Raw genomic sequence first — 72,089 nt, 5'->3', positions numbered from 1 at the left:
AAAAATAAAAATATTATACGCATATCATCTCAATAACTTTTAAACGGCTGTATCGATCAATTTCAGAAACTAATCAGCTCTCAACATCAAAAAACCACGTCGATCACCACCAGTCCGGTCAATATCGGTTGATTCGTTCGTGAGTTATCGTTGACGAAAGAAAACCCAAAAAAGCGTTTTTTCGGAATAACCTCAAAATTTTTTGTTCTATCAATTGAAACTTAAAGATTCTTCATGAAGCTTCAAAAACTGCGTCGAATGTCACCAACCGCATGAAAATCTGTTTATTCATTCTAAAGTTATTGCGATTTGAAAATTTAAAAAATAGTGTTTTATCAAACGTCGCGCGAATTTTTTACACGTTATGAGTCAATACTTAGCGGGAAGTTACAAGGATGATCTGCAGGGTCAACCGTTTTCCAAATTTTTTTTCATAGAATTAACACAAAATTATCTAACAATATTAATCGTTTGAATGTTAAAACAAAATAAATTTTTATGTGCAGTTGTGAATGAGGAGTATAAACAGATAATTGATGCAGCTGATTCCGGTCATACGATCATGCGCATTGAATGCCATCCTTAGGTATTACGTGTTTCTCCGTCAGCTGTTTGAATATTGTATTTTTGTCTTTGTTAATCTACTCTGTAAGCCAAAATATACATACTTAGTATACGCTGGGCTCATCTATTTAAAATATATGGTCTAAGGGTGAGTTCGTATAATTTGTATAGAACTGTTGTTCTTCATGTATCTGTATTCTTTGCCAGAGTCGAGCGTCATCATGAAGTTACATCTCTTAAATATGACGCTGCACACAGTTCCATTTTTTCAGCTAGGTGGATTCCTAATTTGACGCTCAAAGCCAGCGTCAAGCGTCATCAGGAAGTTATATATTTTAAATTTGACTCTGCACATAGTTCTATTTTTTAGCTAGGTAGAATCCTAATTTGTCGCTCAAAGCCAGCGTCAAGGGTCATCATTAAATTACATCTTTAGTCAAGTTTCTGCGAACAGTGTGAACGCAACCATCAGATGACTGGAAAGAAAATGACAAATAATGAAATAATGCCTTTTTTTTTTATTAAAATGATGCAAGATACTAATTTATTTATCAAGGAAGAAAACATGCAAATGAAATAATTGAAGAAATTGGAAAAATGGACTTTTTAAAAATTGAAACGGAAATATCTGAAAGAAATGTTTATAAAATAGAACATATACCAATTAAAGAAGAAATGTTGAAAGAACCTGCTGAAATTAAACAGGAAGAAATTTATTTCCTTAGCACATTCAAAAATTATGAAAATATTAAAATTGAGCAACAATTAAATACAGAACTTATAATTAAGAACGAAATTTTGAATGAAAATCTTCAACAGATTGATATCGAAGACAAACATTTTTCATGTAAAATTTGTGGTGAAACTTTTACTCTAAAACAAAGTTTAATTAAGCATGAGCTCATGCATATCGGAAAAAAACCATTTTCATGTGAAATTTGTGATAAAAAATTTACTGCGAAACATAATTTAATTAAACATAGCCGAATTCATACTGGGGAAAAACCTTTTTCATGTGAAACTTGTGGCAAAAAAGTTAGTGATAAAAGTAGTTTAGTTACACATAAACGAACGCATACTGGAGAAAAACCATTTACATGTGAAATTTGTGATAAAAAATTTGGTACTCCTAGTAATTTAGTGGTTCACAAACGTATTCATACTGGAGAAAAACTGCTCTCATGTGAATTTTGTAATAAGACATTTATTCAACAACAGAGTTTAATCAGACATACAAGAATCCATACTGGAGAAAAACCTTATTCTTGTGAAGTTTGTGATAAAAAATTTCATTCATCATGTAATTTAACTCGCCATAAACAAATTCATACCGGAGAAAAACCTTATTCATGTGAAATATGTAATAAAAAATTTAGTTTAAAACATCATTTAATTGGACATAAACGAAATCATTTTCAAGAAAAACATTTGAATTTGAAGTCTGAAACAGTTACATTGGAACATGCAAGAATTAAAGAAGACATACCAGAGAAAATTATTAAAATTGAAAATGTATTTATTAAAGAAGAAATATCTGATGAAAATTTTTGAACGTGACCTGTACCAATTAGAAAAGAAGTAAAACGTTTTTCATATAAAGTATTTTTCATTTTATTTTGATAAAATTCATAATTTTCTAAAAAAAATAAAATTTTTATCAATTTCTATGCCTTAATAATTCTTTCCAGCCCCGGATTTCATTTTCATTATTTAAGGGGATCAAATAAGGAATGATAGTTTGTATGAAACCACAGATTGTAAGTTTATTACATAAATATATAGGCAACTATATTGAACATGAATGGTGGGTCAAAAATCCTCCTGGAGTAAAGCACTTACAGTGAACTATTTTTTTTAAATGGTGGGAACCATTAAACAAAATAGCATTCATTGTATAACATATTTAAATTATTATTTACTAGTTTGGTGTATAAACACACCTAAAACGGCCTAAATAAAATTACAATAATTAGTTAATGAACACAATGAAGACGGCCTAAATACATAAAGTCACTACACAAATGATCCACAAAAATTTAATAACCGCAATCAATTGAGAATACGCACAAAAAAACTTAACCAATGTTAACTACATGCACAGTTTGAAAGACGTATTGTTTATATGTTTTAAAATATATAAAATATTGTTTCTCCTCAACCATTGAAATAGGCAAATTATTTTCCAAACAAATAGATGGCCCAACCACTTAAGCGTGTAAAGGCATCTGGAGTATGGCACCGTCTTAGAGCTTAAATTAGTAAAAAATTTCATAAAAGTAATAACAATTACATATAATCTATTTGAAAATTTCCCATGGAGTTTCAGATCTATTTTAAATTAAAGATTATAATCTGTGTATGAAACTCTGTCGTTTTAGTGGTGAAAAAGGAATGAGAGTTTGTATGAAAATTCTTAATTTTTAAATACATTATCAGCGAGCGCTAAATTTTATTTTAAAAAAAAATAGGGTTCCGTACCAAAAAATTAAATTTATAAAATAGTGAACAAACGGGAGGATAAGTGAGAGTTGTAACGCGATAGTGTTTGTTTTTAAAGTTGAAATTGCTCAGCAAAGCGGGTGCGTGTCTGCTAGTCTTCATATTATAATAATGAAGCCTATAATATTCAAAGAGTTTATACATCTAGAGAACGCTGGGTCATGTAACTCCCATGGGGTTAGGTATCTTAATGTCACAAAAAATGCTCGTTTTACATATAATATTATATGTAAAACGAGCATTTTTTGTGACATTAAGTATACGCCTCTAAGAGGTCGACTTTTTTTACGAAGTTCTTTCAACAGCTAATAAATAACTGTAAAAAATTTAAAAGATGCATCGATTTTTTTCGTTTTAGATATTTATTTTAATTGTACTAATAAAGAGAAATATACATTAATAAATGTTTGTTTATATAAAAAAAAAAAAAACTGTTATTTCTAACGTCATAACTGTTGCTAGCTAGCAGATTCTTCCAGCTGGAAGTGAAGAAAACAAGGGAGAGCTTTTCTTTGCTGAATTGTCAAATAAACTGTAAGCACGGCAGTAGGAACATGCCATATCTTATTGTAGTTTCTCTGAACGCAACCCAATGTTGTTGACATTAAACTATTTTATTAGGTTTTATTTGTGAACTTTAATAGAATATACGAATAGAAGGAAAATGGATAAAAATTCATTTTATAACTTTGATAATAAATTTGGTAACATAGAAAATATTAAACTTGGACAACAATTAAATACAGAGATTATTGAAGAATGTGAAACAATGGAGTTTGTAAAAATTAAAGAAGAAATACCTGAAGAAACTTTTGAACATATACTGTTTAAAGAAGAAATCCAAGAAGAAACCACCGAAACTATTACAATGAAACATGAAGAGATAAGTGAAGAGTTTATTGATAAAATGGAAGATGTAAAAACTATCTTGAAACGTTTTACATGTGACGTTTGTAATAAAACATTTAATCATAAACATATTTTAGTTAAACATAAACGTATTCATACAGGAGAAAAACCATTTTCATGTGACGTTTGTAATAAAACATTCAATCAAAATGATAATTTAATTAAACATAAAAGAATACATACCGGTGAAAAACCTTTTTCTTGTGAATTTTGTGATAAAAAATTTAATAATCATAGCAATTTAGTTGTTCATAAACGAACTCATACTGGAGAAAAACCTTTTTCTTGTGAAGTTTGTGATAAAAAATTTAATTTACAAAGTGATTTAACTCGACATATACAAATTCATACCGGAGAAAAACCTTATTCATGTGAAATTTGTAATAAAATATTTAGTTTAAAACATCATTTAATTAAACATAAACAAAATCATTTACGAGAAAGACATTTGAATTTGAAGTCTGAAACAGTTACATTGGACCATGCAAGAATTAAAGAAGAAATACCGGTGAAATTGTTAAATTAGAAAATTTAAAGTTTTCATTTTATTTTGGAATTTATTATTGAATACATAATTTTCTAAAAAAAATAAAAACTTAATTTACTTCTTCCCAGTGCCGGTTTTTAACTTTTTGTAAAGGAAAACAGGCCCGGTTGTCATTCAAACATAAAGGCTACAAGGCTAATAGAATTCTAGAATTAATGCATGGAAATTCGTATGCAACGAGCGGATGTTTTTAGTTTGGGTACATTTAAATTTATCATAAGTACTAAAACGACCTAAACTATATTACACTAATTAATTAATGAACAGGGGCACAATGAAAACGGCCTAAACACTTTAATAAAGTCACTACACAAATGGTCCACAAAATGTTAATAAACGCAATAGATTGAGAATACAAACGAAACGAATTTTAAAAGACATATTGTTTATTGATTTAAAAATATATAAAATATTGTTTCCCCAACAACCATTGAAATGGATAAATTATTATCAAAATTAATAGATGGCCCTACACGAATATAATGTGTAGAGCCACCTGGAAAAAAAAGTACCTTCAGAGAAGAAAAAATAGTAAAAAATTTTCAGGGAGTTGTAAATCTGTTTTAAATTAAAAACTATAATCTGTGAATGTAAATGACTGATATAATAATAATAATGGGGTTTTAATTCCGATCCTCAGACATTTAAGTCTCTAACAGAGGTCAACCACATCATTATTTTTAATCTTTATTTATTTCAATTACATTCGAATATATACACAATTACATTTTTCACGATGTGGATGGAGTCTGTTACTTCGTTCTTATCCAAGCGACGACAGTGTGATCAATTTACCGTCCTATTAACTATTTTTATTCACACTGCCGCTGCCTAGGTTCGAACTCGCAACCTCCCAGCCAGTGGTAAGTTGTTCAAAATATATTTTTGAAATTTGGTTAACTATGGCGGTTTTACATCAAAGTATCAAAGTCACAGTCATGTAGTATATTTAATTAATTAATTATGGAGTAATTAATAATAAAATAATAATTTTATGGCTGTACTTCACAATCGCCATGTTATTTTTTGTCCGCCTCTGACAGTTTTAAATTAAAAACTATAATTTGTGAACGGACATAAATTATCTGTGGTAACAATCACAGACATTGAGAATGGTCCCTTTGAAAATATAAGAACTTTATATAAGCTCCGTATACTTAGCAGATAAAATTGTTATTTTTCACTCAAACTATTTCCATTCATTTGGGAATCGTTTGAGAGGATTTGGGAATATAATTTTAGAATTTGGGAATTATTAGTTTTCCTGTAATTAATGATTCTTTTTTCAGCGTATAGTTAGCAGGTAGGAAATTAAATCCACTTAATTTTTATGTTATTCGAAAGGAAATCATTTGGGAATTACGATAAACACGGTTTCAGAGTTTGGGAATGTATAGTTAATTAAAAGTGAGGCGCTGCGACCGCTTAGAAGTATCAATAAAGGCGGGCTGTTGTGCGTTAATTTGAAATGATATATCAATTTGTACATTATGCAACTAACTTCATCCACTTCGCAGATACTACTTCTTGATAATTTTTAAGCCACACTATAAATTCTACAAATTTTCAGGAACAGGTGCGCTAATGCTTTAGTACATAGCGATCTTTCTCCTTCTTTATAACCTTCATGACCTGAACCATTAATAGGGCTTTTCATTTTTAAATCACGGTTCACATTTGTTTCGTACTAAATGATTTATAACCAATGTGATAAAATGAATAACAAATATCTTCTATCTTAGTCCTACTTATTGCTGTCAGTACGAAAAAATAAATTCTGCACTTGCGCATATGACATGATGAAAAGGCCTATTGTTATATAGCAGTATGGCGCCAATATTCAAATATTACTGAATAATTTATGTAAATGTTAAGTTTTATTTTGCCTTAAAACTGTTCTTATTCAATTGGAAATCGTTTGGGAAGATTTAGGAATATATTTTTATTATTTAGGACTGATTAGTTTTCATTTAATTAATTAGTTCTTCAAAGCGTATACTTAGAAGGTAAAAAATTAAATTTTCACCATTTTTACGTTATTTGATAATAATTTACATGGAGACTAATGTAATTAATTTGGGAATCACATTAAACACGGTTTTATCATTTGGGATACTAAAATTATTTAAGTAATTACATTTATTTTTTAGTTGATTTTTTGTGGTTATATTAATGGCGGCAATATTCAAATGTTACTTCATTTGAAAATACGATATATTATCATTTATCACTATATTGGCATAGATAATATATGGTGTTTAATGCATTCCCGTTTTTAATTGATATAATTTCGCAAACTCAAGTACGCCTGATAGTGTAGGAGGAATCGGCGCTTGAGTACCGAAAACTATTCCACCTCAATTTTTTTATGCGATCCTCTTCAAATTGCCCTCTTTATGATATAAATGCATGTTGCCAGGGCGCAACCCGGTGCCATATTGTTTAAACAATTGCAAGGAATTGTTATTTTTCAACCGGACAAATTTTTTTTATATTCTTTATTGAAATACCAATAAAAAAGGTCCTATGACTTTTCACGATAAAGTTAATAACTTTAAAGATATGAATTTTTAAAGTTTCGAAAAATCTCAAATTTGGGTACTTTCGACCCATGAAAAATATATTAAAAAAAAACATAATGTCTAAGTAATATTTTTTTTTAATTCTTTATACAATTGTTAATAATATTGTTAAAAGAGATTTAAAAAAATTTCATTGTTTATATCTTTTTTTTTTAATTGTTAATTCCGCGCGCTCACAGGTATGCGTTGCGTCGGCCTGTATGTGTCTTGAATCATTATTTATCAATTATCTTAAAAACTATCAACTTTATCAAGATTGTTAAAGAGAGCAATGTTATTAATAATTAAATTGTCTACAATTTGTTTTAAATAAATTTTTTCCTGAAATCAATTTTTCAAAAGTTATTTAAGCATAAATCGAAACATGTAATTAAAATTACTTTTTTATCAGTTTATATTACTTTTTTGTTATTTAAACGGAAAGTAAAGTAAAAGACCCAGTTATTGACACTGGCTTAGTTGTTTGACACTTGCAATTTTATTCTAATTAAACGAATGCAATTTTCTCAAAAAACCGATTATCTTAAAATTTATAATTCAAAAATTATATCTATTAATTTATTAAAATTGATTTGTTTTTTTTTTTTTTTTTTTTAACTAAAATAAAATTGTAAGTGTCAATAACTGGGTCTTTTACCTTAATTACATTGAATGAATAACTTCTTCAAACGAAAGTTATAGATAGAGAAGTATGAAATAATAAAACAAGATTTAAAAATAAGTATTTGTTCATTATCAACATCATTTTTATATATTATATTCTTACAGTCTTCTGAATCACAACCACATAGAAGTATGCAACTAATATTATTTTTTTTACAATAACAAGCTTTGGTTTTACAGGCTTTCTTACAATTACACGGTTTTTTAAGATTAGTTGGGAATGGGTTTTTGTTCATAAATAAAGGTAACAAAGTACCATTCTCTAATTTATAACCGAAATTCGTAAAATATAATATTTCATATTGGGGATTCAAAGCATTTTCCAAAGGTATGTCTGGACAGAAGCTCTAAGTGCATGCAATTGCAAGGCATCTGATGTGCACGGAATTTTAGGTAAATTAATATTAGTGCCAAAGCAACGAGAAAAAATTATCTGTCTAGCTTCATCCGCAGTGCTACCTTTTTTACCCAAAATATTTAAATACAAGGTTTCTAAACCTTTTAACTCCTTACTACTTAATTCTAAGCCATTGCCAAGAGGGACTAAAGCATCAAGATTTTCTTTAATTTTTATTATTTCTAAAGCTTTTTTTTTGTGCTAATTTTACTAATCGTATCACAACCCGTAAATGCGTGTAAAGCAGGTAAAACTTCACAAACCGGGTATGTTATAGTCCGGAACAACCATTTTTTTTCAACCGGGACCAATAATAAATACATGGTACAAAAACATCAGTGTCTACACTGTGAATTATTATTTCAGAATTCAACTGAATATTATAAGCAACGTGACAAAAAATTCGAGTATCAGCATCAATGTGATTGTTTTTATAAATAATTGTGATTTCAAAAAATAGTCAAATACCATTATATCTTATTATTGTTGATATAAATGCAAAAATTACTATGATAATAACAAAAAAGTAATATAAACTGATAAAAAAGTAATTTTAATTACATGTTTCGATTTATGCTTAAATAACTTTTGAAAAATTGATTTCAGGAAAAAATTTATTTAAAACAAATTGTAGACAATTTAATTATTAATAACATTGCTCTCTTTAACAATCTTGATAAAGTTGATAGTTTTTAAGATAATTGATAAATAATGATTCAAAGTACGCAGATTTGAGATTTTTCGAAACTTTAAAAATTCATATCTTTAAAGCTATTAACTTTATCGTGAAAAGTCATAGGACCTTTTTTATTGGTATTTCAATAAAGAATATAAAAAAAATTTGTCCGGTCGAAAAATAACAATTCCTTGCAATTGTTTAAACAATTTCGGTTTAAACAATATGGCACCGGGTTGCGCCCTGGCAACATGCATTTATATCATAAGGAGGGCAATTTGAAGAGGATCGCATAAAAAAATTGAGGTGGAATAGTTTTCGGTACTCAAGCGCCGATTCCTCCTACACTATGATCCCTGCTTCATATAAAGAGTTTATAGCATATACTTGAAACTCGATAAATAACTTTTATCGATAAAAAAAGTTTCAAACAAAACATTTTGGGTGAATATTCGCACATCTTACGATATTTATAAACTTGACCTAAGATTTCAAGTTCAATGAAAAGCTCAATCTACTCCGTAATTGGTAGCAGATAGAGAAACACTTTAAATTAGAAGTTTTTATGGTTAAAAATGTAACATTTTTGTTCGAAACATTTGCCGAAAACAGTATAGTTAACGAAAAACGGACTGAAAAGTTTTACCCAAAATAATTATAACTTATAATTGTTTCTACGTCATCAAGACACTCTTCGAAAAATATTTTCCAATAAATCCAATGAAAGTGGTTTATTTTTCCATAAAAACCATTTTTTGTTCAAATAGGAATGAAGAAACACGCAAAAAAATTAAAACTCTGTCTTAACTATTCGGTTATTTACAAAAAAAAAATAAGTGCTCGGCTATTGTTTGTAAGATATGGATCAGACTGAATTTTTTATTGAACCCGAAAACTTGATAGAATTGAATACCCGTATAAGATGTGTACCTTTGAATATATCATTTTTTCGTTTGAAGCATTTTCCTCGATTCAACTTATTTTTCGAGTTTTACGTATATATCAAGCTAAAAACTCTGTAAAATGCTCAAATCAACTCAACCAAATATGTGAAATTATATAGTACAAAAAGAAAACCAAATTAAATACATTTCAAATACCTCCTACGCTAGCTTGTACCTGTACCTACTATAAGAGAATAAATATTCTATTTACAGTTTTATCAATACAAATGCAGTTTTTATTTCATGATCAATTTATTTATCTTTATTAGAATAAACAGTTAGACTATCAATAATTTCCCTTCCTATCCACATCCTATCCACACTTTACACTTTCTAATTAACACTTCTTTTATTGGACGAATTATTAATCTTTAATAAAAATAAGAAAAATTTGAAAGTAGTTTCGCATAAAGCATTAATCTGCACCTACATAAAAAAATGATACAAATGATCATATAGAAAATATCCATTGAATATTTTGACATTAATCACTCCCAAAACACTTCAAACAAACCTTTACAAACGATTCCTGACCTTTGAAAATTTCCCGATTAAATAAAAATAGTTTTAATGTCAAATAAACATTTACATAAATTAAAAAACAAAATTATAGTAAACGAAGTAACATTTTTAATATTGCCGCCATTAATATAACCACAAAAAATCAACTAAAAAATAAATGTAATTAATTTAATAATTTTAGTGTCCCAAATGATGAAACCGTGTTTAATGTGATTCCCAAATTAATTAGATTAGTCTCCATGTAAACTATTATCAAATAAAGTAAATATGGCGAAAATTTAATTTTTTACCTTCTAGGTATACGCTTTGAAAAACTAATTAATTAAATGAAAACTAATCAGTCCTAAATAATAAAAATATATTCCTAAATCTTCCCAAATGATTCCCAGTTGAAAAAGAATAGTTTTAATGAAAAATAAAACTTAACATTTACATAAATTAAAAAAACAAAATTATTGTCAATGAAGTAACATTTGAATATTGCCGCCATTAATATAACCACAAAAAATCAACTAAAAAATAAATGTAATTACTTAAATAATTTTAGTATCCCAAATGATAAAACCGTGTTTAATGTGATTCCCAAATTAATTACATTAGTCTCCATGTAAATTATTATCAAATAACGTAAAAATGGTGAAAATTTAATTTTTTACCTTCTAAGTATACGCTTTGAAGAACTAATTAATTAAATGAAAACTAATCAGTCCTAAATAATAAAAATATATTCCTAAATCTTCCCAAACGATTTCCAATTGAATAAGAACAGTTTTAAGGCAAAATAAAACTTAACATTTACATAAATTATTCAGTAATATTTGAATATTGGCGCCATACTGCTATATAACAATAGGCCTTTTCATCATGTCATATGCGCAAGTGCAGAATTTATTTTTTCGTACTGACAGCAATAAGTAGGACTAAGATAGAAGATATTTGTTATTCATTTTATCACATTGGTTATAAATCATTTAGTACGAAACAAATGTGAACCGTGATTTAAAAATGAAAAGCCCTATTAATGGTTCAGGTCATGAAGGTTATAAAGAAGGAGAAAGATCGCTATGTACTAAAGCATTAGCGCACCTGTTCCTGAAAATTTGTAGAATTTATAGTGTGGCTTAAAAATTATCAAGAAGTAGTATCTGCGAAGTGGATGAAGTTAGTTGCATAATGTACAAATTGATATATCATTTCAAATTAACGCACAACAGCCCGCCTTTATTGATACTTCTAAGCGGTCGCAGCGCCTCACTTTTAATTAACTATACATTCCCAAACTCTGAAACCGTGTTTATCGTAATTCCCAAATGATTTCCTTTCGAATAACATAAAAATTAAGTGGATTTAATTTCCTACCTGCTAACTATACGCTGAAAAAAGAATCATTAATTACAGGAAAACTAATAATTCCCAAATTCTAAAATTATATTCCCAAATCCTCCCAAACGATTCCCAAATGAATGGAAATAGTTTGAGTGAAAAATAACAATTTTATCTGCTAACTATACGGAGCTTTTAATTTAAGTGAAACGAATAAAAAAACAAAGGAAAATAATTCATTTGATGATGTAAATAATCATTTTTTATTTATTAATATTAAAAATGAAATATTTGATGAAAGTGATTCAATTAAAGAAGAAAATATTAAAACAGAGACGGAGGATCATGAAGCAATTAAAAAAGAAATAGAAGAAGAAAATGTTACAACTAAACACGAAGGGAGCGAATTTGAAGATCAATTAAATACAGAATTTATAATAAAGGATGAAATACTTGATGAAAATGATTTAGAACATCAATCAATTCAAAATGAAAACAAGAAATTTTTATGCGAAATTTGTAATAAAGCATTTACTTGCAAACAGAGTTTAATTATACATAAACGAATTCATTCCGGAGAAAAACCATTTTCTTGTGAAATTTGTAAGAAATCATTTACCCAGCAAAGCACTTTAACAACACATAAACGGACTCATTCTGGAGAGAAACCATTTTCTTGTGAAGTTTGTGATAAAACTTTTATTACGCAAAGCAATTTAAATACGCATAAACGATATCATATCGGTGAAAAACCATTTTCATGTGAAAATTGTGTAAAAGCATTTACACATAAACATGAGTTAATTGTACGTAAACGAACTCATACTGGAGAAAGACCATTTTCTTGTGAAATTTGTAAGAAATCATTTATTCAGCAAAGCAGTTAAAAACACATAAACGGACTCATTCTGGAGAAAAACCATTTTCCTGTCAAATTTGTAATAAAATGTTTCTTCATGAACATAATTTAATTATACATGAACGAATTCATAGCGGAGTAAAACCATTTTCATGTGATGTTTGCGATAAAGCATTTCATCAAAAATGTAATTTAATTCAGCATCAGAGGATTCATAACAGAGAACAAGTGAAAACAAACAATTGACTGAGTTAATTGTTGAAATACCATGCATAAATAGTGTTGATTTACTCTATCACATTGCACATACATATACAATTTATATAATACATACGATACAATTTACGCCTAATTTGCGCCCTCACGGGTAAACAATGATGTTTACAAAAAAATGTTTCAAACAAAAGTTGTTTATATTTTTATAAGGAAAATTTTTTACATTTAAATTTTTAATCTCTAACGGTTTACAAGATGAGTCCTACGGGCCCATAGGTCAAGATCCAATTGACCTATGTTGCTTATTTACGAACTCGACCTTACTTTTTACGTCCTGAGTACGCTGTAAAAATTTTAAATTGATATCTTTTTTCATTTTTGAGTTATCGTGTCCACAGACGGACGGACAGCCGGAAATGGACTAATTAGACGATTCTATGAACACCTAAACCAAAATTTTGTTCGTAGCATCAATATTTTTAAATAATTTTTTTTAAGTTTTAAGTTTTTAATTTTTTTAAGTTTTTCAGAAATTTATTTCCTTACGTACGGCTTCACATTCTTGCTGAAGATAGAACGGTGTAACCAAAGTACCATAATCTTGTTGTTTTAGTTCTCGAAGTGCATTTATGCGTACTTGTATAAAGAAATTGTTTAGATTTTTGTAACAATATTATAATATTATTAAAAATTGTTTTTTTAAATGATATTACTAACTAATTTGTTCTCAGTATTAATAATACTTGAGATATCTATAAAATATAATAAAAATATTTATTATTATTATTATGGGAGTAAGCATGAAAGCACTTTAGTTGACAGTTAATATGTAAAACGTTGGACACATTTCCCATCATGCATTGCAGGATTAGAATACCTCCTTTTTATTGGGATCTGACATATGGGCGGGGCTAAAAAAACATGGCTGACATAAAGTAACAAATTTTAAAAATAACATAGCAATACATATTCTTTGTGCAATTTTTCAAGAAGAGAATGATTAATATTTATGAAATTTGTTGTTGGGGTCAAACAAAGCCGAGTAATCGTAATTTTACTAAAAGTGAAATACTATTGAAAGTAGGTCATGTGATTAAATGTGGCAAAAATCAAGTCGAAAGTGAGGAGGATGTACTCAGTTTAACTTCATACTGTTAACAAGCAACTAATTTAAAAGAAAAGCGTCATCAAATCGATATAGATAAATAAATATCTCTTCAAGTATTCTTGATGTCAAAACACAGTGATTTTTTTATAGTCTAGTTAACATTTACGAATTTTTCTAACTTTTTTGTATATTCTCCGAAAATTACGAAACAGGTGTCATTCGATTCGTAATTTTACGTAGAAAGTTTACTGAAAAATCCGAAATGGCGCTGAAAAAAATTGCAAAAGTTATAAACAATTAAGTGAGAAATAAAATAGGGGGCTCTGCAGTTTTTTTTTATTAACTCAAAAAATATTGAAAATTTTCAAAATCTGAAAAAAGATCCAAAAAGATGAAGAAATTTCCAAAAATAAAGTTCCTACTGCCGAAATTGTATCTCTATATTTATAATTTTTACAGAGCCTTGAAAATAGCGCAAAATACGGCAAGTTTGGCTCTCACGCGCGTTCTGTCTCTGAGACCTACTAACAAAAAAAATTATTTAAACATATAAAATGTGAATATTGATAAATAAAAAAATTAATGTAGTTTTGAGATACATTAATAAACAATAATCCGTGGATTAAAAATTTTTTTACCAATTTTTCCATTACTTATGTAATTGTTAACCTACAATTTTTTCTATACAGAATGTTAACATAAAATCTCCGATAATTATTAAATTAAAACCCCAGAATTTTTTTCCCTCCGTGAAGTTCTTATTGTTCGGCTAACAAATAAATTATCGTTTTTAAAATTTTAAAATTTTGATTTTTCAATTTGTTATTAACATTTGAAAATTAACAAATGAAAAATAAATTTTTTTTTAAATTTTTTAATTGTTTTTTTTTTTTATAGTTAAAAGCTACATAAAAATAATTTTTTCAAATTTTTTACTCATAAACAATGTATTTGTTTATAACAATTTTTTTAAAAACAATTGTAAAAAATTTGAAAAAATAATTTTTATATAGCTTAACGTGCTTTTACTGATCATAAACGAATTCATACGGGAGAAAAACCATTTTCATGTGATATTTGTAATAGAAAATTCACGCAACGAAGTACTTTAGTTGAACACGGACGAATGCATACCGGTGAAAAACCATTTTCATGTGAGGTTTGTGATAAAGCATTCAGCCTTAAAAGTACTTTAATCGCACATATTCGAACTCATATGGGTGAAAAACATTTTCTTGTGTTATTTGTAATAAATCTTTTATTACACAAAGTGTGTTAGCTCAACATCAACGGATTCATTCTAGTGAAAAACCATTTTCTTGTGACGTATGTGATAAAAAATTTAAGATTAAAAAAACTTTAAATTTACATAAACGAATTCATATCGGGGAAAAACCATTTTCGTGTGATTATTGTGACAAAGTATTTTCTCAACGAAGTACTTTAATTAAACATAAACTGATTAACAGCAAAGAAAAATCATTTTTTTGTGATAAAGCATTTCATCGTAAAGATAATTTAGTTACACATAAATGGATTCAAAGAAAAACCATTTTCATGTGATGTTTGTAATAAAAAATTTAACTCAAAGAGTAATTTAGGTGAGCACAAACGAATTCATAGTGAAGAAAGACCATTTTCATGTGATCTTTGTGATGAAAATTTTAAGACATCGAGTACTTTAAATAAACATAAACGGATTCACAGCAAAGAAAATTTTTAAAAAAGAAGAAATTTTTAGTTAGGCGAGCGAAGTGAGCCTCTAATAGGTTAAAATGTAACTTTTTGGTGGTAAACATTACAAAAAAAATTTTGGAAAACGGTTGACCCTGCAGTAGCGCGATTCACAAACATTCGTGATAATTAGCACAAAAATGATACTTATCATTTTTTGGCGTTTGCACTAACGACTTAGTGATTCACAAACACTATGTTAGTGAAAAAAACGTTAAATTTCTTATCGACTTTATTCACAGACTTCTATATGTATTAAGAAATTATTAAATAAAAGTTAGTTACTTTTTGTTACAAACCAACAAAAATTACTATAAAAATAATAAAAACTAAATTCACATGTAAATAAACTATATGTCTAATACCTAATATAAAAATAATTTAATAATGATAATTTTTAAAATATACTATTTTTATTTTTAATAACCATTTAATTTCGTGTTTTTGTGCGTATGTGTGTTTTGTTTTATTAGTTTTAGTTAAGTTTTGAAATTAATTAGAAAAAAGAACATAATTTTCACCTACTCATCGAGGAAGAAATAATTTAGAATAGAATTAGATAAAAAAGAATGTTGAATTAATATATATTGAAATGTACATATTTTTATTAATAAAGTTTTGAAATAAAATGAATTTTTTTAATTTAGTTGTAACCTAAATACCGGTATTATCATCGTCATTCCAAAAACCTAATTTTACGAATCGATTATTTATATCTATCAATTAGATTAAAACATAATCGTCCGTGATATGGGTACTTTCGAAGGTATCAAAATTTATGGCCTTGACCTTCAATAACGAACATTAAAGAATTTTTCGCAATCGGCATTTGAAAATCATAAACTTTGGAAATTTAAATCTATCTTCACACATTTAAACCGTAACGGATGGAAAAAATTTCAAATACAAAATAATGTTTGTTCTTATAACAGCAAACACCTGTTATTTGAAACATTTTTTTCGTAAAATTATTAGATTTTTCAGTTTGATTTTGAAAAACAAGATTGTATTTGAATTTTTCTTCTCTCTTCTCGTTACGGTTAAAAATATACCATTTATAGATTTCAAGACCTTGTGGTTTTTAAATTCCGATTACGAAAAATATGTTATTGTTGGTTTCGGATCTAACGACTTAATTAAACTAAATATTTAAATTTGAGAAAATTTATTATGCACTTTGCAATTTTAATAGAAAAAAAAATAAATAAATAAAATCAATTAGTATGGTTATGACATTTATTTTGTATTCATATTTGACATTTGTTTACTTAAAATCTTGTCTTTGTGCAAGCGTCAGAGACGTTATATACTTACCACTAGGGCGATTCACAAACATTCCAGAGACGTTATATACTTACCACTAGGGCGATTCACAAACATTCATATCTATCGTTTTCGTGATAATTATCACAAAAAGCTGTACTTATCGTCAAATGCGATTCACAAACATTTTTTACCGACGGTAGTGGTGTGATACTTATCGTCTATAGGCGTTAACTTAACAACAAATTTTATTCTCGTGGTAAGTATGTAACGTCTCTGACGCTTGCGCAATGACAAGATTTTAAGTAAACAATTGTCAAATATGAATGAATACAAAATAAATGTCATAACCATACTAATTCATTTTATTTTTTTTCTATTAAAATTGCAAAGTGCATAATACATTTTCTCAAATTTAAATATTTAGTTTGATTAATATTAAAAAGATACTTTAATTCATTAGTTTAGCATAAGGTCTTTATTTATTTCTGTGGTGTGTGGTGTTCTTATTTGATAGTTAGATTTTAGGTAAGTAATTTTCTTTCGTTATATTCTATTCGTATTCTTAAAATGATTTTATTTTGATTATTGCAAAGATATTGTTATTTCAGTAACAATGTATATTGTTATCTCAGAATTAACAAAAAAATTTCTTAAAGTTATTTCAAGCATTGTTTATAAAAAATGTTACTGATATTTGCAAGATGGTTTTTTTTCGATCACAGACTAATTTTTTTATTTAAATTGCTATACATTTTAGTCAACCAAGTTTTTGTTACAATTCAAATTAGAGGCACGAAATAAAACTACAAAATTTTATGAAATGCATTAAAAGTTTTGATATTTAAAGTTTCTTTGTTATAAATTTTTTGATCTTTATAGCAATGGCTTATACAGAAGCTGCAGCGGACCTCCTCGATTTCCATAATAAGAGTCAGGGTACAATTTAATTGATAATGACGAAGATGATGGTATAATATAACAACCCTCATGATGTGGCAGTGTCAGTTCAAAATCGTTTGATTATGGGAGAGATGTAGGATGCATTATATTTAAAATATTTTTTAATATAATAAATATTCATATTTTTCCAACTTTTGTTTTTTTTAATCAACCCACAACCAATTAGATAACCTCTGTTTTGATAATTATAGAATACTTACAGATACATCGAGCTACAAACTCAAATTGCCCTAAATGTTAAAAGTTTTCGGATGTCTAAGTTTAACTCGTGGTTAATAAATTATATTTCATTTTCAAAATATTCTTACTTTAATTAATTGAAATGTTTTAAATGTCGTGGATTATCATTCTTCGAAAATGGTTCCACAGAATATGTAGGATAGCATTATAGAAGTAGTTACAGGTTTTAAGATAATTTAAGGACACAAATCCGACTAACAAAGTTATTGTTCTGTTTATGAGAAAGTGCATCACGTACTTGTCTCTGTACACAATACATAGTATTCTGACCGCATGTCAAATCAGTTCTATTGTGAAAAGTCGTTAGATCCGAAACTTACAATAACATATTTTTCTTAATCGGAATTTAAAAACCACAAGGTCTTGAAATCTATAAATGGTATGTTTTAACCGTAACGGGAAGAGAGAAGAAAAATTCAAATACAATCTTGTTTTTCAAAAGCAAACTGAAAAATCTAATAATTTTACGAAAAAATGTTTCAAATAACAGTTGTTTGTTGTTATAAGAACAAACATTATTTTGTATTTGAAATTTTTTCCATCCGTTACGGTTTAAATGTGTGAAGATAGATTTAAATTTCCAAAGTTTATGATTTTCAAATGCCGATTGCGAAAAATTCTTTAATGTTCGTTATTGAAGGTCAAGGCCATAAATTTTGATACCTTCGAAAGTACCCATATCACGGACGATTATGTTTTAATCTAATTGATAGATATAAATAATCGATTCGTCAAATTAGGTTTTTGAAATGACGATGATAATACCGATATTTAGGTTACAACTAAATTAAAAAAATTCATTTTATTTCAAAACTTTATTAATAAAAATATGTACATTTCAATATATATTAATTCAACATTCTTTTTTATCTAATTCTATTCTAAATTATTTCTTCCTCGATGAGTAGGTGAAAATTATGTTCTTTTTTCTAATTAATTTCAAAACTTAACTAAAACTAATAAAACAAAACACACATACGCACAAAAACACGAAATTAAATGATTATTAAAAATAAAAATAGTATATTTTAAAAATTATCATTATTATATATATTATTATATTATTTTTATTTTTGTATTTGACATATAGTTTATTTACATGTGAATTTAGTTTTTATTACTTTTATAGTAATTTTTGTTGGTTTGTAACCAAAAGTAACTAACTTTTATTTAATAATTTCTTAAAACATATAGAAGTCTGTGAATAAAGTCGATAAGAAATTTAACGTTTTTTTCACTAACATAGAGTGTTTGTAAATCACTAAGTCGTTAGTGCAAACGCCAAAAAATGATAAGTATCATTTTTGTGGTAATTATCACGAATGTTTGTGAATCGCGCTACACGAGAATAAAATTTGTTGTTAAGTTAACGCCTATAGACGATAAGTATCACACCGCCACCGTCGGTAAAAAATGTTTGTGAATCGCATTTGACGATAAGTACCGCTTTTTGTGATAATTATCACGAAAACGATAGATATGAATGTTTGTGAATCGCCCTACAGGTCATCCCTGTAACTTCCCGCTAAGTATTGACTCAAATTTCGTTTAAAGCGTTTTTCGCTAAACAATGAAAAATAAACGGTTGGTGACATTCGACGCAGTTTTTGAAGCTTCATGACGAATCTTTAAGTTTCAATTGATAGAACAAAAAATTTTGAGGTTATTCCGAAAAAACGCTTTTTTGGGTTTTCTTTCGTCAACGATAACTCACGAACGAATCAACCGATTTTGACCGAACCGACCTGGTGGTGATCGACGTGGTTTTTTGATGTTGAGAGCTGAAAATTTTTTTTTGCAGTTTTTTTGAGATTTTTTGAAATCTGTCGGTTCGAATCGGTCCAAATAGGCCTCAAAATCTAAGTTTGGCCAAGCCCTTTCGAATGGCACCAACCGCGATCAAATCGGACAAGCCGTTCAAAAATTATGAGAGGTTTACATACATCCACACACACACACACACTCATACATACATACAGCCATACAGACACCCTCGCGGAAGTAGTCAGGGAAGCTTCCTGACACCTTAAAACGTCGAGATCTGATGAAAACTCGATTTTGACAAAACGGGGTGAAAACAATAACCTCCCTATTTTCTTAGCGGGAAGTTAAAAATACAAAAGATTTAGACATGAAATGAAATGTTGTAGTTCCATATTTATGTCTAGATGTGTTATCAATCATTATTTTTAGAAAAAAATTATATAAATAATAAAAAACAACAGTATTTTTTATTTATTACATGTATGGATACAATCTATATACATGCAGAGACAGTGGCACCATCTGTGAGCTACATCTAATATTAATATATAATTGGCTACATTTAATAATCATTTTAATTGAGTGGCCATCTGTAGATTCTGTCAAGTATTAAAAAACGTCATAATGAAAAATATAAAAAACGTGATAACAAAACATAAACAATTATAAGTTGGTACTACAGCTGTTACTGTTTATATCCATGGACCGAGTTCCATGGTAGAACTAGAGTCAATGCAGTTGCAGTCGAAATTAAAATTCAAAGCTATGTATCTGTATTCTTTGTTAAAACCAATTATATTTTCTAATTTATTAAAATATTCTTTATTATAACGAATAAAATAATTATTATAACTATGTTGTTTTTATACCATGTATAAATGAAATATACATAGTATATTAAGTTTAGTCCAAAGTTTGTAACGCTTAAAAATAATGATGCTAGGAAAAAAATTTTTGTCATAGGTGTTCATAAAATCACCTAATTAGTTCATTTCCGTCCGTCCGTCTGTGGACACGATAACTCAAAAACGAACAAGATATCGAGCTGAAATTTTTACAGCGTAGTCAGGACGTAAAAAGTGAGGTCAAGTTCGTAAATGAGCATCATAGGTCAATTGGGTCTTGGGTCCGTAGGATCCATCTTGTAAACCGTTAGAGATAAAACAAAAGTTTAAATGTAAAAAATGTTCCTTATCAAAAATTAAACAACTTTTGTTTGAAACATTTTTTCGTAAACATCACTGTTTACCCGTGAGGGTGCCAATTAGGCGGAAATTTTATAATATGTACTATACTTGATTATCAGTGTTATGTATGTGTCACATGTTTGTATGTGTTATGTGATAAAGAAATCAACACTGACTATGCATGGTATTTCAACAATTAACTCAGTCAATCGTTTGTTTTCACTTGTTCTTTTTTGTTTTAGATTTAAAAATATAGGTACCTACTTTGCGTAATCATTTAAAGACACATCTTGGATTGAGATTGAAATGTAATAATTGTTATAAACTATTTTCAAGTAAAGCATCATTAAAACGACATTCATCCACACATTCTGGTCTTTTACCATTCGAATGTAGTTTTTGTAATAAACGATTTAGAATTGCAGAATCTTTAAAGGTTTGTTTGTTTAAAAATGTTTTTTTTTTTAAATTCTAAAAATCTTTTTTCTAGTTAGGGTATTATCGTTATAGTCAAAAATAAATCATGAAATTTGAAAAAAGTTAAAATTTATGTAAAAATATAATTAAATATTCTGATTTCAAGTCATAAAGGCACATTTTTCTTTTAAAATATTAAAATTAAAAATCGTAAATTTTAAACTGTATATTACATGATCTAAAACGCGGGTAAGCCCTGCTGTATGAGTCATAGACCATCAATTAGTTCAGTGTAGATAGCTGGGTATAATATATCCATAGATAATAATAAGTATTTATATTTATTATAATCAGATGTCTATGAATATATCTGTCAAACTTATTTGTGTTATTTCGTATAGTGATACCCATATTACGTCATCAAACTGAATGCCCGCGTTTTTGACAGGTTTAAAATTTAATTCAAGTTTTTGGCAATAAAGCGTGTGTATTTTTCCGAAATAAATTTTTTGTGGCTTTTTATTAGCAAAATCAACTTTTTGAAGTACTTTTTCAAAAATAGTGGAATACCCTATTGTGATAAATTTTATTTTTTGAGAAAAAATCCGACAAATTTTTTACTCACACTTGGAATATATCTAAGAACACTTTACATTAAATTCCTTTCGTCCTTAATGTTTTTTCCAAACTGAATCGATTTTGATGATCATTGCTAATTTTTTAGTTTTTCCGTGTACGGAACCCTGAATTCCCACTTCAAACATAGCTAAAAACACTCTCCATTAAATTACCTATCATTCGAAACAAAACACAAATTAAAATCGGTTTATCCGTTTAGAATTTCTTAATAGGAAAAAGTTCTATTGCTTTAGGTTGCTACGAAAAATAAAAAAATAATTGTACAATTAAAAAAATTAAATATGTTGTAAAAATTTATTTTAAATTTAAATACAAATTTGGTATTTTCTAGCAAAATATTCTAGTACAAAACAAATTAGTGGATTTTACATCTGTAATTTTAGGCCATCAAGGTTTGCGTTAATCGAAGTACATTGGAATGTTAATACTAAGTAGCGACTGTATGTCCCCGTAAAACTTTAATTTTCACTCCTAGCAATACTTTCGTAAAGGTCACCCTCTAGAATTTTATGAAAGAGGTTAATTAACACGATAAATGTTAATTTACATGAAAAAAGATTACCATAAATAAAATAATTTTTCGTGTAAAATCATTATTTATCGAGAAAATTGGCTTCACTCGTAAAATTCAAACGTAAGAAACCTAACTGAAATTTTTCAGGAACCTCTACTTATCTTTACTTTTTTCGATGATTATCTTTAAGTCTTCGTCACTCAAATAACTAAATATTTTTTCAGTACATTCTTGTGGTAATTGAAGATGGTTGGCAAAAAGAAAACGTAAAATTTTATTCCCTTGATCAAGTAACTCTTTTCTTTTCATACCATTTCTGAAACAGTTTTTTATCATGCTTCCATATATTGGAAATTTTGTTTTATAATCGTCTAATTTTAGAATCTGCACTATATTTTCGTTCCTCAAACATATTGCTAAAGAATCAGTGTTCTTTGTCAAGATATCATAAAATGAAATATTATAATTATTCATCTTCTCGCTCTTCATGTATGTTATTTCATTCTCACATTTTTCCTGAAAATTAGGATAGGAAATTCCATCAACTGAAAGCAAATTTTGTTGATTAACATATAAATTTGCGGTTTTCATTTGAACTATGTGGCGTTTAAGAATTTCAATCGTTTCAACAGTTTCAGCATAATCAAGAGGTGTAAGATTGTTGTAAGTCATAATATTGATATCAGATCCATACTCCAAGAGAGTTGTAACAACTTCATTATGCCCCAATTGAGATGCAATGTGCAACGCTGTGAATCCATCACAATCCACAGCATCTACGTCAACTCCTTTATTCAAAAGAATTTTACAAATTTCTACATTTTTTCTTCGTGCATATATATGGAGTGGTGTCTCGAGATTTATTTTTTCTCTAAAATTGACGTTTGCATTATATTCTAAAAGAACTTCAACAACGTGTGAATATTCATTCCTCATAGAAAATTGAAGTGGCGTCTCACCATCTGGAGTTTGAGCGTCAACATTAGCACCATGATCAAGAAGCAGTTTAGTAATTTTCCTCATTTTATTAACATAAGAATTTCCACCAAAAAAAGTTAGATAAGAATATGAATCCCTAATTACAGGTAAAAACAATGCTGTTTTACCGTATTTATCGGTAGCGTTAACATCAGTATTATGTTTTAGAAGTAATTCAGTAATTTCTATTCGATTATTTTGAATCGCATCAAAAAGTGGAGTTTGACCACAACGATTTTTACCATTAACATCAGCTTTATGTTGCAAAAGAAGTTCAACGATTTCCGGTGACTCCCCCATAGCAGCTCTATTCAATAGCTCGGGATAATCTTTAACATTTGCTCCATTATCTAAAAGTAGCTTGGTAATTTTTAACTTTTTATTTTGAATAGCATAAAATAGTGGGGTTATTCTGTCTTCGTCTTCAGCATTTATATCAGCTTTATGTTTTAAAAGTAATTCAATAATTTCTAATCGATCATATTCAATCGCTTTATAAAGTGGAGTTTGACCATAACGATTTTTAACATTAACATCAGCATTATGTTGCAAAAGAAGTTCAACGATTTCTGGTGACTCCCCCATAGCAGCACTATGCAATAGCTCGGGATCATCTTTAACATTTGCTCCATTATCTAAAAGTAGCTTCGTAATTTTTAAATTTTGATTTTCAATAGCATAAAATAGTGGGATTTTTTCGATTATGTCTTCAGCATTTATATCAGCTTTATGTTTTAGAAGTAATTCAATAATTTCTAATCGATTATTTTGAATCGCACCAAAAAGTGGAGTTTGACCACAATCATCTTTAACATTAACATCAGCTTCATGTTTTAAAAGTAACTCGAAAATTTCTACTTGATCATCATTTTCAATCATATTATAGAGTGGAGTTTGGCCCAAGATATTTTGAGCATTAATATTAGCACCTCTGACAAGGAGCATCTTTATAATTTCTATGTCAACATTTATAACAGCAAAATGAAGGGGAGTATTAGAAGAGTTTTTATAATTGTATGTTTTACTGTTGACTTCAGAGCCGCTTGTTAAAATTAATTTAGCAATCTCCGAATGTTTATTATCAAGAGCATAACAAAGTAAACCATATCCTTTTGACGATGATTCTGAATATGGTAGCCCGTAAGAATTTATTAACTCCCTTGCTATTTCTAGTTTTCCATGACGAATCGCACGAATTAAACGGCGCCTTATATCCCGATTATTCATAATTAAAGCACTAAAAATTGTAACATTATTAAATTAATAACATGACATATTATAATTTATATTTCCCATTTTACCACAAGATTTTAATCAGATTTTAAACAAATAAGATGATATATTTTATCTACAATATAAATATTATTATTTAAGTCAAACTAGTTTGAGCTCTATATTTTTAATATTTTTTCAAGTTTTAATTTAATAAATACACATATTTGCACATACTTCCTTTTGATTGCTCTGACGTGGCGAAAAATATATCAAAAATATGTACTTTTTTCCATATTATCTATTTTCTCTCAAATTGAATCTATAGATTGTTGAAATGTATAAAGGCCCCATCACATATAAGACATAGTATGACGGAAGACGTACGCACGGTAGTGCTCTATATATACAAGTAAGAATGTTCGCCATTTTTATGCTAATGTGAAATAGACAAAATGTTCGTGGATAGTACTTTTAAGAAAAGGTAAGTTTCTTAATTAATAATTTATTTAGAACATGAACGCTACACAAAAATTTACATTTTTTTTATAGAATAAATTTGAAGAAGAGAGTGCGTTACATATTTTTTCAAATATCAATTACTCAATACATATAAGTATTATAAACAGAAAAAACAAGTCCAGTAGTTTATACCGAAATTTTCAAACAGTCAAAGCCCATTATTGGGAGAAGATTTGAGCCAGTGTAATTTTTAGTTTTGATTTAACGCAGTCGAGATTTTTTAATTTTTTAAAATCGGTATGTTTGTTTTAAATTTATATTGAATAAACTTTTATGTTAACCATAAAATTGATAAAAATTATGTTTTAATGTATTTTATTTAAGTTTTTAAATGACTAAATTATGTCAAGTGTAATGAAGCTCAAAAGCCAGCGTCAAGCGTCATCATGAAATTACATTCTAAGACCATTTGACTCCAGTGCAGGATGGACGATTTACTTTGAGTATATATTTTTTTCTTGGCCAAGACTTAAATTTCTTGACTATTTTTTGACATTTTATAGAACCTCAAAATTCATAATCATAGAATATTATACATAGATAACGCGAGGGATATGCTAGTCGGTAAGTGGATGCGATATGATGAATGAGAGAGAACACTGCCAGTTAGTTTTTATGTGTCCTTGTCATAGTCATATGTTATAATCATATGATGCATAGAGATTTTGTGTAATATAAACAATATCTAGCCAATGACAATAGATTAGACAAGGACACATAGGAAATAATAGGCAGTCTTCTCTCTCATTCATCACATCGTAAATTTTGGACAATGGCGTATTTTATTAAAATTTTTATACTGAATCCTAAACGTAAAATCGTGATATCAGAAACGCGGAAATATTTACTTATTTTATATAAAGCACGATTTAATAATATTCCGTAAAACATTTTCTTTTTTTTAAAATTCTAATTAAATAATAATTTAAATAATTTATTATCATAAAAACGTGGCAATAGACACCGCCAAGTCGACATTAATAAAGGCACATCCTCAACTTCAACTCAATTCTAATGAAGGTATACTTTCATGATGACGCTTGACGTTGAGTTTGAGCGTCAAATTAGGTCACGTGGTCATTTTAGGCCGAACGAGAGATCCAGATGGCAGAACGGCCTAAACTGATTTTTTATCGTAGGAAAGTATATCCTATTTTTATAATCAGTATTAATTATGAGAATATTTAATAAATAAATTTATAATATATATTTTTTAATGTTTAAATTAAACGAGAATAAAGGTTTAATTAAAAAAAAAATTCCGAGTTCATCCTCGCTAAAGTAAAATCTCCTTTAATAACAGCACCATTCTACAATTGATGTAAGTCTATGACGTGGGTTAATCAATAAGCAAATTCTCAGGTTAGTTTGAAAATTATCAACAATAAACTGAAATTTAATAAAATGATCAAAATGGAAAATAATTCTGTTAAAAATATTGAGAATTATAATAATACTATTTGATTTTGTTTTATAAACAGGAATTCTAATAAAATATATTATTAATAAAAGATCTACAGTTTTTTCACAAGATGAACAGAAAATGCTTCGATCATATAATACTGGAGTAAATCTAAGCAAAAAAAGGCTGTTATATGGATTAAAAGTTCGAGCAACGAAACTTTGGGGTTTTTCTTTTCACATCAAAATAAGTATTTTTTGAAATTTTTTACTTTCCCGGAGTGGTGCAACATGTTTAAAAAACAAAATGGCGTCAAAAATGAAATTTTTTTCAGAAATTTTATCATTTTTATTTTATATTCGCAAAAGGAGGCATCGGTGCATATCCAAATTTGGTAGGTTTGTAGTCCATGTTAAGAACTACTCCTCATAATTTTTTGGTGGGGTTTCGTCCCTTCCCCTCCCAGTTATATATATATGTATACACACATATGGTAAAACAGTTCATTTGACTATAACTTGAAAAATATTCGATTGATTTTAATGAAACTAATATCAATAGTAGGTTTTATTACTTACAACTTTCGGTTAAAATTTTAGCGAAATCCGTTAAATAGTTCGGCCAAAATTTCCAATTTAGGAAATTGTTTAAAATGGCTGCCATTTTATGCCATTTTGTCCTACGAGGTTAAATTTTTTTTTAAATTGTAGCATTTTTTATTATCTTTCGATTTTATAATAAGTGGCTTACCCGTAAAATGACTCCTTGATCCATATTTTTGCGAAAAACGGAAAATTTAGCACTTTCTGGAAATCATTGTTTGGGGGGTGTATGGACTGGATTGGGGGGATGTTTTTTGCTTTGGCATGAGAAAACTATTTTTAAAAGAGGTCTATATGGTTTAAAGCAAAATTTTTAAGTTTTAACCCCCGCGCTGTAAGGGGGAAGAGGTGTATGAAATAAATGTGTCTTAAAAGATTTTAAAAAGAGGTCAAAATAGTTTAAAATGCTAAAGTAACCCAAAATTTTAGTTGCTTTTATTAATATAGCACTTTTTACAACATCCTTCCCTTCCCCTCCCGCTTTCATATTTTTTGCAAATTCAAAATTTTTATGACGTATAATGGGGTTTTTGGGGTCGCTGATCTCAAATTTTGCAATAGATTATCAAAAACAATTGTAATAGTTTTAGGGGGTGTACTTATTTGGGCCAAAAGTTCGAGATCAGCGACCCCCAAAACCTCTTTATACGTCATAAAAATTTTGAATTTGCAAAAAATATGGAAGCGGGAGGGGAAGGGGGGGGTTGTTGTAAAAAGTGCCATATTAATAAAAGCATCTAAAATTTTGGGTTACTTTAGCATTTTTAACTATTTTGACCTCTTTTTAAAATCTTTTAAGGCACATTTATTTCATACACCCCTTCCCCCTTACAGCGCGGGGGTTAAAACTTAAAAATTTTGCTTTAAACCATATAGACCTCTTTTAAAAATAGTTTTCTCATGCCAAAGCAAAAAACATCCCCCCAATCCAGTCCATACACCCCCCAAACAATGATTTCCAGAAAGTGCTAAATTTTCCGTTTTTCGCAAAAATATGGATCAAGGAGTCATTTTACGGGTAAGCCACTTATTATAAAATCGAAAGATAATAAAAAATGCTACAATTTAAAAAAAAATTTAACCTCGTAGGACAAAATGGCATAAAATGGCAGCCATTTTAAACAATTTCCTAAATTGGAAATTTTGGCCGAACTATTTAACGGATTTCGCTAAAATTTTAACCGAAAGTTGTAAGTAATAAAACCTACTATTGATATTAGTTTCATTAAAATCAATCGAATATTTTTCAAGTTATAGTCAAATGAACTGTTTTACCATATGTGTGTATACATATATATATAACTGGGAGGGGAAGGGACGAAACCCCACCAAAAAATAATGAGGAGTAGTTCTTAACTTGGACTACAAACCTACCAAATTTGGATATGCACCGATGCCTCCTTTTGCGAATATAAAATAAAAATGATAAAATTTCTGAAAAAAATTTCATTTTTGACGCCATTTTGTTTTTTAAACATGTTGCACCACTCCGGGAAAGTAAAAAATTTCAAAAAATACTTATTTTGATGTGAAAAGAAAAACCCCAAAGTTTCGTTGCTCGAACTTTTAATCCATACACAAGGCGTAATTTCACTCTACTATAAATCTATATAAAATGCATTAGGAACATATTTTCGCTTATTAATGTACTAGTTAGTTCCCAAAAATGCTACATAGTAAATTTTTCGATGTACCAAAAACACGTCGAATCGATTGAAGAGACCAATAAAAATATTCTTATTATAAAATATTTACATTTAAAAGTGTTTTGCAATAAATATACTCGCTTAAAAAAATTGTGACACTAAAATACTTCAGAATCGTGCGCCATGAATCATGACGTCATCTGTTATGGTAATTCATAGTATACCAAAGAGGTTATACAACTAGAGAACGCCAGGTCCCAAACTTTGCGATATGATGCATCAGAGAGAACTACCAGTGAGTTTCCCTATGTCCTTGTCTAATCTATATGTCATTGGCTACATATTATTTACATTATTGCTATTAAATAAATAGTTAAATAACGATTTATGTAATACTAGAGTGATACCCACTCGCTTCGCTGGGTTTAAAATTAAAGATTGATAAAGATTGCTCCCGCTTATCCCTTTTCTATAACACTCGAAATAATGGTAGAGATTGTTTTACACAAGTAAAATATATTATTTTTTTAAATGTATAATAGTCGTAATTATTCATTCTTCTTCATTGAGTATATCAGAGAAGATAGCCTAGAAATATTTTATATTGACTCTTTTTACAGAAATCTGTAATTTATGGTAATGTCAAATTAAATTAAATTATTTTTATTATTTTTATTTTTTTAATATACCTTTATAAATTATAGTTCATGTGTTATTCTAATATATCATCAGCTGTATATAACCAGATCTCTTCGCGTTCTCTATGTATATAAACTCTTTGAATTCAAAACCATTCATTAAAGACGTTAATATTACCTTGCACAAATTTAAACTTTAACATGACATTTTTAATTAAATGAACAATTAACAAGTGAAAACAAACAATTGACTGAGTTAATTGTTGAAATACCATGTATAGACAGTGTTGATAACTCTGTCACATTTCACATACATACATATCTGACATATTTAACTGATATTCTCATATAATGCGCAAGTGTTGATGCGCAATCGTTTATTTTTTTGACGTCACGTAAATAACAAAAGATATTCACTTTGTTGATATTGCTATATTAATACATACTATAAAATTTGCACCTAATTAACGCCCTCGTGAGTAAACAGTGCTGTTTACAAAAAAATGTTTCAAACAAAAGTTTTTTATTTTTTTATAAGCAACATTTTTTACATTTAAACTTTTGTTCTATCTCTAACGGTTTACAAGATGGGTCCTACGGACCCAAGAACCAACAGACCTATGATGCTCATTTACGAACTTGATCTTTTTTCGTTTTTGAGTTATCGTGTCCACAGACGGACGGACGGACGGACAACCGGAAATGGATTAATTAGGTGATTCTATGAACACCTATACCAAAATTTTGTTCGTAGCATCAATATTTTTAAGCGTTACAAACTTGGGACGAAACTTAATATACTATGTATATTTCATATATACATGGTATAAAAAACGATTTCGATAGCTTAGATGACAATTTTTTGGATTTTAATTAACTTTTAAGACAAAAAATCTTGGATTTTAATGCTAAGAAAGACTCTATCTATATTAGCGATAGAAAAAATAGTTGTAATATTGTCAGAACGCCCATAGATACATAAATCTAACGGAAATGTTTGTTTGTCGAATAAACGCAGCAGTAAAAGTATGCTTATACCTTTCTGTAGTATCTCTGAACGTAGCCCAATGTTGTTGTCGAAGTATATAGAATGTGGTTAGTACATGTAGAAAGAAAATGGCAAATAATTCATTTAATAATTTTGATAATAAATTTGTTAACATAGAAAACATTAAACTTGAACAACAATTAAATACAGAAATTATTGAAGAATGTGAAACAATGGAGTTTGTAAGAATTAAAGAAGAATTACCTGAAGAAACTTTTACAAGGGAAGAAGATTTTGAACATGTAATGTTTAAAGAAGAAACCATCGAAAGTGTTGCAATAGAATATGAAAGTGAAGAATTCATTGATGAAAAAGTAGATGAAACTATTTTGGAAAATCAACGAATTAACAATAGAGATAAACGTTTTTCTTGTGAAGTTTGTAGTAAAACATTTACTCGAAAATATAATTTAATTCAACATAAACTTATTCATACTGGAGAAAAACCGTTTTCATGTGAATTTTGTGACAAAATATTTTCTCGGAACAGTAATTTAATTGTACATATGCAATCTCATACTGAAGTAAAGCGTTTTAAATGTGAAGTGTGTGATAAAAAATTTAGTTTTAAACACGGCTTAAATCAACATGAACTGATTCATACAGGAGAAAAATCTTTTTCATGCGAAATTTGTAATAAAACATTTAATAACAAATATAATTTAATTAAACATAAACGAACACATACCGGGGGAAATAAACCATTTACATGTGAAGTTTGTGATAAACGATTTTTTCAGAAAAGAGATTTAATTACACACACACGAACGCATACCGGGGAAACACCATTTTCATGTGATATTTGTAATAAAGCATTTAATCAGCAACAGAGTTTAAATAGACATAAAAAAATCCATATTGGTAAAAAACCATATTCGTGTGAAATTTGTAATAAAAATTTTTTTGAAAAACATCATTTAATTGGGCATAAACGAAATCATTTTCGAGAAAAAAATTTGAAGTCTGAAGAACATGGAGGAATTAAAGAAATCGGCGGTCAAAATTTTGAAACGAGACCTGTAACAATTAATAATGACGAAAAACCATTTTCATGTGATCTTTGTGATAAAACATTCACCCAACAGAACAGTTTAATCAGACATAAAAGAATCCATACTGGAGAAAAACCTTATTCATGTGAAGTTTGTGATAAGGCATTTAATCAGCAACAGAGTTTAATTAGACATAAAAGTATTCATTTTCGTGAAAAGCCATTGAATGTGAAGTCTGAAACAGTTACATTGGAACATGGAAGAATTAAAGAAGACATACCAGAGGAGATTGTTCAAATTGAACATGTTTTAATTAAAGAAGAAGTACCTGACGAAAGTTTTTGAACAAAACCTGTACCAATTCATAATTTTCTAAAAAATAAAAACTTTATCAAATATTTTCTGTTCAATCTTTCGAGAAACGCCATTATGTTGAGGAGTATAAGAATTAGTTTTTTGATATCATTTTTGTTCAGAAAATTTTGGAATTGCTACAAAATTCTCCGTTATTGTCTGATCTAAAGGTTTTAATTTTGGTTCTTTACTGATTTTTACAGTATTTTTGAATTCTGGAAATTTTCTTCATCCTTTGATTCAAGAAATTACACTATTAAAACCCGAATGAGTTACGTAATATTGGTGATTTTGGTGACGTAATATTGGTATTATCAACAGCCATTACTTTAAAACATTTCGCAGCAGTAATTCATTCTCCTCATTGCGTACCAACTCGTACCATACTCCACTTCTATGTATTGGTTTTTCTGATTTACTATTAATACAACACCAATTTTAGTACAGTTTTTTATTACACAAAAAAGGCAAAGAGAATTTTACAAAAAGACAAATTGAATTGAACAGTCATACAATTATTTTATTTATAACAACTATTTGCCATGAAAATCACTGCACTTTTTTTTATATTATTCACCTAAAGGTGAGATTTCACGTTAGGTACATTTTTTTTTTTTTTTATTAAAGACAATATTTTATTCCAACACTCTCTCAAAAGATTGTCCACAAAATTTTTGTGTAGTCATGGCCTCATAGTTGACAATATGACTTGTCCAAATTGCCACAAAAATTGTCAATTATATGAAAGATATGGGAAACAAGATAAAACAAGAATTAACTACGAAAAAATTAGCTTAACTAATAAACAATTATTTTGGCGATGCTAAAAATCGCAAACTGTGGAAAAAAACCGAAGAATGAAATTAATTAAATGTAATTTTATGTCTAGTTTTTGGGCGCATACATTTTTCTCCAATTCACATCTTACAGTGGAGAATATAACAAATTTTGTGGTTTTTTTTATAACGACTAATGCCCCAAAAACAGACTTGTTACAACAGGAATTTAGTTTTGGTAGAGCGACAGTAATAGATTGGGTTAATTTTATTCGGGAAGTATTATTGGATTGGTCATTCCGGCATAATTCTGATATGATTGGGGGGGGGGGGGGAAGTAGTAGAAGTCGTGAATCAAAATTAGAGAAACGTAAATATTATCGGGGGCGTATTATTGAAGGTCAATGGGTTTTTGGGGGTATAGAAAGAGGTTCAAAAAAATTGTTTATTGTACCTATAAAAACGCGAGATCGGGAAACTTTAGTTGAAATTATTAAAAACAAAGTTGCACCTGGAACAAAAATTATATCGGACTTCTGAAAGTCATACGATAGCCTTCCTCAAGAAGGTTATCATCATGACAAAGTTAATCACTCAGAAAATTTCATAGACCCGACAACTGGCGCTCATACGCAAAATATTGAACGCAGTTGGCGGGACTTGAAATCTGTAATTCCAAAATATGGACGGACTGACGAACATTATACCAGCTATGTCGCGGAATTTTTGTTTGTTCGGGCTTACCCTGATAGAAGGGACCGAATACATAAAATATTCCGTGAAATAGCAACGGTGTATGACCCGACAAGACTTGAAATAAACAACGAACAAAATGACGAAAATTAATTTTGGTTTCATGTGCAATAAAATCAAGTTTAATTAAAATTAATTCTTCTCAAATAAAAAATGTAATTTATCTGTCGATAAGGCAGATTTTTTGACATATACGCCATATTGTATTTTTAATAATTGCATATTTAAACAACAAATAACAATATTATATTGAACAAATTTTCATAATTTTTGTATTTTTTTTAATATATTCAATAATAAAATTAAATTACAGTAAATAACGACGTCTTTTTAATTAATATAATATATTTATTCAATTTTAGCCTTGAAAATATTAACCAGGAAAATTGAATATATTTTCCTAAATTAAAGAAAAACTATAAGTTTTTCGGTATTGTCGCATACGGATTCATAATCTACATGAAAAATGCTTGAAAATATTTTTTTTCCTGATGTTCTAGGATGTTTTGTAAGAAAAAGTGCTAAAACTGAACTATTACCTAAGTTACAACCATTTTGATTTGTTTGAAGTTCAAAAGAAGTTCTACTCTAACCTTCAAAGGAGTAAGAAATTCTGAATACGTGACAAAATACTCACGATTTTTTGTCCTATGGGCTGTTGCACCTGAATCAGCTAACCACATATCCCTTTGCACACCGTCATCAAAACGCACAAATACGATATCCGTAGTTTCCTGCACTGAATCGCTCATAAATGCGTCACTCGAAGTATTACAAGGTCCTTCATGACAACTACGATTAAATTGCTTAGTTCCATCTTTACACTCTTACTACATTTTGCAACAAACACTGTAGTCTCCCGTTTGTCAGATAGTCTCATTTCTACCAACCGCAACATTTCAGTTAGAAGATTTAACGTACGATCTTCCAATGGCACCGATTCCCACACGCTTTTAAATTCAAAATATTCATTCAACGTCGGCATTATTCGAGTCATCAATAGTAACTCAGGAAGTTCAGTTTTTGCTACTCGCTTAAGTTCGTCATTGAACTCATAGAATTTTCGTTGCAACCGTGATACATGTGTTGTCACATCTTCGGAAGCTTCTTTACAACTTGTAAAGAATTTTTCCATCAAACGATCCAATCGATGTCCTGAACTTTGTTCATAAACTGAAACTAACTTATTCCAAATTTATTTTGCATTTGTGAAAGTGAGAGTTTAATCAATATTTTGTTCATTCAAGCTATTTACCAGAATTAATTGTGCCAATGCGTCTGATTTACGAAAAATCTTAACTTGTTTTTCATGCGCCGTTTTAGCCTCTTCATTTGTCCCTTCAACTAATGTGGGCGCACTTACACTTTCAGTAGCGTATTCTAAAACATCGTAATGTCTCAACAACAACTCAATTTGTCTTCTCCACTTGGTCCAGTTATTACTGCCTTCAAGCTTGTCTACACGCATTTTGAAATCCATCATTTATATAACAAAAATTATTTAACAATATTTGACAAACCAACAATTGATGAACAAATTCTCTGCGCAATGTATTAAAAGTGATCTGGGCCCATAACCTATTGGTTTTTCTGATTTACAATTAATATAACACCAATTTTAGTACAGTTACATTACACAAAAAAGGCAAATCTTATATATTTAAACGAGCAATTCTTTTATATATATATATATATATATATATATATATATATATATATATCAACGATCTTGGAAATGGCTTCAACGATTTTCATGAAAATGAGTATGTAGGGGTTTTTTGGGGCGATAAGTCGATCTAGCTAGGTTTCATTTATCAGAAATGTCGTTTTATCCGTCTTTTCATGAAAAATTCATCAGACATCTATTGGTGTATAACGTAGTTAATGAAATACAATGCAAATTATAACATAACAAAAAGGAGGCGTTTGAGTAGTCTAAAGTGAAAAATATGACTCTCTCGGTCATCCAGGTATAGAATTTAAAACAAGACAAATTGAATTGAACAGTCATACAATTATTTTATTTATAACAACTAGTTGCTATGAAAATCACAGCATGTTTTTTTTTTATATTATTTGCCTAAAGGTGAGACTTCACGTTAGTTACGTTTTTTTTATTAAAGACAATATTTTATTCTAACACTATGTTCCAATCTTTGCTTTTTTTACTTCACATTTTTTTTTAACAATTCACCCCCACTATAGATATAGTTGTTTATCATTTTTTGTTTTTTGTCGCTCCTTTTTACAATTCGACGTTGGACATAGTTCTATTTTTTTCAGGTAGGCGGAGTCCTAATTTGACGCTCAAAGCCAACGTCAAGCGTCATCTTATATTATGTGACTGCGCTGTTTTCTGTAGTTTCTCTGAACGCAGCCCAATGTTTTTGACAGAAAAATTAATACAAAATGGCTTCATTTGTGAACTTGTATAGAATATACTTGTAGAAAGAAAATGGCAAATAATGAATTTAATAATTTTAATAATAAATCTGCTAACTTAGAAAACATTAAACTTGAACAAGAATTATACGCAGAAATTATTGAAGGAAGTGAAAAAATGGAGTTTGTAAAAATTAAAGAAGAAATGCCTGAAGAATCTTTTACAAGGGAAGATGTATTCATTGGACAAGAAATACCAGAAGAAGATTTTGAAAATGTACTGTTTAAAGAAGAAATGCAAGAAGAAACCACCGATACTGTTACAATGGAATATGGATGGGTTGGTGAAGAATTCATTGAAAATGGAATAATAGATGAAACTATTTTGGAAAATCGACGAATTAATAGTGGAGATAAACGTTTCTCTTGTGAAGTTTGTAATAAAACATTTACTCTGAATAGTCATTTAATGAAACATATACAAATTCATACTGGGGTTAAACCCTTCTCATGTGATATTTGTGATAAGGCATTTAATCGGCGACAGAGTTTAATGAGACATGAACTTATTCATACCGGTGAAAAACCTTTTTCTTGTGAAGTTTGTGATAAAAAATTTAATAGACAAAGTGTTTTAATTCGGCATAAACTCGTTCACACCGGGGAAAAATCTTATTCATGTGAAATTTGTGATAAAATATTTGCTCAAAAGCAACATTTAATTACACATAAACGAACACATACCGGAGAAAAACCATTTTCATGTGAAATTTGTAATAAAAAGTTCACTCAACGAGGAAGTTTAACTGAACATATTGAAAGAATTCATATTACGGATAAATCTTATTCATGTGATGTTTGTAATCAGATATTTAGTCAGAAAAATCATTTAAAGCAACATAAACGAAATCATTTTCAAGGAAAACCATTGAATATGAAGTCTGAAACAGGAATTAAAGAAGAAGTTTGTGATACAACGTACACTCTTGATGTAAAACCCTTCTCATGTGATGTTTGTGATAAAGTATTTAATCAACAACAGAGTTTAATTAGACATACACTTATTCATACCGGTGAAAAACCATTTTCTTGTGAAGTTTGTGATAAAAAATTTAATAGACAAAGTGCTTTAACTCGACATAAACTAATACACACCGGACAAAAATCGTATTCATGTGAAGTTTGTGATAAAACATTTATACATAAACATCATTTAATTAAACATGCAAGAATTCATAGCGGAGAAAAACCTTATTCTTGTGAAATTTGTGCTAAAACATTTAGTGATACAAGTAGTTTAATTCGACATAAGCGAATTCATACTGGTGAAAAACCATATTCATGTGAAATTTGTGATAAAAAATTTACATTTAAACACGGTTTAGTTGAGCATAATCGAATTCATACTGGTGAAAAACCATTTTCATGTGAAATTTGTAATAAATCATTTACGGTCAGTGGTCATTTAGTTATACATAAACGAACTCATACTGGTGAAAAACCATTTTCTTGTGATATATGTGATAAAAAATACACTGCACAAGGTGATTTAACAGTACATAAACGAATTCATTTTCGAGAAAAACCTCTGTCTTGTGACGTTTGTACGAAAACATTTTATCATAAACGTAATTTAAGTACACATAAACGCATTCATACTGGAGAAAAACCTTATTCTTGTGAAATTTGTAAGAAAAAATTTAATGATAGAAGAAATTTATTTAAACATAAACGAACACATTTTCGAGAAAAACCATTTTCATGTGAAATTTGTAATAAAACATTTATTCATAAACATCATTTAATTAAACATGAAAGAATTCATAGCGGAGAAAAACCTTATTCTTGTGAAATTTGTGATAAAACATTTAGTGATACAAGTAGTTTAATTCGACATAAGCGAATTCATACTGGTGAAAAACCTTATTCATGTGAAATTTGTGATAAGAAATTCAGTCAAAAACATCATTTAAATGGACATAAACGAAGTCATTTTCCGGAAAAACATTTGAATGTGAAATCTGAAACTGTTGCATTAGAACATGACGAAATTCAACAAGAAATACCAGAGGGAATTGTTAAAATTGAAAATGTATTTATTAAAGAAGAAATATCAGATGAAAATTTTTGAACGAAACCTGTACTAATTAATAATGAAGAAAAGCTTTTTTTAAGTTATCTTTCATTTTATTTTGGAATTTATTATTATTGAATATATTATTACCTAAAAAAATAAAACTTTATCAAATTCTTTGCCTTAATTTACTTCTTTCCAACGCCGGTCTTAACTTTTTGGGAAGGAAAACAGGCTAGATTGTTTAAATAAAACAAGATTTAATTTTATTAATACCCTTTGTCCAAAATATTTTTGAAAAACCTGCATCAAATAAAAATCTTTCTTTTTGTATTAATGATTTGATCAATCTTTCGGATATGCTATTTTGTTGAGGAGTATAAGAAGTTTTTTGATGTATAATAACATTTTTGTACAAAAAATTTTCCAAATCGTTGCTACAAAATTCTCCACTATTGTCTAATCTAAAGGTTTAAATTCTGCATCAAATGAACATCTTAATTTTTCTACTAATGATCTGCCAAGCGTCATTAGTTACTATAAAATTAGCATAACATACCTCATGAATAGCCATCACTTCCGCTTGATACACGCTACAGTGATCCGGCAGCCGAAATGATAGACGCAGATGAGATCTTTAGAGAAGATCCCACAACTCACCTTCTTCTCTAACTTAGATCCGTCAGTGTAAAAAACGATGCCCTTTGGCTTGACCAGGTTCTCATCCCAATCCTGTCTGGAGGGGATCTTTACTGAGAACCTGTTCCCGAAGTTAGGAGAAGGTAAAACGTTGTCAACGGATCTTGGAAGTAAGTACCTTCGTAATATCCGTACATGACCATAATGAGTCTCAGTCCAGGGTGAGACCAAATTAAGCCTAAGAGCTGCACCTGCTGCGCGTTTCTCTCCAAAGAGGTCAGTTGGCAGGAAGTGCGGAATTACCTCAAGTGCTTTGGATGGAGTTGTCCGTAGGCATCTCGAGATTAGCATGGATGCTAACCGTTTGACTTTATATATTATATTTATGGCCTACGAGGGGGACGTAGGGCCTCAACAAATGCTCGCCAACGAACTCGATTCTGTGCCATGGACTTGACTTCTCCCCAGGATTTGCCTGCCTCAGTAATTTCTTGCTCCAGGGTTCTTCGCCAGGTAGGACGAGGTCGGCCCACCCTTCTTTTTCCTTGGAGGTTCCACTCAAGTGCTTCTTTGGCAATGCTGTTGTTTCGCCTGACCAATCCAACCATATTTCCGTTGCTTGATGATGTGTCCTACTGTAGTTTGGTGACAGGTATCCAGCAGGTTTTCATTGGAAATCGTGTTGGGCCAATAAATGTTGAGGATGTGTCTAAGACAACTGTTGATAGACTTGCAGTTGTCTGGTGATGCTTTGCGACACTTTCCAGGTTTGACATCCATACAAAAGAACATTAGTCTCGAATATTTTCGATTTAGTGTGTCTTCGATTTAGTGTGAATTCTTTGTTTTACATCTTCATCAGTGCCGCCATTTTCAGAAACAATACTTCCGAGGTATTGGAACTTTCGTACACGCTCTATAGGTTGGTTGTTAATGATAAGATCTTCGTTGTTGGCGTTGTTCATTCTCAACTCTTTGCTTTTTCCTTAGTTGATTTTCAGTTTTATCTTGTTACCTTTGTAGGGTTGCGTTAATGAAATTAACAACACATTAAATATTTATTACTGCAAATATGTTTTATTATTATTTGAAAAACGTGTGTTTAATTTGACCTAAGTAAACTACAAAATAGAGGTAATGTTAAGTATGGCTGTTCACTTCACTAACTCTAGTGGTCCGTATATATGATCACTGAGTCGCATGTATGCCATCTGATGATATGTTTTGATTTACTCGTAGCTACAACTAATGGGTTTGTTCGCTATGTGTAGCCACATCACCCTCCTGGCCAGTGATAAAGCCAGTGGAAAATCACACAAAATCATCTCTTAAATGTTCGGGGAAACGTACGTGTCGTCCTGAACGCGTGATTTGTCGAGTTTGTGTCGGCTGCGAAATATTTTTTGGTGGTGGATCTTGTATGTCGTTGTCGAAATCCATTTGTTTCGATGAGTCGTCCTCTAATTATAGTATGTACGCTGGTTTTATTCTGTCTATGGATACGGTATATTCTTTGTTATTTTTGAAAATTACAAAAAATTTTTCGTTCCTTTTTTTTTACTTCAAATGGTCCCTCATACGGCTGCTGTAGCGATGCCTTTGGTGTATCGATTCGGACCATCACATGAGTTGATGTAGCCAGCTGTTTGAAAACGAAAATTTTCCGTTGCGTATCGTGTTGAGATCCACATTTGGGATATAATTCTTTTATTTGGTTTTTGAGGTTTGAAATCGGATGTACAAATTTTGTTGTTACATGGGGTGACAAATTCTCCTGGTATTTATAAGGGTTCCCCATATACTAGTTCTGCAGTGGTGTATTTTAGATCGTTCCTCCATGCAGTTCGTATACCTAGTAAAACGAAGGGTAATGCTTCTACCCAGTGCTCGTTAGCATGACACTTAAGTGCAGCTTTTAATTGTCGATGAAGTCTTTCGACTAGTCCATTGGCTGACGGATGGTAAGCTGTAGTTTTTAAATGAGTCGTTCCCAAGAGTTTATTTAGTTCATAGAATAAAATTGATTCGAATTGACGGCCGCGGTCCGTGGTTATACGTAACGGTATACCAAAACGAGCGATCCAATTTGCTAGAAATGTTTCAGCGACTGTTACGGTTTCAATGTTGTCCAGCGGAATTACTTCCGGCCATCGGGTAAATCTATCTACGCATGTTAAAAGATATTTGTATCCACGTGACGATGGTAAGGGTCCAATTAAATCCATATGGATATGTTCCAATCTTGCAGATGGTAGTGTGAATTTACCTACTGGAGCTGAAACATGCCTCGAGATTTTCGATCTCTGGCATTCTATACATGCACGAGCCCATTGCCTACAGCCTTTCTTAATAGACGGCCACACGAATTTTTGCGTTACCAGTAAAATGGTGTTTCGAATACCAGGATGCTATAATTGATGTATGCAATTGAAAACGATTTTTCTGAACGGTTGAGTAATGAACGGGCGAGCGCGATTTGTGGAAATGTCACAGTATGCAGATATTCCGGTTTCAGGCATCTGGACTTGAATTATGAGTCCAGATTTGGTTCGAAATTTCTGTAGCTCTTCGTCATTAATTGGAGAACGTGCTAAGGCTTCATAATCTATTGATTTTTCTAATGCCTCAATACGGGATAACGCATCTGCTACAACGTTTTCTTTACCGGAAACGTGTCGTATGTCCGTCGAAAATTGACTTATGAAGTCCAGGTGCCTGAACTGTCTGGGTGAACACTTATCTAATTTCTGTTGGAAGGCGTAAGTTATTAGTTTGTGATCCGTATAGATCACGAAACTTCTACCCTCTATCATGTGGTGAAAATGTTTAATAGCTAAGTAGATGGCTAACAGTTCTCTGTCATAAGAACTATATTTTGTTTGCGCTGGAGAATATTTTTTTGAAAAAAAGGCTAGCTGTTGCCAATTTTCTCCGACTTGCTGTTGCAGTGCCGCATCTGCTGTATGGTCGGATGCATCACAGATAACGTCTAGCGTGCTCTCGGTAGTGGATGTGCTAGCAAGGTTGTTCGAGACAAGTCTTCTTTGCACTTTTAGAAAGCTAATTTTGTCTCCTGCGCCCAAGGGACTGGTGCGTTGCCTTTAATATTTCCTTTTAGTAGCTCATTTAGAGGAGCTTGTAGGAGTGCTGCTTGCGGTATGAACCTTCTATAGAAATTTATCATACCCAAAAACTGTCTTAGTAGTTTTGCTGTTTTAGGCAAAATGTACTTTTTTATAGCTTCAATTTTGGATGTTAGAGGCGAGGTACCACAGTCTGATACATTGTATCCTAAGAATTCTACGCTGTTTGTACCGAAAACCCATTTTGTTACGTTTATTACAATTCCGTATTCATGAAGACCGTTGCTAAATGTGCTAGATGTTCGGTTTCGTCTTTTGATGCAATTAACACATCGTCTATGTACGCGTAACAAAAGTCTAATCCACGTAGGATTTAATACATAAATCGTTGAAATCGTTTGCGCAGCGTTGCGCAAACCATAAGACATAAAAATATATTCATGCAATTCGAAAGGCGTTGTAATAGCTGTTTTTGGTACATCTTTGTGTTCAATTGGTATTTGATTGTAAGCTCTTACTAAATCCAATTTTGTGAAAATTCGATTGTGTAAAGTTTGTCAGATTACGAGGGAAAACACATAGGTCCGCACCTGTGTCGATCAGAAATTGAACTTTGCTTATGCGATCTGTAATGAATATGCGGCGCGAGGTAGGACAAGGGTCACCTGCCGCATTCAGTGACTGCCCTCTGGGTTTTTTGAAAATGTACATGGTTTCGTACACCTTTTGGCTCCTTCACCGAAACGCGAGTGGTAAAAACAAACACCTTGTTTGGTTCTATCTTGTTCGATTGGGCTTACCACCACGGCGGTGATGGTCACTTGAATTTCTACTACGGGTTAACGCTGCTACTTCTTGTTTCAATTTCTTGGTCATTTTATTAATTAGTTCTTCTAAATGACTTTCATTAGTGACCGCGGAAACTTGCGGAATTGATGTGGCGTCTTGCACGGCGTTTGCCATTTTGGCTATCGTTTCTAAGTCCGAGTCTGTCTGAGTAGCTAAGATAGCTCGAATTGTTGGAGGTAAACGACTTAACCAGAAAGACCGAATTAAAGTTGAAGGTACAGCCTCACCGGCTAAAATTTTTAAATGCCTTAAAAATTGAGATGGCTTACGATCCCCTATAACTTCGTGTTCCAATAAAAGTCTTGTTTTTTCTTCTTGAGAAGCGCTTAAACGTTCAATTAATTCTTGTTTCACTTTAGCATATCGTTCAGTAGTAGGTGGATTCGCAATCAAGTCTCTGATTTCCATGGCATAACGTGGTTCCAGATTTGCTATTACGTAGCTATATTTCGTGCTATCCTGATTTATGTTGCTTAGTGCAAATTGAGCTTCAAATTGCGCGAACCACATAGAAGGATCCGCAGCCCAAATGGTGGAATACGAATGCTAGCTCTTCAAATTGTTGTTTGTTGTTCCGGTTGTGCGGGTACAGCGTTGTTTGGCATCGTTGAGAAAAAAAGAGAAAATGATTGATGAAAAAAAAAATATATATATATAAATTAATAAAAGTTTTTTTTTTTTTTTTTTTTTAAACGCACTGTAATATTTTAATTTTGCGACATTGTGTACTTGAATGTTTGTATAGCTTGTAGAGTAAGTGTATATGTTATATAGCTTGTGTATGGTGTACGATGTAAGATATAACAGACACTGAGTGAACTTGTGTGTGCGATGCTCGATATGTCCGCACCCCGCGTCACTAAACTGTTTTTGGCGGTATTTATTTTTACCCGTTGTGGTAAAATATTTTACACTATAATAAGTGCACTATTCACTTTGTCTTTTTGGTTTTTTTTATGCTGCAACGTTTATTTAGGCGTATTTTTTTGTTAACTATGCAACAACGATGCGATTAATTAATTTTTTTTACACACTTGTTTTTAACACGAACACGTTTTTTTATATCGCGGTCACCGATCACGTCGGGGTCACCAATAATGTGGGGTTGCGTTAATGAAATTAACTACACTTTAAATATTTATTACTGCAAATATGTTTTATTATTATTTGAAATACATGTGTTAAATATGACTTAAGTAAACTACAAAATAGAGGTAATGTTAAGTATGGCTGGTCACTTCACTAACTGTCGTGGTCCGTATATATGATCATTGAGTCGCATGTATGCCATCTGATAATATGTTTTGGGACATACTCGTAGCTACAACTAATGGGTTTGTTCGCTATGTGTAGCCACACCTTCTTCGACTAGGTCGTTTATTTTGCCTTTAATGTCATTTATATTATGTGAAATAATGCCAAAATCATCAGCATAATCAATATATCTTCTAGTCGTTCAGTCATCTTCCACTGATACCTCTGCGTCTGTTTTCATTGACCTTTCGCATCACTTTGTCAAGCACTATTAGGAATAGGAGGGGAGAAAGCAAACAGCCTAGTTTTACACCAGTTTTGACGGAAAAGGGCCGTTGAACTATACCTAATACATTTTGGTGAATTCCCTTTTCTAGTGCTGTCCACCATACTAGCGACCCATAGAATAGTATGGGTCTAATGTATAACCAATGAGCCATTTTCGAGTTTAAGCCCCAATATTTCCCCATGGCTTTTTTGAAGGTATATAGTATTACAGTTGCCTTTCGGGACCTTTCCAGGACGTTGGGTCCCCATAACAACTTTTTGTCTAGGATGATACCTAGATATTTGGCTTTTCTCGATAATTTTAGGTTTACCCCCTTTCCTTTGGTAGGATAAAGGAGGGAATTTTGTATTTCCTTGTAAAGAGTACCAACTCTGTTTTGTCAAGGTTCATCCCAAGACCAGATTTGGAGCACCAGTGTGCTAGAACTTTTAGTGCAAATTGTATCATGTTTGACAAGGTATCATGAAATTTCCTTGATGCTGCTATCGCTACATCGTCCGTGTACGCAATTATCTTGCATCCTGAGCCTTCCAGTTTAAGGAAAAGCTCATTTAGCGCAAAGTTCCATAAAAGGGGTGAAAGTACACCACCTTGAGGTGTACCTTTCCCTTTATGTCGATGTATGATCGAGTCGAAAGTCCTTGGGCGTACTTTGAGGCACGCTCCCCTTTGGGTATAAAAGCGACTTTGACCTGTCTCCATTTTTTGGGAATGTGAGTCAAGTCTATGCTGTCCTTGTATATGACTTCCAGCCATGGAGTCATTCTATTAGAGATCGCTTGCATTTCTGCTGGGATGATGCCATCTAATCCTGGCGATTTGTATGGCTCAAACTCAGAGATAGCCCATTTAATCATTTCTTTATCGATCAGCGCTTGGGCGCAGTTATACGAATTAGCTGTAGCCTCTAAGCCATCATATTCCCGCTGCTATTGGTCAGGGAAATGGTTATTAACCAAAAGCTCCAGAGTGCCCAGGCTCAATTCCGTCCATTGGTCTTCCAGATAACGTGGAGCCACTGGATTTGAAGAGAGAATTTTTCTTAGTCGGCTTACCTCCGAGGTTGCCTCTATTTGCTCGCAGAAGTTTGCCCAAGAGGTCCTTTTTGCGAGCCTTAATGCTTTTTTGAAATTATTCAAACTGGCCTTATAGGCGTTCCATTGATTTTTTCTTTTGGCCTGATTGAATAAACGTCGGCAATTTTTCCTTAGCAATTCCGGGAGATCACCATGGAGGTATTGATTTCCCCTTGGTTATCCTTGTTGGATATGATGCTCTAGTAGCTTCATTGCATGCCGTAGTGAGGATTTCCACTAATTGGTCTAGCTCTTCTTTTGAGGTGGGAGGGACCGGAACCCTTACTAGAAGTAAATTTTATAAATTAAAACGTATCGACGTGAATTTCCCAGTCTGTCTTACGTCTGTTAGTATAAGTATTAACTTTGGGTTTTGGTACGTCTATTGAGAACTCTATATATCGGTGGTCCGAAAAAGAGTGTTCGCTTGAGACTTTTCAAGCCTCAATCATACTGACAGCCCGTTCGTTGACTAAAGTGATGTTCAGAACTTGCCGCCGCATTGATGTAATAAAGGTTGGATGTTTTCCCTTATTGAAAATGTATAGATTGTTACTTAGTATATATTCAAACAGTAACTCACGTCGTTCGTTGGTATCCGTGCTTCCTACGTCGAATGGTGAGCGTTGGGAAGCTCCTGCTTTTGATGAAGGCGGAGAAGTGCAGCCGAAGCTGCTTTCGAGTGGTGGAGATTAATTTGAACCACTCTCATCCTTTTTTCGATCAAGTACCCCGATTACTGATTACTTGAATCGAGGTTTTCGTCCCCAGATGAGAACAATTCATCTCCACTTTCCACTATTTTAGAGAAAAGCTCCAACGTCTTTTGAGTGGAACTCTCTCCTTCAGGGGATGAGAGGCCACTCGCGTCTTGAGGTTTTTCTTCGGCGGCTTTCTTTTCAGCTTCCTTACCATCCTTGTCGTAGGATGCTAAGGATAGTTTGGCCGAAGCCATAATAGATTTCCCCTCGTTTTTCCTTAAGGAGAGCCACAGAGTTCTGATTAAGGATAACCAGTACCTGTCTCGAGCCTCCAACAGCTTCCCCAACCCTACCCACCCTCCAGTCTACCGTGGGAAAAGTTGGGTTGCTCACTTGATAGATGAGCTCTAAGATTGCAGATGAGCTCTAAGATTGCACGATGGTCGGCACGCTCGGCTGGAATCCAGGCTCTCGACGTCGGTCTGCTCGGGATCAAGTCCCTTGAGACAGCTTCCAGTCTACTGCCTCCCCATACCTCTCCCACATTTCATATAGCGGTCTTGTAAAGATTTGCTGATCTTTGGTCTTCACAGGCCGCAAGTTTTATGTGACCCTGGTACCAGCCAGCATCTTTACAACGTGGAGGAGTCCCCGAGTTTTCCAGCATGGGCGTCCCTACCAATAAATAGTATTATACTATCTCTGGCCTAGCCTCCAAAATCATTACGATACTCAAGCCTGACCGGTACGATAAACCGCCCACGAGTCGATCAGGATGGAAATATTTTACACAGCTAAAATATTTTCATAATTTTTTTAAGGTAGTTCTATCGGTAATAGACTTTGCATTCAGAATTTAATGAAACTTGACATAGTTGTCCATTATTATATCATAATTTATCAGTTAAATTTTTAGGGGCCTTCAGAGAACTGAAAAAAAGATATTTTAACATTGATCCTTATGGGAAATCAGAGATTTTATTTTATTTCACAAAACTGGACGTTCAGATTTTCAGTTCTCTGAAGGCCCCTAAAAATTTATATGTATTATATATTCTTGTACGTATTCCTATGATGTTCTTAACCCTTAAATGCATGATTTTTTTTAAATGTAATTAAAAAATGAAAACTAGTAGGAAATGTTATATAGTTTATGCGAAAAATAGAAAAAAAAATCGGGAAAAAAATTAAAACACCCTTTCTCTCCATTAAGGGTTTGTTGCTAATCAGCAACATTTACATATGAAAGTTCTTGAAACAATTACTATGTTTATTTAAGCATAAGCCTACACCACATTTATCGCATTTCACTACAGTGCATCTTGGAAATTTACAACGTGTTCTTTTTTCTGTAAAGACAGGCCAATGGCCTATCTGATCCACCCTTACATCCTTTGGTGGAACATGTTGAGTAGGGCCTCTGTGCTTCTTTGCCTTAATTTCTCTTTCTAGGCTGGAGCTCGGTCTTCTGCGTTTAGTACCAGAAGTAGATCCAATTTTACATAAGCAATAGGCTAAGTCCATCCGAAATTTAGATTGGGATATTATATCCGATTCTCTTCCTTTTTCATGCATAACTCTCTTATACAACAGCCATGAATTAACAATTGTAAGGTCAACCAAATGGTAGAATATTCTGAGATACCATTTTCTACTTTTTAAATGAATGGAATATCTCCCAAGTAAGCTATCCATTAAGTCTACGCCCCCCCATATGGCGGTTATACTCTGGAACGACATACGGACAGTCTACTTCAATGGTCTTTTTTATATTTCGATCATAACGTTTAACCTTGCTGGTTGGATTTGTCCCAGCAAAAGTCGAAAGGAGATTCACACACTTATTATCCTTCCACGCAAGAGATGAAACTTCGACACCGTCAAATGAGGTAACATATTCCACACTTGCACCCCGTTCTAGCTTTTTGAAAATTTTTTCATCAGGCAATTTATTATTAGGAATTCTGTTTTTGCGAACCGTACCCAGAGAATAGATACCCTGTCTAGCTAAATAGCTCATAAGAGGTAGTGTAGTATAGTAATTATCGAAATAAAGTCTATAGTTCATATTTTTGGGTATTTCTCGCGATAATCGAATGACGATATTCGCAGCCGCTCCTAAGTTTGGTTCATTTTCAGGTCGTGTTTTAAGGTTTTCTTGGCCAGAATAAATTTCATATTTATAGGCAAATCCCGAAACACCAGTTAAAACAAAGAGTTTAAACCCCCACTTATGGGGCTCCATAGGCATATACTGCTTGAGATAGTGCCTAACTTTAGTAACTAAGCCAAATCTCATATTCAAGGTGTCTATGAGGGGTCTTATTTTATGTAGCCTATCGTGGCCTTCAGCTCCACGGGGTATATGTTTACTGTTGTTATTAAAATGTAGAGTCCGGCAAATTTTTTCAAATAAATTTAGTGGCATTGCATTTTGAATTGGAGCAAATGCAAGATCTTGAGACCAATAAGATCTGACATTGGGCATTTTTACTAAAGACATATAAATAATAACCCCAATAAACTTTCTTACATCGGTATTTGCCATTTTCGTTGGTTTTTCAGGATCTTTTTGTATAGCATATAAATTACTTTCAGTCATTATATTTGTTATTAGTTCGTCCGTAAATAAATACGAAAAGAAATTGTAAGGTATATCTATGTCCATTATATCCGATGGAAGCGATTTATTTCCTTTGAACGATAGTTGTTCTTCATTCAATTGCACTGTCCTATTCTTCCATAATAAGGTAGATTTTACCTGTTTATTCGTGTTTCTTGCTATTTTGGGAATATTAGTATTAGTTGAATCATTTAATTCAACAACAGTTGCGTTTCCAGAATTTTCATGATTTTCATCTATTTCATCTAAAAATTTGTCATCCACTAACAAATCCGGGTATTCAATATTTGGGTCAAACGTTGGATCATTAACACTATCTGTGCCCGACAAATCTAGCCCATCTTCGCTATCCGAAAGATTATTCAAAATATCTTCGATATCTTTATCTGTTAGAATATTTTTGCTTGACATTCTACAAATACAAAGACGAACAAATAAAACAAATAAATACTACGAAAATTTACACAATGTTGCTGATTAGCAACATTCCTAATTTTTTACATTTGAACCGTAATTCTGCTTAATTTTTAATACATACCTAATTTACGTCAAACCAACACTATATTGAAGTAAAAAATATTTAAATCAGGTGAAAAACAGCTCTTGAAATTTGCATAAATTATAGGTTACGAATTGCTAACGTATAACATTTAAATTTTATGTTATTCATGAAGGTTATAGAACAGGAGAAAGATCGCTATGTACTAAAGCATTAGCGTACCTGTCCCTAAAAATTTGTAGAATTTATAGTTCATTTTTAAGCCACCAGCCGCGCTGTCATCAAGAAGTAGTATCTGTGAAGTTAGCTGTTGTTGTTAGCATAATGTACAAATTGATATATGATTTGAAATTAGCGCACAACAGCCCGCTTTTATTGATACTACGTATTGATCGCAGCGCCTCACTTATTTTATCCATATTTCGGTCACCTAGCGGTCAAATTTTGATTTGTTTATCAGCATCAGTATGTTGTTAAACGACAACAAGTATTATTCACACATAAAACTCGTGCCTACATGTTTAAATAATAAACTTTATACTTTGTTGCCGTTTGGCAACAGTATGCATTTAAGGTTTAAGTTATTCTCGAAGCGCGTGTATAAATTTCTCTCGTGATGCGGACGATACAGTATGCAACTATAATAATGCGTTAGTATGACAGAGACGCGAATAATATTTTCTGTAGAAAAATTATGTTACGTATGTGCATTCTTGAATGTTCTAGAAGTACGTAGTAAGTGTGTGTGAATGAATGATAATAAATATATCGTCGGCTTGAGTATGGATAAATATATATATCGACGGTGTATTTAAAATTCTATGTAATGTGTCACTACAACAGCATTAAAAATATGAATCATTTTCGTATAGTTAAGTTGCTAGTCGCTCGTCGCCAATCTGTACTCACGGTCGTATATACAGGTCTAACAACTCGTTGCACAAACCTGTGACCGATACGCGTATCGCTACTGGAGCTTCTTGATCTAGACTGCAGATGGCGTGCTTGTCGGAGTTTGTGTTATCAATACGAAATAAAGTATTGTTTTTTTTGAAAATTGTAGAACTAAAACTTTCAAATTTGTTAAAAAACATATAACATTTTATTAATTATAAATAAAACTTAATAATAATATATTTTCTTGTAAAAAGACGCCAAAAAGACGTAAAAAAAGACGCTATGAGAAAAACGTCTATAAAATCAATTTCATTCACCGAAAAGTCGTGCAAATACCTTTTTTTATCATAAATGATCAAACTAAAAACTTCCAACCAAATGAAATACGTTTTTCATCATTAAAAATAATTCGGTATTGAAAAGGTTGAAAATATGATATAATAATAAATTTGGGAAATTTTCTCAATAAAATATTTTCAAGGTAGATTAGAAAAAAGATAAACGAAAAAATCATAATTATTAATTTATTTTTGGGCTCAACAAAACATTAAAATGTAATTCTTCTAACTGAACAAATTTGTTGTCGATTATTATAATATACATAATATTAGTTCAGTTTTTTATTTACAAAAGTTTACTGGTCACACAATCTTGACTGTTTTTTTTTATGAACATGTTTCTGTTGTAAGCGCTGATTATGTTGGAAAGTAAACTGTCTCTTTCTCATTCTAATATAATAATGAAGTGCAAACGACAAAACCTGTGAACCATGCTCAGAGCAAGGAAAGGTAAATTTGTATTCGTCTAAAACCTCTTCTATAGTCAAATGGAAATCCTCTATGGTCACTGGACTTAACATATTTTACAAAACAAGATTCTGTGAAATTTATCAAGTTGAATAAGTGTAAATTTGGATGAATCAGTTTTCCTCTTGACTTGATATCTGTTAACAATGAGAGTGATGTGGATTGCAAGGGATCATATGAGAAGGATGATTTGCACAGATCACAGGATCCAAACTTCTTAATTAGTATCTTACATAGATAGCCTGAAATAAAATCCACAAAACATTCAAAGTTCACGAAAAAATTCACAAAAAACACAATGAAAATTTTGAAAAAAAATATCCCCTAGTAGCACAGCTTTGTGTAAACGGTTTATAAAAAGTTTGCACAAATCTAACACCGCACTGTAGTAGAGGATTTGCATAAATTTTGAAGACTAAGTTTTTTTAGAAATTTTTTTAGAGCTTGAAAAACAATCAAAAATAAAATTTTGAGGTTTTCAGAACTTAAATTTTTTTCCAAAATTTTGTCTCGTTTGCAAGTATTTATGCAAGTATAAATGTAAAACCTGTAACATAGTAAATAATACTGTCTGTTATAGTTTGTTGTATGATAGGATTTTATTTAATAATCACACACAGGTTTACTACTATGTTATGCATTTATTCACTCATGATAACTAATAATAATTCCCACCAAAATGTGTTCGTCTACACATCTCTTACGGTATGGCCAACCACTTTATCAACAGTGTGACCAACCTTACATCTCCCTTTTTATATTTAATTACAAAATTATTTTATTACATATTTATAAAATTAAGTACATATTCAAAACACTAGATACAAAATTAAATTATAATTAAAAGTACAAAATTCAAAATCATGATACACAAAATTCAAATTCATGATTTTAGGATTCAACAAATTCTTTTAAATATTCTGGCTTATTGATTTTTCTCCCTAATCTGGTTCTGTTTATTAAATTACTTTCGTCCTCTGTACTTGGATCATTTGTTTTCTTTTTTACCGACTTGGATTCATTATCTTTTTGATTTATTTTAAACTTAGAATTAAATTCAATGTTTTTCGGAGCTTTATATAAATGATGCCTGTTTCTGCTAACTATTCTACCATTGCTCATTTCCAAAATAAAACTTCTAGGCCTATTTGCTTTTCTTAAAATTTTAGCTAAAGTTTTCGAACCATCATTCATATTTTTTACATACACAATTTCATTTAATTTAAATTTATTTTAAACTCCTTATCCTTTGAGATTGGTAAATTATCTGTAATCAAATTGACATGAGCTTCTACCTCCCTTTCTATGTTACATTCTAAGTTATTTATATTCTCGTTTGGAAAACGTGAAAGAGCGTCAGCTATTAATAAGTCTTTACCCCTTCTGTATTGGACTATTATATCATAAATTTGTAACCTTAAACGTAATTTTTGTAGCCTAAGTGGAGTTTCATTTATTGATTTTTTGAAAATGTATTCTAATGGCTTGTGGTCGGTTTCTACTTTTATGGTCCTCCCATAGATAAAGTGATGAAATCTCTCACACCCTAATACAATTGCCAACAGTTCTTTTTCTATTTGAGCCCAAGTTTTTTGACTGTTTGTTAATGCTTTTGAAGCATAAGCTACTGGCAGGTTATTCGGTAGGAGTACAGCACCGGCCCCGTAGCTACTACAATCAACAGACAATGCGATTTCTTTATTGACATCAAAATATTGTAAAACCGGAACTTCAGTTAATAATTTTTTTAATTTTGCAAATGCCTCTTTATGTGATTTATAAAAAACAAATTCGTTTTCTTTTTTTAACAACTGTCTTAACGGATCAGTTACTGTAGAAACATTTGGTAAAAATTTACTTACATACGTAACTATTCCTAATATTATTTCTAACTCTTTCTTTGATTTTGGTTCTTTAATTTCTAAAATTGCATTTACTTTCTCTGGATCTACTTTTAAACCCTGATCACTAAAAATATGACCTAAATACTTTACTTCATTTAATTCGAATTTACATTTGTCTTTGTTAAACTTAATATTAAATTCTTCAGCCCGTTTTAAAACGTTATTCAATCTTACCCTATGTTCTTCTTTGTCTTTACCAAACACCAGAATGTCGTCAATGAAAATCGTTACTCCTTCCAGACCTTTAAAAACATCTTGAAAATTATATTGGAATACTTCTGGAGCTGAGCAGATTCCAAAAGGAAGTACTAAATAACAATATCTGCCGTATTTTCCTGCATGGAAAGTAGTAAGTAGTTGACTTTTTTTCTCCAATTCAACATGGTAAAATCCTTTATTTGCATCCAATTTTGTAAACACTTTTGCTCCTGCCAATCTTGCTGTTATTTCTTCTAAATTTGGTAGTTGATACCTTTCCCTTATTATTGCCTCATTTAATTTCTGTGGGTCGAGACAAATTCGTATTTGATTATTTGGTTTCTTCACTACTACCATTTGACTAACCCATTCTGTTGGTTGTTGAACTTTTTTAATTATACCTAACTGCTCCATTTTGTCTAATTCTTGTTTTACTTGTTGCTCAATTCCTATAGGTATTTTTCTTGGAGCCTCTGCTACAGGCACACAGTCTTTTTTTAATTTAATTTTATATTTGTATCCTTTAAGACTACCAATATCCGAAAATAACTGTTTATACTTTTCCATTATTTCCTTTAAATTGTTTTCTTTTTGTGTTGAAATTTCCATTACTCTCTTAAGTAAATTAAAATTTTGAATAAATGGTAATCCGATTACACTGGGTGCTTCATGATCAACGATTTGAAATATTTCCTTTTTACTTTTATTTTTTATTTTGCATAACAAACTTGCTTGCCCGATTACTTCAATTTGACTTCCATTATAGTTCTTTAGTTTTATTTTTTCCATTTTAATTTTTAATTTTAGAGCTGTATTTTTACCAATTACATTTACTTCGGCACCAGTATCCACTTTACAATTCACCATTTGACCATTAATGCCTACCGCCTGAATCCATTCTTTTTCGTTTACTTTTTTTGTTTCATTTTTTGACACTGTTGAAATAAAAAATTCTTCTTTTTCCTCAATTGCATGAACTTGTTTTTTCGTTTTATTTTTGCACATTGTAGCAAAATGATTATACGCCAAACATGCTTTGCATTGTTGTTTGTACGCTGGACATTTATTAATTTCGTGATTTTTTCCACACCTGGTGCAGTTTGTAATGGACGATTTATTATAATTGTTTGATTGATAATTTAATTTAGTATTTTTATATTTTGTTTTATCACCTTGTGATTTTTTAAGCGTATTATTTTGTTTAATTTCGTATACTTTTACCTCATCTTTAATTTGTTTATTTTGAGCTTCTGCAATTTCTGAAGCCTTGCATATTTGTATGCATTGATTTAAAGTTAATTTAGGTTCTCTTAATAAACGATCTCTTAATTTGTTGTCATTAATTCCACACACAATCCTATCTCTTATCAAACTATCTTTAAGATTTTCGAAATTGCAATTTTGTGCTAATAATTTTAAATCCGTTATGAACGAATCAATCGTTTCACCTGTTTTTTGTTGCCTAATATTAAACATGTGTCTATTTACCGTTTCATTTGACTGTGGTACGAAATGTTTTTGAAATGCTTCTAACACTTTTTCCCAATCATTTTTCTTTTCATCTTCGAGCTCTAACGTTTCAAACACTTCTTGCGCTTGTTCTCCAATTGTATGTAACAAAATTGCCACTTTTTGTTCACCACTTTTTTTCTTTTCTAAACCCGAAGCTTTCATATAAATTTTGAATCTTTGTTTAAATTTTTTGAAGTTAACACTCAAATCACCTTGCATGCACATTCCTGTCGGTAATTTAATGGCTGTTAATTCTTCAGTCATTTTGTTTTATTAATTTTTTTTTTTATTTTTTGTAAAAGTTTATTTATCACTTTTATTTATTTAAATTATTTATTATTTATTTGTATAATTTGTTTATTTAATTTAATTAAACCTGCTAAGCAGCGCCATGTTATAGTTTGTTGTATGATAGGATTTTATTTAATAATCACACACAGGTTTACTACTATGTTATGCATTTATTCACTCATGATAACTAATAATAATTCCCACCAAAATGTGTTCGTCTACACATCTCTTACGGTATGGCCAACCACTTTATCAACAGTGTGACCAACCTTACACTGTCCACAGTCTGTGAATTTGCGTAATCATGCTCAGTTAAATTCAAAAAGTCATCAGCTTCCCATTCTTCACACTCCAAGATATCATCTAATTTCGTCTTAATTTCTAACAGTTTCTGCTGGCTGACAGTCTCTTTTTTTTGAAATAATTCCTTGAAATCTGAGATCGCAATCAATAGTTGCGGATTTTGTGCTTCATCTATGGTGCAATTTCCCGCACGCGGTGGTTTGATAATGCCATATAATGATAACAACTTATACAGCTGCAGAAATGTTGGACAATTTGGATGGTCATTGCACCCGGCTGCCTGGCGGATTGTGCCAAAAAACTTCTACAATAATGTAAAATGACATTTATAATTTTTCAGATAAAAAATAAGCAATGTAATTCATAAACAGAGATCTATTTTTTGTAATTATACCTCAAGATTGTCCTGATTAACTCTTGCAGTTAACAAATACTTGAAATTGAAGTTTTCAATCAAATAACAGCACAGGTCAAGAGTCGATTGCAATGAAAGCCGTAAGGCTTCAGCAGTTTCAAGGCTCAGAAATTCACCTTCAGTGATTTCCCCAGCCATCATCGCGGATTCCCATGCATTCAACCACTCGATTGATTTTTTTAATACCTGCAATAATTTTATTATCACTTTTATGATTTTTCATACACTTGAATCATTAAAACTGTTATGTCTTAAAAATGACCTCGAAATCAGCCGACAGTGGCGTTAGTCCTTGATTAGGTTGTTTTCGATTCAAGGCATCAAACATGTCGTTCACAAACTTGCAAAAATCTCTCGTTTCTTCGCAACCATCCATAGTCGGTTCATTTTGATGAAGATAAAAATTCATGCCTGCTGCGACAGAATTACTGAAAACCTTAAAATTATTTTATTATAAATAATTTTATTTAAAAATGCCACTCAAGAAACGTATAACAACATACCTGCGTTGCTAACTTGACTCGCATCTTTGACAAATTATCCAAGCGAACGTGCCGCTTCGATAATTTAGGACAAGCCCTAGCGTATCCTGGATGTTTGATATCAAGTGTGTGCAAATTTTCTATATATTTCCACTCGATGTAAGGAGACGATCCATTCAGCTAAACAAACAATGAAAATCTCATTTTTTGTAAAAGTTAATGTCATATTATGAAACAAAAATTGTATGACGAAATATATTACCCTCAACTTTTTATTGTTGTAAAGACGATTTCTTATATTTTTAATCACGTGTGGGATGTCTGAAAACATGTAAATCTTCCGTTTTTCATCCATGGGGTGCTGAATCCAAGTCTTAAGGTTCTCCTTTGTGCAATTGATTCCCATGAAAGAACGCATTCTCTTATTCGTGCTTGCACCATCACAATTGACTCCATGAACTAGTCCTCCGTTATTGTCTATGAAAGCAATCGCTTTGATGACCAATTTTGCCAGTTCATCGCCTTTTACTTGATTTTTCGACGCAAACACACCAAATGGCTGGGCATAATTTTCAGTTAATCCTTGAAACATGAAGACAAGACCATAGGTAGCTTCATCTTCAATACTGATAGACTGTTTACCATCTTTTCCAAAATCAACAAGTCCAGTGTATGTCAGATTACTTGCACAAACGTTAACAGACTTCCTTAACTTGATCTCATCCAAGAGAATCGTTCCGTGTCTCGTGAACTCGTGTTTGTTTAGAAAAGTTTTCTTCAACAATGTTCCGAAATTTTCATCAAAGCCGCATGTGAAAGAAGACAGTTTACAGTAGCTGCGAACAGTTGTACGACATGGAAGAGGCAGTATCTCATTTGTCCGCAGGAACTCATAAAATGATGGCGAACGGATGCTCACAATCATAGATAACATAAGCCATTCATCAGAATATCTTCGCCCTTACTTGTTGCGTTGAGATGCCTCTATGATTTCTTTGATTGCGGTTTTTCGAAATTCAGATACCTCATATTGTGACAATTTAGCCTCCAGTTTTTCAAATTTCGTCGCTTTTAACTCATCACATTTTGTTTTCAACTCTTTTTTCAGAGATTCGATCTTCTTTTTGGCTCTGAGTCTCCTCATTTTTTCTTTGTGAAGTCGTTTTTTCAAAGCGTGCTTGATTGTTTTTGTTTCAATATTCTCGACTGTCCGTATTTTTTTCGCATTCTTTAAATTCTTCAAACGTTTTATCGTCCGGTTGCTCTGTTGGAAAGCTGTTTTACACGGTTGACATCTCCGACCACAAATTAACAAAGTGCAATTGTTTGTATGAAAGTGATCTCCAGTCTTGAATAACCCGTGTAATTTGGCCACTTTTTCATCATTTATAAGAAACCCTTGACAAACTTTTTTCTTTTGAAACGTTGCTAAGATTTAAATGATGTCATCCACGTTTGTCACACTGGTAAGAAGAGTTGAATCATTTGTAACAGTCACAAGGTGATTGTGAACGTAATATTTTAAAGCTCCAGCTTTGTCTAGCACGATCGTCTTTTGTGTAATCGGGACCTTCGCACCATTAATTGATTCGACTGTTGAATGATAAAAAACGATGGGACGTTTGTTATCAATCAGCATTTCATCTGCAATCCAGGACCAAGGAATTTTGACGGACGATTCTTCCTCGAAACCAATGTCTACAACATAAAAACAAAACAGTAGATTTTAATCGTCAAACTCAAACGTAGAATACAAGCAAGCACAAAAAAATTGCAAAACATTACTGCAACTATTATTGAATAATCGCATGATCTTGGTGGGTTCGCTGTTCTGTTCTGCAAATATTTGATGTATCATCTCTTCATTTTCCATTACAGTTGAAAATGATTCAGTTTGATCTATTTGCTGTATCTCACAAGTGGAATTTTGTTCTAATTCGTTGTCTTCGCTGTTGTCAACTTCCATCGGTGTATTCACTTGTTCGACATCAATCTCACGCTCGTATTCACTACCTAAATATTGAAATTAAGTTAATGAATTTTTAAAAGTAATTACACGTAAAATATAGTTTGTGAACTTTCCAAGAATTCCTGTAGAGTTTCCAAGACTTCCTGTGAAGTCCACAATATTCTTGTAGAACCTACAGGAATTCTTGTAGAGTCTACAAGACATTTTTTTCTGTGTACTTTTTCAAAAAAAATAATGGATAATAATTAATTTTTTTTAGTTATTTTAAAGTTATACCAGATTGCTCGTGTACAATTGAGTTAGAACCATTGATTCCAGCTCCATGGTCACTGCACGCAGAGACATTTTCCATCGAAACACTGTTGTTTTCATCTTTGTCGTCGTTGGAACAAACATCTACTAAAAAAGATTTATTAAAAACTGTTGTTATAAGATGTCTTGAATATGTCATCATTCAATCATTACCCTGTCTCTTATTACCTCCGTCTCCAAAAATTGTTGGTACAGCTAATTCCTCCAATTGGGCATATTTGTATTCACGCTGAAAACCATTTCAATTATGTTAGTAACTTAAAAATGAAAAATCAACATCGTATTAACCGTTTTAAAATATGTTCATGATACATCGTTTGTTTTCATACAAATTAATACTACTTAAAGTGGATTTATTTTGTCTTTCAAACACTATTTGAAACAATGTAAACACATATTTTTTATGTGATTTTATACATACCTCAAAAATAACTTCCCCTGCCACATTGTGTACCGTCTTTTTCTTTTTTACCAAACTCTTTTCAAAATGTTTTTCACAAACATAAAAAGAGTCACGTGAAATATCTTGACCGGTGTGGTTTTTAATCGCGTTGATCCACTTTTTCCTCATTTCTATTAAGATAAATTCGGTATATATAGAGAATATGACAGATGTGTTAACATGAACGATTTTATTAGAACAACTAAAAAACATACAAAAGGTGATACATAATATAATGGTGATAACGCGCATGCGTTTACTTATTGTACATAATTTGAATTGCTTAATTTTAGTAATATTTATCTGACACTCCTTCTCAATTTAAATCATGTTACAGAATTAGTTTCCAAAAAAAAAATATTATTTAAACAAATTAAGTTTGTTAACAAAGAATTTAAATTTCACTGAATTTAGAGATTTAGTAAAAATATCTGCAATATTATTATTTGACTGCACGTATTGTAACTGAATAAGATTTTTATGTAACAAGTCTTTAATGAAATGATATTTAATGTCAATATGTCTGGCACGTCTACTGTTTTCATAACTTTCGCACATATTTATTGCACTTTGGTTATCAACTAATAATATTGGTGTAGGATTAACGCACTTTAGGTCTTCAATCACTCGTTGAAAATATATGACATCCATTGCCGTAGTAGCACAAGCAATGTATTCCGATTCAGCTGTAGATTGTGCAATACAGTTTTGCTTTCTCGTAAACCAGGAAACTGGATTGCCACAATGGAACACAATACAACCACTGGTGCTTTTTCTAGAATTTACATCCCCTGCCCAATCAGCATCAGAGTATGCAGTAACACCAGTATCTTGACTCTTGTAAAACTTCAATTGGTATTCTTTAGTACCTTGTAGATACCTGAGTACTCTTTTGGCCGCCAACCATAGTTGCTGGGTGGGTTTATCTAGATATCTACTTAGAATCGACGTAGCATATGTGATATCTGGCCTACTTATGATGCTAATGTAAATAAGAGATCCAACAAGTTCTCTATATGGTAAACCTTTGTCTATTGGCAAAGATAAATTGACCTGGAAATTATGTTCCATCGGTGTCTCTGCAGGTTTGCAATCAGTCATGTTGAACTTGGCAATAACCTTGTGAATGAATTCTTTCTGTGAAATACCGATGAACTCAGTTGTAAAGTTGATTTCTGTACCTAGAAAGTTTTTAATTTCTCCCATATACTTAGCTTGAAATTCATTTTTTTAAGAAAGTAATAATCTTTTTACACTCATTTGAGTTTCCAGTGACGATGATGTCATCAACCCAAATTAATAGGTAAGTGTCTTTTCCAGTGTACAAACAGAAGTCATTTTGTGATCTGGATAAACCATATCTCCTCACAGCATCATTAAATACTTCATTCCACTTCCTTGGAGCAGAACGTAGGCCATACAAACTCTTGTTTAGTTTCAAAGCATTCGATGAGCATTTGACTCCTTCTGGTATCTTGATATAAACTTCATCATCGAGCTTACCGTTTAAAAAAGCTGAAGGTATATCTAATTGGAAAATATTCCATCCTTTCTGCATGGAAACTGACAGCAAGATTCTAATCGTTGAAATCTGGACTACTGGCGCATATATATTTGAAGATACCTCTTCTTGAAAGCCTTTCGCCACTAAGCGAGCTTTCTTAAGGCCATCTGACTTGATAGTGAATACCCAGCGAGTATCAATAGCTTTAACATTCGTAGGTAGATTGACTGGTTTCCAGGTATCATGATCATTTAAAGCTTTTATCTCCTTCTTGATGGCTTCTTTCCACTCTTCACCAGAGTTGACAGCATCTTCGTAGGATGTAGGTATACCTGTGATCAAGCAATAAGCTAAGTGTACTTCCTCTTCACTACTATGAAAGCTCTCATCTGCAGGCTCATTATTATTGTACACAACATAATCCTCGAATCTACTAGGAATAGTTTTTTCTCTTGTACTTCTTCGAAGTGGCTTATCTTGAACTTGACATTCTTCGTTCGTTTTTTCTTCTTGAGGTATTTCATTTCTTTTTGCTGTCTCTGTATTATCTATATATAACTGAGGTACATTCTCAGTAAAAGTCTGATTTTCAGGTTGGTTGTGGTAAACAAAATCTTCTTCATCAAAGGTAACGTCCCTAGAAATAATTATCTCATTTGTTTTGGGTTTCCACAATCTGTAACCGTTTCTGGCATATCCAACCATTACACACTCAACAGCTCTCCTTTCCAACTTGTCTGCTGGTACAGGCAATATATGTGCCCAAGCCTTCGAGCCAAAAACTTTCAGCTTCTCGTAATTGACTTTACCCAGAAATATCTCTGCAGGAACCTGCTCTGTAATGCAACTGTTGGCGAGCGATTTAACTGGTAGGCAGCACAACACACTGCTTCACCCCAAAGGTGCTTTGGTAACTGTGTCTCAATAAGCATAGTTCTCACCTTACTCATTAGAGTGAAATTGATTCTTTCGCTGACCCCATTTTGTTGCTGAGTATATGGCAATGTGTACTCGTTCTCTATGCCCTTTTGTTTACAAAAGTTTTTATAAACATGCGAGGAAAATTCACCTCCACAATCTGAGCGTATCCTAGCAGAATAATAACCACGAGCTTTTAATTGCCTAATGTAACTCATCAAATTTGTTTCTGCTTCATTTTTCTGTTTCAGAAGAAATACTTGACAGTAGTGTGAATAATCGTCAATAATTGTTTGATAGTATTTTTCTCCACTCAATGTCAATGTTTTAAAGGGTCCAGCAATATCACTATGCGTAAGCTCACCAATACGTTTAGATCTTGGCAAAGGAACATTATTAAAGGGTTTTCTCTTTGCTTTCCCTTGTTTGCATGGGCTACATGCTCCAAAGTCATTTGGAAAATTTAAAAGTCTTAAACTTTGTGCATTTAAATGTCCAAGGCGCTGGTGCCATAAGATATCTTTATTTGAAGATATAAAACAAGAATCATCTGATTTTAAATCAAAGTGAGCAACGTACAAATTTCCTAAAGTTTGACACTTTATGTTTAGGTTGTTTTTAGAAATGGTTGCACTTTCACCACCAACATTGAAATTTACATTATAACCTTTCATTGCTAACTTTTTAACAGATAACAGATTGTATTTAAGTTTAGGCACTACAATAACAGGCAACTTTATGTCCACTTTTTTATTTTCCTTAGAATTGTGAGCTTTTACATTCAAATAACCTCTATGCGTACCTGTTATCACAACACCATTAGCAATAAGAATGTCCATTTTATTTTGTAAAGTTTCCAAACGCTCGACATATTTCTCGAAGTCACCACTGATCCAGTGATTAGTAGCACCACTATCTAAAATAAATTTGATCTGCTTGCATTGTAGCTTCGACGTTAAAGCTTCATTCAATATCGAGTCACATGAAGCAATGAAGTCAAATTCTTCATTATTCACGTTTCCATCTTTTGCGACGTTTGATTTTTCACTATGTTCAGTAGGTGTCGTATGTCCCCTACCTCGTCCACCACGTCGACCACGAGAACGGCGAGAACTTCGTCCATGATTTCCTTGTGTTGTGTTTCGCTTCATTGTGTCATTTTTAAATGATGGGCACTCATTTTTAAAATGACCTCTACCACCACATCCATGGCAAACTAAATTTTTTCTATAGTCACTATTGCTGGAAGATGTGTAAAAAGAATGTGATTCTTTTGTACTTGAGGTACACGGTGTTTCTTTTTCTTTCAGCTCTTGATCTAATAACCTTGTTTTTACATCTGCATAAGAATACACTGTCTTGTCTTTGTTCATGATAGTCTCTATGGAGGTAATTACATTTTCAAATTTTTCGGGCATGGTTAAAAGCAAATAACACGTTTTGTCCGTATCATCTGTGGGTGTTTTGCTTACACCATCCAATTCTTTGATAAGCCGCTCAAATACCAGGAAATGATCTTGTAATTCGCCATCTACAAACTTCAACTTTAGAATTTTACGCATTATAAACATCTTTGACAAAGCACTTTTTCGATGAAAAACATCTTCAAGATTTGTAAACATTTCTTGAGCAGATTTCGCGTTTTCTATATACTCAATATATGAATCAGAAACCGTTTGTGCAATAATGTATTTGGCTTTATTGTCCATGGTATTAAATTTAATTAATTCGTCATCTTTCAATTTTTCTCTTTCTTCGTTTGAAATATCAACTGGAAGGATTACCTTTTCCTTCTCTAACAGTAAACGAAGCCTATACTTCCAAGTAGAAAAATTATCAGGTTTTAATACCGGCAAAGGTACAGTTGACATCGCCATTTTTTTTATCACACACTCTAATGTTTATGTCACTTATAAAACCAATGTTTTTTCTAATGTTTTATATCACTTATAAAACTAATGTTTTTCTAATGTTTTATGTCACTTATAAAACTTTACTTTTTACATATTACCGAAATTTTTATAGCCCATAACCTATTAAGATAAATTCGGTATATATAGAGAATATGACAGATGTGTTAACATGAACGATTTTATTAGAACAACTAAAAAACATACAAAAGGTGATACATATGGACCAGTCATTTAAGCTTAAATTAGGTAAGAATCTCGGAATTCGAGATACCCAGCTGTAAGTCTGTAAATAGTTGTATATTGACACCCTAAAAGTTGTCTCAAAACCTACATATGGTAGGGTGTAAGCAACTATTAAATTTCAAGGTCAAAGGTCACAAAAATCGGGTTTTTGCGCTTTTTTTGGAAATATCTCATTTTCTATGGGTTTTTTGCTATTTGTATTTATTATCAATATTGTAGAATACAAAATTCTTTACAAATTTTGTTTAAAAAAATTTTTTATACGGTGAACCATTTTCGAGATAGAGGGCGGAGAGCGTGCGGTCACCGCATCACTTCAGGTCAACCGGTGCCACCGGTCGAAAACGCGCCATATATAGTTGATGAACTATCAATAACCAATGATTATAAATATTTGTCAATTTTTATTAACTATTATATTATATTTTATCATTTTTTTCCTAACTTATCCACTTTTTATTCAGTATTAATTTATTTAACAACACTTACCTGCCCATGTAATTGTAGAATTGTTAATGAAAATATAAGAATTATATTTGAATTTTAACCTAATTAATATTAATAACTTCTTACATGATGAAAAAAAAAACAAATAAATTATGAATTAATCTTTTTATTAAAAAATATCATTGAATAAATTTTTTTTTATTGAAAGTAAAAAAATTAAATAAACGGTACAAAAACTACAATTTATAATTTTAAACATCTTCTTCCTCTTCATCGTCGTCTTCTGGCTGCTGGTAAATTTCAAACTGGTCTTCATTATCGTCTTCAACGACATTTGTCTCAAGTTCTTCCATGATTTCGGGATCAAAGGTTCCATCTTCGTTAATGTCGCTCTGATATGGTAGAGCATTGAGACAAGCTTGCCCATTACATTGGCCACAAGCTAAAGAGCATTGCAAGCCCGCTTTCCTGCATCCGCATCGCGAACCACAACCACTTTTGCAGTTGCAGAAAATTGTATTTAGCAAATCTTCTGGAGCAGGTGGTAAAATTGTCATGATAGGCTCCAGAAAATCATTTCGCATTGCCTAACCCCATACCTGGGGTTCCAAATCATGTCCTAACCAAGTTTGAACTTGATAATATACACGGTTGAAATGTTGATGAGCAGCTGCACTTGTTGGTGGAATATTTGAAAGCTGCACAGGTTTATTAAGTTTTGTAGACTTGACGTAATGCGTATAACGAAGATTATCGAGATTTTTCACAGATTTCGGAGCATTATAGACTGCCAATAAGGTTTGAGTTCCACTCTCTAATAATCTCTGGGCCGAACAATTTTCTTCCTCAAATGCTGCAGCTAGTTCATCCAAATTGGTCAGTTTCTCAAAAACTTTTAAAAATGATTTTTTTCCCTTTTTAAAAAGCGCAGAAGTTGTGTCACAGCCACTTAATGCGTGCAGAAATAAAATATGTTTTTTGGAATGAGGATAATTATCAAAACTTTTAGTAGAATATATCTCCGTTTTTACATTTCCTTTCCCAACTTTTTTAAAGAAAATTTCTTGTTCGTAAGACAGTGTACGCCCAATTAAAATGACAAGTAAATCAATATCTTGTCCTATTATAACTGCAGTTTTTTTAGACTTTGATTCTTCAATTGCAGTTAGATATAGATTTAATGCATGAAGAAAATGATAAAATATAATATAATAGTTAATAAAAATTGACAAATATTTATAATCATTGATTTATTGATAGTTCATCAACTATATATGGCGCGTTTTCGACCGGAAGCACCGGTTGACCTGAAGTGATGCGGTGACCGCGCGCTCTCCGCCCTCTATCTCGAAAACGGTTCACCGTATAAAAAATTTTTTTAAACAAAATTTGTAGAGAATTTTGTATTCTACAATATTGATAATAAATACAAATAGCAAAAAACCCATAGGAAATGAGATATTTCCAAAAAAAGCGCAAAAAACCGATTTTTGTGACCTTTGACCTTGAAATTTAATAGTTGCTTACACCCTACCATATGTAGGTTTTGAGACAACTTTTAGGATGTCAATATACAACTATTTACAGACTTACAGCTGGGTATCTCGAATTCCGAGGTGAATTTACTATAATGACTGGACCAATAATATAATGGTGATAACGCGCATGCGTTTACTTATTGTACATAATTTGAATTGCTTAATTTTAGTAATATTTATCTGACAATTTCAGCACGACTTAGAACTTTAAAAACAGACGGCTTACTTTTATCCTTCCTTGACCCGGTCGTACAAGTTGAAATAATACAATTTTTCGTCATTTTCAATAAAGACAGGTCTCGTTTTAAAAGTAAACAAAGGTGATTTAAAGAACTTTTCGCAATTGAACTGACATACGCGGTCGAGAATGCAAACGGCTACTCATGCGCCACCAGTGTTCCACGTGGGAACTACTTTACGGTTCAACTATATCGATCACGCTTCACTCTATGGGATGGTATATGAAGTTAACAGACCTGTATATATGACCGTGTCTGTACTCTAATGGCTGTACGATTTTTAGTTTCTATGAACGCAACCAATGTTAACCATAAAATAACCTCAAAATGGTATCTTATGTCAAATTATTGTAAACACAACCAGTTGGGAAAATTTGCAAATACATTTATTTGGCGATTTATTTATCAAGGAAAAAAACATGGAACTTGAAAAACAATTAAATAAAGAATTTATTATCAAAGAAGAAATATTAGAAGAACCTGTTGAAATAGAACATGTATCAATTAAAGAAGAAATACCAGAAGAAACTGTTAAAATAGAAAATGTATTTATTAAAGAAGAAATATTAGAAGAACCTGTTGAAATTAAACAGGAAGAAAATCATTTGAATGACTCAATCACAGAATATGAAAATATTAAATTTGATATCGAAGAAAAACATTTTTCATGTAAAATTTGTGGTGAATCTTTTACTCTTAAACAGAATTTAACTAAGCATGAGCTTATTCACATCGGAAGAAAAACTTTTGAATGTGAAATTTGTGATAAAATATTTATTACAAAGTTTGGTTTAGTTCAACATAAATTCATTCACGGAGGAAAAATGCCTTTTTCTTGTGAATTTTGTAATAAAGGTTTTACAAAACAAATAAATTTAACTAGACATAAACGAATCCATACCGGAGAAAGGCCCTTTGCATGTGAAGATTGTGAAAAGACATTTACCCAGAAAAGTGATTTAATTACACATAAACGTATTCACACAGGAGAAAAACCTTTTACATGTGAAGTTTGTGATAAGACATTTAATACTAAACATAATTTAATTAAACATAAAATAATTCATACCGGGGAAAAACCATTTTCATGTGAATTTTGTGGTAAAAAATTTATTCAAAAACATCATTTAAATGGACATAAACGAAATCATACTGGAGAAAAACCTTTTTCTTGTGAAGTTTGTGATAAAACATTCACGCAACTAAACAGTTTAAATAGACATAAACGAACTCATACCGGAGAAAAACCATTTACATGTGAAATTTGTGATCAAAAATTTACTCAGAAAAGTAATTTAACTCAACATAAACTCATTCATACTGGAGAAAAACCATTTTCATGTGAGGTTTGTGATAAGAAATTTGGTAATCATAACAATTTAGTTGTTCATAATCGAATTCATACTGGAGAAAAACCTTTTTCTTGTGAAGTTTGTGATAAAAAATTTAGTCAGAAACATCATTTAAGTAAACATAAACGAAGTCATTTTCGAAAAAAACATTTGAATGTGAAGTCTGAAACTGTTCGATTGGAGCATGCAGGAATTAAAGAAGAATTACCAGAAGAAATTATTAAAATAGAAAATGTCTTAATTAAAGAAGAAATATCTGATGAAAATTCTTGAACAAGATCTGTACCAATTAATAAAGCAAAAAAACGTTTTTTATGTAAATCTTTCATTTTATTTTAGAACTTATCTTATATATTTAAACGAGCAATTCTTGTATATATATAAATATATATATATATATATATATATATATATATATATATATATATATCAACGATCTTGGAAATGGCTCCAACGATTTTCATGAAAATGAGTATGTAGGGGTTTTTTGGGGCGATAAGTCGATCTAGCTAGGTTTCATTTATCAGAAATGTCGTTTTATCCGTCTTTTCATGAAAAATTCATCAGACATCTATTGGTGTATAACGTAGTTAATGAAATACAATGCAAATTATAACATAACAAAAAGGAGGCGTTTGAGTAGTCTAAAGTGAAAAATATGACTCTTGCTGACATCTATTGACGAATAACCGAGCAAAGCTCGGTCATCCAGATATTTATTATAAAATACATAATTTTATAAAATATATAAAAATTTTATCAAATTTTATGCCTTAGTTTACTTCTTTCCAGCCTCGATTTCATTAATAAAAAAGTTAATTCACATTTATGTGACGAATGCTTAGACTATTAAGGGGTAACGATATTTCTTGTTCATATGGGCGCGGCCATGTTTTTTTCTATTGCTGACATCTGGCGTCGAGAAGAAAACATATATAAAGCTACATACATTTTGACATTATGGAAACGAACCTTTTTGAAAGCATTTTGTGCAAAATTTTCAGGGTTACCAACTTAGGCCCCCCCCCCCCAAATTTAAGGGTTAAAAGTCAAATGGGATTTTTTTAGAGGTGTTATATTTTTAGGGATTTTTTGTTCAACTTCGAATATCCACTTTTCTTAGATTAAAAAATCAAACGAATAATTATATTATTTAAATAATTCAATTTGGTATTTGATTATTGATTAATTATTTATAAATGATTATGTAATTAATGTAATAATATTTAATTGTTTATTTTATTAATATCATTTATTTATAATAATGTTTTTTTTTATTTTTAGGGGAATCTCGCAGCAATTGTAGGGATTTTAGGGGTTTTTGGTTGAAGCTTTAGGGAGAAAAGTTTTTGAGAGATGCGAACACTGAAAATTTTTATCTGGTCTGATTTAAAATCATAACTTACATAAAAATGTAAATCGACATTCGATCGAATAATCTACTCTTACATATAAATTTAAATAAATAAATAATAAATTTCTACATAAATTAAAAAATTTAAAATAATTCTATTTTATAAAAAACGAATCCCATAAAAACCAAATTTTTAATATAAAGCTACCTACATTAGGGAAAATAAATCAGCTTACTGTTTTCACGTATGAAATTTTATATGATCAATTGAAAATTACAGATCTGACCCAATTTGAGTAAAAATTGACTCAAATTATAACTTACATATCATATAAAAATGTATGTCGGAATCCGATCAATTTTTATAAAAAATTTATTTGTAACTAAGGTCTGGCCTAGTTTAATATAGAATTAAAAATAATTTTAAGCAAACTTAACTTACATAAAAATGTAAATTGGCGTCCGATCGTTAAAATTTACGAGTACATATATACAATTATTAATATAAAATATAATTATAACCCATGAAAAATATAATTATAACCTATTTTATTTCGGAAATTGACTATTTACCATATATGTGGAGTATTACATATATCTGTATGCTGTTTACCTAATGTAAATTTTTTTACGTAGATGTTGACTGCCATCCTCCTGTCACCAAAAATATTTTAATATTTTATACACGAATTTTCTAATAGTACATAATAGTCCTAATACACGAACCAAATTTTTAATATTATATTTTTATTGAAGTTCCTATCGAGTTTTCGATAAATTTTTAATAAAAAAATGCTTATTCATATTACAAATTGTATTTAGAAGGGCTAAAGAGTTTGGTTTTCACATTTTATAAACACGAATTTAAAATATTAACAAAAAATAATAACCTCACATAGGAACGTTACATAAATTTGTAATTTTTTTTTTATTATAATTTACAAAATTTAAGTTTTTAGCCCTTTGTAACATCATTTTGAACATGCATGCAAATTTTTAGGTCATCTTATTGAGGGCAACATAGAAAATACTTAGTTTAAAAAAATGTCGATAATCTTCATATGACTATAACAGTATTGTTAAATTTATTACTATCTTTTGCAGAGAATGATTAAAAATAACACGTGTATCTATGTTGAGAATACGGAAACAACTATTTCTTTTTTATTTATTATATTACAGTATTATACATATACTTGGCGACACTTATTATATTACACATATATGGCGCAACATTTTAAATCAATCCAACACTCCCACTATTTAAAATGTTTTACATTCATTTTACAATTTTGATTAAATCTAAGTTAACTAAATCTAAACCCAAACTATTCATGAACTTATAATGTTTGTTACCACCCAGAGCTTTTGTAAAAATATCTGCTGGCATTTCATTTGATTCTAAGTATTGAACATTTATAAGACCTTTTTCGACTGTTTCGCGAATAAACTGATACCCTATATCGATGTGCTTTGTACGTTTGTGAAACATCGGATTCACTGTCAATTTTAATGCACTTTGGCTATCACTATATAAAGACACACAATCGAGAGAGCCAGTTAATTCCCTTAACAAATTTTTTAAATAAATTGCCTCCTTTGATGCTTCTCCCAAGGCCATATATTCAGCTTCTGTACTTGAAAGGGCGACTGTCTTTTGTTTTTTACTTTCCCATGAAATCAAAGAATTGGAAAACGTAAAACAAAACCCGGTATACGACCTCCTATCACATACATCGTTTCCCCAATCTGCATCTACGAAACCTGTTTTATTTATTAAATAATGAATTATATTTTAGTTATTATATGATTTATTAGAACAGTTTACATTATTAAAAATTACACTAATGACTTTACAATGTCATGTCAGTTGCTAATGATTCTCCGGCCGTGCACACGCCGCCACCTGTGGTTTCTACTGGTTCTATCTGGTTGGGTTGTTCTCTAACTATTTGCTCAATGCCTTCTTCCCTTGTTGCAACTTTATCATATCTAAAAGCATTAAAGTTAGTGTCAAAATCAGCCCCACATTTTTTTAAAAACTTTATGTTTCTGCGCAGATTTCTCCCACCCTGACTTCTGATAAGATAGGACCTTGGATATTCATTTAATTTTGTACTATAACTGCTTTTTCCCAAATTTTTTCTAACAAGTTCCATGACATTATTTTTTCCCCAGGGTTAAATAACTGTTCATTTATTTTAGCTGATCTATTATAATAATGTTTCTGCTTGCTGCGGGCGATATCAGCTCGTTCAGTAAATTCCGGGATATTTGGTTGAAATGATTTAGGCATAGTCGGAACTTCTGTCCTAATTTCTCTATTAAAGACTATTTGAGCTGGAGAGACACCAAGACTTGGGATTGGGGAAGTTCTATAATTTAGTAGATATAATTCGTAATCTGCTTGTGCATAGATGCATTTTTTAAGCATTTGCTTTGCTATACCCACACCTTTCTCGGCTAAGCCATTGCTTTGAGCATAGTGAGGACTGCTCGTTATTATTTGAAAATTCCAATTATTGGCAAGGGCTTTGTATTGAAAACTATTAAATGGCATATTATCAGAGAAAATGATTTCTGGAATGCCAAACTTACAGAAAAAACTCTTTAAAACATTAATGACGGTCAAGCTAGTTTTGTCCTTAATTTTTTCTACTTCCAGCCATTTTGAAAAGTAATCTTCTATAATAAGATAGTCTGAGTTACCTAGTGTTGCTATATCAATAGCAATCCTTTGGAATGGATATTCAGGTATTTCACGTTGAATTAACGTATCTTTTTTATTAAAAGTACTAAATCGAAGACAGGTGAGGCAGGATGAAATTTTATTTTGGATGTCTGACATCATTCCCGGCCAATATAGGAATTTGCTTGCTTTAAGTTTAGTTTTAGTAATTCCTAAGTGTGTTTCATGCAGCAAGCCTAGATATTTTATTCTTAATGATTTTGGAACAACAAGTCTGTTATTAAGGTAAACTAACCCCTGATCAACACTTATTTCATTCCTTAACTTAAAATAATGACTGAGCTCATTACCTTCAGTCATTTTAACTGGCCACCCAACTCTGTAGAATTCGATAATTTGTTGCAGGATTTGATCTACGCGAGTTTTTTCTTGACATTCTTTCAAATTAGGGTCCGTAAACGAGATTGTATAGTTTATTGTATGAATGACATCTTTCATGGCTGGGTCATCGTTTACTCGTTTTGGTATAAAATTGCGGGAGAGAAGATCGGCTATGTACATAAATTTACCTGGCAAATATTGGACATCTATATCATACTCTAAGAGTTTTAATTTTAATCGCTTAAGTCGGTTGTTCTTTATATCTGATAAATTTTTCCGCATCAGAGATACTAAAGGTTGATGATCAGAATGGATCATTACATGTCTACCATAAATATATATACGATTTTTCTCACATGCAAAAGATACAGCAAGCAGTTATTTCTCTATTTGCGCATAATTTTGTTCGGTCTCTGTAAGCGACCTAGAGCCGAACGCAACTGGTTTTTTGTTTTGAAGCAAACAGTAGCCTATTGCATCTTTACTACTATCACATTGTATCACAACCTCCTTGGTGGGGTCAAAATTAGCAAGGATGGGAGCACCGCATATCAACTTTTTAATTTTATTTAAAACCTCTGAATGAGTTTCGAACCAATTCCAGTCACTATCCTTTTTTAATAATGTTCTCAAAGGTCCCTGTAACTCCGAAAGGTTTGGTATAAAGTCTCGTAAATAGTTTACCATACCCATTATTTGCATTAATTCTTTCCGATTTTTGGGAATATTTAAATTCATAATCGATTCAATTCTAGTTTTGTCAACCGACACTCCATCCTTATTGAAATTTAGACCCAGAAACTTTACCTCTTGCTGACAAAGTTGGACTTTTTCATGATTGAATTTCACATTATAAATATTGGCTCTTCTTAGGACCTCAGCTAAAATTTGATCATGACCCTCCTTTGTTTCGTGAAATATAAAGAAATCGTCAAAATATATTATGAGCCCCTCAATATCTCCAAAATATTTCATGTTTATTTTCTGAAATATTTCTGGAGCCGAACTTATTCCAAACGGAAGTCTTTTAAAACTATATAATCCATACGGAGTGCTAA

The 72,089-nt window shown here is 31.1% G+C and overlaps 7 protein-coding genes across 9 annotated transcripts; 5 read left to right on the top strand and 2 right to left on the bottom strand.

The window, feature by feature from the left end:
• Nucleotides 1-1,012: 1,012 nt before the first annotated feature.
• On the top strand, nt 1,013-12,513 carry LOC123293086 (zinc finger protein 271-like). Its single transcript, XM_044873802.1, has 4 exons — nt 1,013-2,028; nt 2,347-2,368; nt 3,777-4,012; nt 12,250-12,513. The coding sequence occupies exons 1-4, from the start codon at nt 1,162-1,164 to the stop codon at nt 12,511-12,513; spliced, it is 1,389 nt and encodes a 462-aa protein (XP_044729737.1). The 5' UTR covers nt 1,013-1,161.
• A 10,169-nt stretch (nt 12,514-22,682) lies between these two features.
• On the bottom strand, nt 22,683-25,030 carry LOC123291752 (putative ankyrin repeat protein RF_0381). 3 transcript variants are annotated; one of them, XM_044872157.1, is made up of 3 exons: nt 24,810-24,886; nt 24,043-24,745; nt 22,683-23,658 (listed from the first exon to the last, which is right to left on the bottom strand). In XM_044872157.1, exons 2-3 carry the CDS (start codon nt 24,733-24,735, stop codon nt 22,684-22,686), a joined length of 1,668 nt encoding a protein of 555 aa, XP_044728092.1. In that variant the 5' UTR covers nt 24,736-24,745; nt 24,810-24,886; the 3' UTR covers nt 22,683. The 3 variants fall into 3 exon arrangements, with proteins under 3 accessions (XP_044728092.1, XP_044728091.1, XP_044728090.1); XM_044872156.1 differs by lacking the exon at nt 24,810-24,886 and adding an exon at nt 24,958-25,030 and having other exon boundaries at nt 22,683-24,745; XM_044872155.1 differs by having other exon boundaries at nt 22,683-24,745.
• A 5,616-nt stretch (nt 25,031-30,646) lies between these two features.
• On the top strand, nt 30,647-32,688 carry LOC123293085 (gastrula zinc finger protein XlCGF8.2DB-like). The gene is made up of 3 exons (XM_044873801.1): nt 30,647-30,955; nt 31,109-31,915; nt 32,624-32,688. Exons 1-2 carry the CDS (start codon nt 30,647-30,649, stop codon nt 31,913-31,915), a joined length of 1,116 nt encoding a protein of 371 aa, XP_044729736.1. The 3' UTR covers nt 32,624-32,688.
• Nucleotides 32,689-32,781: 93 nt separating this feature from the next.
• LOC123293084 lies at nt 32,782-33,558 on the top strand. Its single transcript, XM_044873800.1, is given in 1 exon segment — nt 32,782-33,558. A coding segment is annotated over 1 exon segment (765 nt). The 3' UTR covers nt 33,547-33,558.
• A 311-nt stretch (nt 33,559-33,869) lies between these two features.
• Nucleotides 33,870-34,921, bottom strand: LOC123293083. Its single transcript, XM_044873799.1, has 4 exons — nt 34,709-34,921; nt 34,344-34,636; nt 34,047-34,245; nt 33,870-33,908 (listed from the first exon to the last, which is right to left on the bottom strand). The coding sequence occupies exons 1-4, from the start codon at nt 34,919-34,921 to the stop codon at nt 33,870-33,872; spliced, it is 744 nt and encodes a 247-aa protein (XP_044729734.1).
• A 959-nt stretch (nt 34,922-35,880) lies between these two features.
• Nucleotides 35,881-37,724, top strand: LOC123293082 (zinc finger protein 85-like). The gene is made up of 2 exons (XM_044873798.1): nt 35,881-37,160; nt 37,708-37,724. The coding sequence occupies exons 1-2, from the start codon at nt 35,909-35,911 to the stop codon at nt 37,722-37,724; spliced, it is 1,269 nt and encodes a 422-aa protein (XP_044729733.1). The 5' UTR covers nt 35,881-35,908.
• A 27,950-nt stretch (nt 37,725-65,674) lies between these two features.
• Nucleotides 65,675-66,886, top strand: LOC123293081 (gastrula zinc finger protein XlCGF71.1-like). The gene is made up of 3 exons (XM_044873797.1): nt 65,675-65,800; nt 65,960-66,265; nt 66,602-66,886. Exons 1-3 carry the CDS (start codon nt 65,675-65,677, stop codon nt 66,878-66,880), a joined length of 711 nt encoding a protein of 236 aa, XP_044729732.1. The 3' UTR covers nt 66,881-66,886.
• Nucleotides 66,887-72,089: the final 5,203 nt, after the last annotated feature.

The sequence above is a fragment of the Chrysoperla carnea genome, chromosome 2 (genome assembly GCF_905475395.1).
Source record: "Chrysoperla carnea chromosome 2, inChrCarn1.1, whole genome shotgun sequence".
Taxonomy (NCBI): Eukaryota; Metazoa; Arthropoda; class Insecta; order Neuroptera; family Chrysopidae; genus Chrysoperla; species Chrysoperla carnea.
The sequence above is the reverse complement of the archived record's forward strand: the minus strand, read 5'-3'. Positions and strand labels throughout refer to the sequence as shown.

Bases quoted from the DNA above. Each gene is read 5' to 3' on its own strand.
- LOC123293086 (XM_044873802.1), top strand. From the start codon at position 1,162: ATGGACTTTTTAAAAATTGAAACGGAAATATCTGAAAGAAATGTTTAT. The intron at 2,029-2,346 runs GCAAGAATTAAA...ATAAATATATAG, and splicing joins AAACAGTTACATTGGAACAT to GCAACTATATTGAACATGAA. The intron at 2,369-3,776 runs GTGGGTCAAAAA...TTGGTAACATAG, and splicing joins AACTATATTGAACATGAATG to AAAATATTAAACTTGGACAA.
- LOC123291752 (XM_044872156.1), bottom strand. From the start codon at position 24,735: ATGAATAATCGGGATATAAGGCGCCGTTTAATTCGTGCGATTCGTCAT.
- LOC123293085 (XM_044873801.1), top strand. From the start codon at position 30,647: ATGGCAAATAATTCATTTAATAATTTTGATAATAAATTTGTTAACATA. The intron at 30,956-31,108 runs GTTTGTAGTAAA...ACTGAAGTAAAG, and splicing joins ATAAACGTTTTTCTTGTGAA to CGTTTTAAATGTGAAGTGTG.
- LOC123293083 (XM_044873799.1), bottom strand. From the start codon at position 34,921: ATGCGTGTAGACAAGCTTGAAGGCAGTAATAACTGGACCAAGTGGAGA. The intron at 34,637-34,708 runs GTAAATAGCTTG...ATTTGGAATAAG, and splicing joins CATTGGCACAATTAATTCTG to TTAGTTTCAGTTTATGAACA. The intron at 33,909-34,046 runs GTTAGAGTAGAA...TTTTTCATGTAG, and splicing joins AATTTCTTACTCCTTTGAAG to ATTATGAATCCGTATGCGAC.
- LOC123293082 (XM_044873798.1), top strand. From the start codon at position 35,909: ATGGCAAATAATGAATTTAATAATTTTAATAATAAATCTGCTAACTTA.
- LOC123293081 (XM_044873797.1), top strand. From the start codon at position 65,675: ATGGAACTTGAAAAACAATTAAATAAAGAATTTATTATCAAAGAAGAA. The intron at 65,801-65,959 runs GTATTTATTAAA...ACTCTTAAACAG, and splicing joins AAACTGTTAAAATAGAAAAT to AATTTAACTAAGCATGAGCT. The intron at 66,266-66,601 runs GTTTGTGATAAG...TTTTCATGTGAG, and splicing joins AAAAACCTTTTACATGTGAA to GTTTGTGATAAGAAATTTGG.